Below are 72089 nucleotides of genomic sequence, written 5' to 3'. Positions count from 1 at the left end.
TATTGACCAGCACTGATCAGCTCCCCCCTCAGCCTCCTTTTCTCCAGCTGAGCAGCCCCAGCTCTCCCAGCCTTTCCTCACAGGCAGGTGCTCCAGCCCCTTCAGCATCTCAGTGCCCTGGGCTGGGCTCTCTCCAGTACCTCCTTGTCCTTCTGGAACTGGGGAGCCCAGAACTGCTCATAGAGCTCACAAATTCTCTGGAACTGGGGAGCCCAGAACTGCTCACAGAGCTCACAAATTCTCAAAAGTTGCTGGGATGAAAGGCACAGACACACAAATGTACACAAGGCAAACGAGCTCCTAGCTGTCCTTTCATTGGAAACCATTCCAAGACCTCATCATTCCTGAGATGCCTGCAGTTTTCATTACATATATAAGCACCAGTGTCTATTACTGGTCCTTATCCTTAATAAGTCACATTCAATTTGGAATCCACTGCACTCCATGTTCTTGTACATTAGGACACTACCTACCAAGCAGCCACCATGCCAAGAAAAGCACACCACTCTGCACCAAACAGAAGAAGAGGGATGTGTGCTTCTTTGATGTCTACCATCCCATTCTCATTCACTCTCCCACCATGATATTTCCAGCACTTCACTTTAGGTTGCAGAACTACAAGCACAAAACCAAGATCAACGTTTCCATTTCATTATCACAGGACAAACAATTTCCTGGGAGGTGAACTGGTTCTTTTTCATTTTACATTCCACTGGAAGTGTTCTCCAAAAAACCAGTTGCTATCTCTCCAATTGTTCACAGGCTTCACTGAAGAAAAGCTGGGAATGGGACAGCAGTGAGAGCAAGGAAAATAGGACATTTTTCTCCATTCATTGCCCAGGCTGAGAGAAACAAAAGTGGCAATTAAAGGAGCTGTTAAGGGTGAGACATCTTCCCTTTGCTTCCTTCTCGGTTAATCTGCAGCTCATGAGTTGTTCCTTTCCTCACTGCACAAGGTCCATAATTGTAACACTGCCATATTCTCCTGGAAATCTATTTAAATGGCATATGATAGGAGCCATATGATGGAAGCTTAATTACATAGAGGGCATATGGAAGGCATATGACATAAGGACATATGGAAGGCATATGATAGAAGGGCATCCGAGGACATATGATGGAAGTCTAATTAATTGACAATACATCCCTCTCATCAGGGGGAGAGCTGGAATGCTATTTTGTTCAGAAGAAAAATATGCACTTTGAAAGATGCTTATTGTCAACTTCAATGTAGCACTGACCATTCTCCCTTTTAATTATTATTCCTTGTGCTTTGGAGCAAGATAAATCAGGAGGGAATTCTGGAGTGTGAGGGTGGTGAGACCCAGGCCCAGGTTGCCCAGGGAAGCTGTGGCTGCCCCATCCCTGGCAGTGTTGAAGGGCAGGTTGGATGGGGCTTGGAGCAGCCTGGGCTGGTGGGAGGTGTCCCTGCCCATGCAGGGGGTTGGATCTAGAGGATCTTTCAGGTCCCTTCCAACCCAAACCATTCCATGATTAATTTACATACCATATGATTAAAATACTCAACATAAAGCTCAATTTGACAGTCACAAATGTGTGTGTCAGTATAAATAACTATTTTTGAAACTCATTAAGCTCCCTTATTCGTTCACAGAGCAGATCTAAAATGCTACCACCAAAAAAAGAGAAGAGCCTGTTCTTAATTAGGAGTTATTACCACCCATTTGAAAAGCTATTCCTAGAGAAGTACCAAACAGGTTTACAAAAAAAATTAAAAATCAACCTTTATGGCCCAGCTTTAAGTTGGATTTGAGTCAATGCAGCCTGTGGATTTACAGCTGAAAATTTGCACTTCCTTCTGCAAAAAGACTGGGGGGGAGGGGTGAAATAAGGTCCTGCCTAAAATGTGACAAAAAGATTCCTCCTGTTTATCTACCTGCATGTGTTGAATGGATGTGCCTTCAAGAACCACAGGAGCAGGGTTGGGAGAGCCTGGATATTTGCCTTGTCCTAAGGAACTGCAGTTTTAAACCATGGGTGTGAGATCTGGAAGCTCTTTGAAAACCAGATGAAATAAAATCCCACTAATCCACTCTTTGAATAACTCATAACAGAGCCCTGGGTAACACCAGGGAAACCAACAGCTTCTCTTTGCAGATAGCAAAGTTTTTCAGTGCCACTTGGCCAGAAAAAAACAAACAAACAAACACATTTTCCTGGGTTATTTAGATAGTCTGAAATATGGTTATCACATCCACACCTTTATACCAGCCTCCCAAAATGAACCCTGTGCCTACTCCTCTGCTTTCATTTGCTGACTTAGAAAGTTCACCCTCTATCAGTCTTTCTTCCTTCTGGGAAGTCCAAGGCTCTTGCCAAAATTAGCCCTGAACACACTCAAAAAACACAACCCAGCTCACTGGGGCCACCAGCTTCACCCAGGGGACCTGAACACTCAACGCTGCCAGTATCTTCACTCTGTGTTCAAACATTACTAGATAAAGGCCAGAGCTTCAGAGGGTTTTTAAGGCCTCAGATCACCAGGTAGACAGAACTGGGTGCATTTGGTGTATTCCCTGCATTTTAGACTTCATAAGACACACTAGAAATGTGGATTCTGCCCAGAATTGCTGGCTCCCATTCTCCAAACAGCTCCTCTACAGGATTCGGGGTGGGTCCACAGCTCCTAAACCCAAAAGAGTGTGAGGGAGAAGTAAAACCACCTCTCTTGGATGTGTCCAGAAGCCTTTGAAACACCTGATGCAACTGTACCCACCAAGATAAAAACCCCCTGAAGAACCAGCATTCTAGGGGAGTGGAATCACTGACGGATATTCCCTGAGAACAGCTCTCCTGAGGGCTGTGTAGGTTTAGGTACTTTCACAATAAAAAACACCCTTCAAGGCTTTATCTGGAAGCATCAGCACCAGCCTCCTACACTTCCTGAGAGACAATGAGTGTGCCAGGTCTCACACTGCTACAGGGCACAGCCTTGTTTAACTCCTGGTGTAGGACTAACTGAACCAGTCCAAGCCTAAAGGAGCAGGAAAGCTGCTCTCACATCTCAAAACCAGAGAGAAGACAGGATTCTGGGGGTTTTATGTTGCCTTTGGAGACTTCTCCTTGCTGACCAGGAAGGCAATAACACCGAGATGTTGCCATGGTGCTTTTTAGGAATGTTCCACATTGTGCTGCTCAAGCGCTAATAAAGGAAGACAAGCATTACTAGTCCACTGAATTTGCTAAGAACTCCATCACAGAGCACCAGTAGGTCAAAAAAACACTTGAGAGAATGAACGTTCCTGAAGTTCTAGAGAGGCAAAAAGAAAAGGGAAGGTTTTTCCAGCTCATCTTACCTGGCTCTTTCCTGTTCCAGGTGTCCAGAGCAAAGACTGCTGAGGAATTACGGTCGCTCCTCCCGCCGTTCTGTGCAAGACCCAAGGAAAGCTAGGAGGTTGTACAGTTATCTCCCTTGGTGTAATTCTAAACTATACAACCTACTACCTCAACCTGGATGCATGCAGTCAAAAATGCTGCCAGCTACCCACCACTTCACAGCCGACAAAAGGTCAGGGGGTTTGAGTTCGAAAAGGAAAGAAAACAAAACCAACCAAAACAAAAGGCCTCCAAATTCTCAGGGTGGTAATTGGGAAGTCATAGATGTTTTGCTGGGGGAAAAGACCCCAGCACCAAGTGCAGCTCCCCACACTGCAGATGTTCACAGAGAAGGCACAATAAGCCATGGTTAGCACTCCTGGAGATAGACAAGATCACAATCATTTGTCACACAAGAAGGAATTTTGTCCCTGGCCAAGAAAAAAATAATACTTCTCCCCCTCCACACCAGATGCATCTGCCCTACAGCACAGAACATACACAAACATTTTTTTAAAAGCACTTTTTCAGAGGGTTCAGTTTGCCCTAACATGTGCCTTTTCATTTTTTTGGACATACAGAACGTTGACCTCAGCACAGGCACCTTGGTTCCTGAAGGCTTAAAGGACGATTGCAGGAGTGGGTTTAGGAGAAGAAATGCAAAGAGGGTAGAAGGTTTAAAGAAAATCTTATCCTTGCATCAGTCCCATGTCAAGACTCATGAATTGAGAAATGCTAAATTCACTCAGGCTCTCTCAGCAGTCAGAAGAAAACCATGCTCCCTTAACAAGGAGCACATAACATTTTTAACTTGTATTAGTTCACAGTCCAACAACAAGGATGTTATCATTGTGACTCATTCCCATTCCCCACCGAGGTAGCACTTAGAGCAGTGTGCTGCCTGTTTATCAGGGCTTACAAGCAGGGATTAGCAACTTAAAATACACCAGTGGAACTGAACCAGTCCTGAGATCCTGCCCCTCAGGTGAATGCATCTTCGGGCACAGCAGCTCTGTGCTGTAAGGGGATTACACAGGAATCCAACCCTACAAATGCTGAGCTCTGCTGAATAGGTGGCACCTTAGAATCAGAGAATGCCTCGGGTTGGATGGGACCTCTAAAGATCATCTAGATCCAACCCCATGCACGGGCAGGGACACCTCCCACCAGCCCAGGTTGCTCCAAGCCCCATCCAACCTGCCCTTCAACACTGCCAGGGATGGGGCAGCCACAGCTTCCCTGGGCAACCTGGGCCAGGCTCTCACCACCCTCACACTCCAGAATTCCCTCCTCATGTCTCTTCTCAATCTCCCTCTCCCAGTTTTCATCCATTCCCCCTTGTCCTTTCCCTCCCTGCCCTTGTCCCAAGTCCCTCCCCAGCTTTCCTGGAGCCCCTTCAGGCACTGGAGGGTGCTCTAAGGTCTCCCTGGAGCCTTCTCTTCTCCAGGCTGAACACCCCAACTCTCCCAGCCTGTGTCCAGAGCAGAGCTGCTCCAGCCCTCAGATCATCTCCATGGCCTCCTCTGGACTCTCTCCAGGAGCTCCATGTCCTTCTTATTACAATAGCAAACTCCTTATGAAAAATTTCCTTACCCTCAGCTTGGCACCCGAAGAACCTAAATCTTCTTCAGGTTGGCAAATGCCACTGTGACTGTTCTGTTCCTGACTCTCCACCTCTCCTTGCTGCTTTTCCATCACAACTTCGACTTCCTCTCCACCACCAGAGTGACAAATGCTTGAGCTGTCAGCTCCCTGCTGGCACTCACTCAAGGACCATTCTCCCTCCCTCTCCCCTGGCACTAAATCCATCCAGGGAGCTGGGACCCACTTGGCACACGTGCTTGGTTCCACTGCAAGCACCAAGACCTGCTCCAAGGTGCCATGGCACTGTCCATAGCATGAACTGCCAGGAGAAGGTCCTCACTGAGAAAATATTCCCATCCAAGTTCCCACACGTGTCTCTCTGCCTGGATGTGAGAGCAATAAGCAGGACCCGCTTTACAGAGCAATATCAAGAGGCTTCAAGTCTTTTTTAAACACTAAAGCAGTTTCTGTCCCAGGGCCTGATACCTAACTCAGTTCTTACACACCTCTGCAGATTATCCTGGCAAATGCTCCCCATTGATGAGGGTTTGGCTCCAGGATTACAGGTATTTTGCTCCCACTGCTTTAAGCTCAGACAGATGGAAGTGTATTTGCAACCCAGAGGAACTGCAGCTTCAAGCAACGTGTCATGCATCTAGTCATGCAGTTAGAATATTTGCTGCTGTTACTGACATGAAGTAGTGAGTTCAGGAATTGAGATCAAAAGCTAACAAACTGAAGTCACCTAATTCCCATCACTTCTGCACCTTCTCAACTTCTCTCAGTGCCCAGCTCGTTGTACTAGAAACATCCTTCTGGGAGGACAGCAAGAGATTCCCAGCACCAGTGTCTATCAAGTCACTTCTTGTTGGTTTGTGGGTTTTTTTTGGTGGCACGAATCTCCATGTTTGTTTTCTGGTGCTTTTTCTCAATTATGTCTTTACCCAATTAGCACAATCATACCTAATTATGCAATTAGGGTAAACGTGCCATCTAATGACAATGTTCAATGACGAGACGTGTCGATGTCAGAGAAGTTCCAGTTAAATACTGGGGCAGGGAGACCTGGATTCCAAGTGGAGCTGTGTGCTCCTAAGTTCATGTGCTCCAGCCCCAATTGTTCCTGAACCCTTTCAGGCCTCTTGCTTTTCCAGAATCACAGAAATGATTTCACCCTTGTGTGGACAAAAGGAAATCTCTGTCCCAGCCCAGTGAGTTTGATTTTAAAGCAACAGTGTAACCAAAAAATCATGTCCTTTTACTCAGTGTAATCCTCTGGTTCCTGAAATGCAGTAGATGCAGTCAAGGTGAAGAAGGCTGCTGTCTTATCCCAGGAAAGGCAGAATTCATGTTCAGAGAATACTTATTCTCAATAGGAGAGGAAATGGCATTGTGGCAGCTCTTCTCAGACAGATCAAGGGTTTCTCTCTTTGAATTTAAGGCCACTGAGCTCAGAAGACATCAGATGAAGCTTTAGTCTGGACTAGGGAGCTATGCAGAAGTATCCCTCATTTCACTGCCTGCTCCCTTCATGGACTCCAGGTGAGAGAAGAATTCAGAAACCTGCTTCCCCTACTCTACAGGAACCCAACTTTTATATTTCATTTCCCCAAGAATAAGGAGATCATTCAAATCCCACACTGATTTTGGAGGACTGAGTGGCTGGCATACCCCATTCTTTTAAAACATGCTTCAGTACAAAGCAGCAACTTTGTCATGATCCACAGAAAAGCAGAGTTTCCAAGGGCAAAATATTCCCAAATAACAGAGAAAACAGTGCTTTATGTATCAATCCCCTGCAGCTACACCACATTTTGAGTGCATTTATAGACCACCCTCTGACTTTCCAGATACCAACAAGACAGCAAGGACACCAGCAATGGAAACTTAGCACAGATGTGTTCAACAAAGCTGAATTCTAATTTGTTACTATCAGCAGCAAAATCATCAGCTGAGATTTGGCCCCGAGTCCTTCTGGATGTGAATGGTGAAGAAGAAGGAAGAACCCACCTTCACTTTCAGATCCCAGGCAGGCTCATGCAGAGCTCGCCAAGGAGGGGGTGGAAAGCAGAAAATCCTCATGAAGCAAACCTACTTCCTGAAGCCATTGAGCAAAACAAATAAATACCAAAACCCACAAATGATACTGTTCCAGTCTGAGGTCTGAAATCTTGTTTGCTAAGTTTCAGGCTGGAGGGATCTTTTTTTTACAGCTGACTTCCTTAAACCTCAGACAGAAGAGATTTTACAATGGAAATGTTGACATGATTCCTACAGGTCATCTCATCCATTCAGCTTCACTTGATGGAACTTTGTGATTAGAACGTGGTTGGGATGAGGAACTTGAAGAGGTTCAAGGGTTTACTCCAGCTCAGAGAGCTCTCCTAGAAGTCTGGCAGACACACTAAACAGGGCTGGAACTTCAAGACTCTCCAAAATAAAGAAAGAAGTCTCATCTAGGCTCAGCTGAAATCCAGAGCAAGGAAATATTTTGAAAGCTACCCAAACTTTTTCAACACGTTACAAAAACAGTCTCGGTCTCAACTTTTAGCAAGAGTTACAGCAACGTGAAGATTTACCCAATATTACATTTCAAGAGCTGGGACTTTCTAGGGGAAGGGTAGCTTCTTGTCAGCAGCTGGAGTGCAGCATCAGCCCTGGGTTAGAAAAGACACAGACACTTTGTGCTGGAGCTAAGGATGGATCAGGGATCCTGGTGGGGAAGGTGGCAAAAGCCAGCAAGGGCTGGGGAAGCTGATGACACAAAATGACCCCAAAACTCAGGGGGTTTTTTTGCTTAGTCCACACCTGGTCTGTGATTGAGCTGTGTGCTTTTGTTTGAGATTCTGCACAGCATGAGAAGGACCCAGAGCAAGGCTGGTTTCACATGCACGCTGAAAAGCAAAGGAACTCGGAGCTGACTGCCTGGAAGCTGCACCAAAACCTGGTGCCACCTCCAGCGTGGTTTGAAGCCCCTCTACTGCATCCTGATCCTGCTTATCTACAACCAAGGGCTCTGCAGCCTGCCTGGAGCACACCTCCTGAGATGCTCCTACGCTACGGAGACTTCCTGGCTCAAGGGCAGATGTGTTAGTCTTGGATCCCTCTCCTAAGAACTCCACTGAATCCTAGAATGCCAGGTTGGAAGGGACCAGGAGGATCATCTGGTCCAACCTCTCCTTCTTTTCTCCCTTAGTGATTCAAAGCAAACAAGCACAGAGAGAGAAAAACCAGATTACCCAAATAATTGTTTATCTGCCTTTTAGGAGTTTAACCAGATTTGCTGGTCTGAATAAGAGTATTTGGATGTGGTTCAAACTCCAGGGAACACAATTCCATTCTGCTTGTCATGAATCCCATTTGCCACTGCATATGGTTACCCTAATTACCCCAGTGCTGTTGGGTGCTCCTCTGCTGAGAGGGGGCTATTCTGCTCCACCCCAGATGAGGCTGGAACAATGGGGAGCACACAAATGTCAGAGCTCTCATACCCCAGCAGGTATCACACAGCATCTGGTCTGCAAGGGACCTTACAGGTGCTCTCAGTGAAAGGTGCTAGCAACTGAAGTCAGAAATGGGCTTGTTATTTTGAGGGAGAAAGGCACGATTTGCCAAAGCTGATTAAAAAAATGAAAAAAAAAAGAAACAAGAGGTGTTTGCTTTGGAAAAGCTTTGGTTTGCTTCTTCAGACAAGAAGTTCTACCTCTGGCTCAAACTCTACCTCTGGCCAAACGAAGCACAATCCCAGTGAAGATTCCCCAGATGCAGACACAGCCACAAAGTTTGACAGGAAGCATTTTTTTCCCCTCTTGGGAGCCACTAAAGCAACAACTCGGCCTATTGCTGGAGAAAGGGGCTGCATTAATTAAGGCACCAACTTTTGCAGAGGATACTGGGACTTTTTTCATGTCCCCAAGGCCTTCCTGGTACCTTCTACGTGCAGGTGCCCTGGTTTGTTTCCAGCTCCAGTAACTGCCTGCTATTGCTCCAAGTTCTCCTGCAACATCAAGCTGGGTGAAGCATCCAATATTTCCTGCCCTGAGCAATTCTGCAGCACGTCTGTGCCCTGTCACTCTGTCGTTGTGCCTCAGTGACAGATGAAGAGATCTCTGTGTGCTCTGTGTGCCACTTGGATCAAAGCTGCTGCATAAATGCAAGCTCCTTATCAACAAAAGGAGGGGGAAATAAACTCATAAGGAACGTACAGGTAGAAGCTCCACAGACTCCAATTAGGTGTTGTGGGGATTTTTTCCCATCCTAAAGGGAAGACACATTTCAAGGGTCTTCACATCATTTTGTCAGACTCCAGTTCCACTCTAAAAAGTAATGAAGTGCAGGGAAACAGGACCAGCAGCAAAGCAATACAAATGAAGGCTGAAAACACAATGCAGTTCTTTTCAAAAGGCTGAGCTGCAAAACGAAGGGCTGGGGAGGAATATTGGAGGATAGAGCTAAGAAGAACAGGGGCTGGTTTAACAAGAAAGAAACTAAACTAAAAATGTAGTAACATGTAAGAGGAGAAGGAGGGGAAAGGCACATGAGCCAGTGGCAGGGAGGCAGAAGTTGGAACCAGGCCATCCCCAGTACTAACTTTGGCTCAGAGAGAGCAGCCCTAGCAACATCAAGCAAACAGGTACCAGGAGAGAGCACTTCAGCAGAAAAGACCCAAATGACATGTGGCATCATGGTAGAAACCATGAGTTTGCTCAGAGAGGCCCTGCTGGTGTTGCTGTACCTGCTGCACCCAGGCTGGCCTCACTGCAGCCCCACTCCTGGCACCTCCTGCTGCAAAAGACAACAGTGTTCATGGAATCACAGACTGGTTTGGGTTGGAAGGACCTTAAAGACCATCCAGTTCCAACCCCCCTGCATGGGCAGGGATACCTCCCGCCAGCCCAGGCTGCTCCAAGCCCCATCCAACCTGCCCTTCAACACTGCCAGGGATGGGGCAGCCACAGCTTCCCTGGGCAACCTGGGCCAGGCTCTCACCACCCTCACACTCAAGAATTCCCTCCTCATGTCTCACCTCAATCTCCCTCTTCCAGTTTTCATCCATTCTCCCTCATCCCATCTCTCCCTGCCCTAGTCCCAAGTCCCTCCCCAGCTTTCCTGGAGCCCCTTCAGGCACTGGAAGCTGCTCTAAGGTCTCCTTGGAGCCTTCTCTTCTCCAGGCTGAACACTCCAACTCTCCCAGCTTGTTTCCAGACCAGAGCTGCTCCAGCCTCTGATCATCTCTGTGCCAAGAAGCTTCCTTGGGCACATTCACCCTTAATGCAGAAGCCACAGCATCTCCCAGCTCCCCCCAGGCTGAGCTGACACGTGCCCACCCAGTGCCACAGCTCCCCTTTCTCTCCGCCAAGCACCAGAAAACCAGAAGCAACCAGAAAACAAGTTTGGCCTTAGAACCCACTGGGATGTTTTCCTCACAGCAGCACAGGGCCTGCATTTTAGCACGTTTCTAAAGTTTGCTTTCTAAGCATCCCAGCCACGTCCAGATCAAGTCTCACACCAAAAGGAAAAAAGAAAAGCTACAAGTTGGGTATTGATTAGCAGCTCCCAACACAGTCAGCAAGAAACTACACTAAAATATTTCTCAAAAGAATCTGTTTCCTCATTCCCCTTCTTTGATGCAAACATTGATTTTTCTAATCCAAAAAGATGCTTTCAAACCCAACGGTGGTGTCTCAGTTTGCAACACAGCTGCCCAAATCCCCTGCCATGGGCTTCTGGCACTCTCAAAGCAATGTCACCTGAAGTGCCAGCCTCTAGAAACACCCCTGACTAATTCCAGGCTTTTCTCAGCACATTCTGATGTCTCCTAATGGCTTTAAAGAGAAGAGACCACCAGGCAGAAATATGTATTATACTGGGAACTGGCTTTGACCAGCTCATTTCTCTTTGGAGGTCAGGCTAAGTGAGCCAGTATTTCTTTTCTAGCCAGAAGCACAGGAATCTAATGAAGTGAGCATTTACAGCATTTAAAAAAATAATAATAACAAAAACCAACTCCCAAAATACATGGAATATTAACAGCCCCTCTGGCAAAAACAAGTTTCACTGTCACAACCAGATGCAATCTCATCCTGCTTCTACCACATGGTCCCCTACTCATTCCACCACGGATGAAACCAAGGGAAAGTAGAGGCAGGAACCAGCACCACGTCCCAAAGGTGACCCTGCCTAGGTAGTCTCCCACAACCAGCACCCTCACCTGAAAGGGATTTATCCTTCCCTCTTCATTTCCTACACCTGCAGGGGAGGAACATTGACCCCCAGTTCCCACATCCAAACTCACAGTCACAGAAAATGCCAAACTGCCCGTTTTGTTTTCTTCTCCAGCAGCCAGTTTCAGTTCACTGGGAGAAAGAGGAGCAGATGAACTGAAATCTTACTAGCAGAAGCTTTCTTTGACATCGTTTTATGCTTCTACAGTAAATAGAAAACACAGAGAAAACCCTGGAAATTCAGCAAGGAAGAAAAATAACCTCTTTTTAGACTGCAGCACTTTGCGTCAGAGCAGCCAAGTTCAAAACCAGAGCCATTCAAAATTGGAAATGCAGACCAAATCCTTGGTAGAATTAACACTGAAGGCTGCTGGAAAGAAAGAGTCAGACTTTATTTGGAGTTTACAGCCTAATTATTTTCAGAGAGAATCTGGAGTTTGGAGTTCTCAGAAACGACTTTGAACATCAACTTCCACAACTTCAAAATGTCTGCTTCCCGCAGCAGGTTTATACACTGTTCACATGGTGAGGGTTTCTTTTTTTTTTCCTCCTGCTTCACCATTTTGGGGGGAGTTTACAGTATGATTACATTCCCCCCCCCCCCCTTTTTTTTTTTTTTAAGAGTCATAAATACCATGAAATCAGAAGGAATGGCATTCTACAAGTAACTAGTTCTCGTGAGAGAACTGGAGTTGGAAGGCAAACACCCTCCCGTGTTTCAGAGCTGCAGTGTATCCAGGACTCACAGCTCCTTGATATAAAGTCAAAAAGAAGCACTGATTCCTCTCCCAAATTGCTGCCACTAAGTAAAGAACAGATCCACGTTACTTTATAAATGAAACGATCTGATCTGCCTCCCAATAGCCTCAGAATTAAACACCCTAAGAACACTCCCTAATGAGCCCCATCACCAGACATAACGTATCAAAGATTGAATTTCTTCAGTCTGATGTCAAATAACTCCCCTTTTACTCGGGCACAAACGAGTTGCTGGTTTGCATGAGTGTATTTTAACAGTAACCAAAGCAGAAAACTGATATGATCCTTGCAGAACAAGATTTGCAGCTCTAAATTTATATGTCTGCAGACAAAAAAGCAGAGAGGAGGGAAAGAGGCGTTAAGAGGAAAGACACAAACAAGCAGAGTTGATCAGGGTGAGTTTAAATGCATAAATAAAACACTCTGTGCACTTGCCAGACAGACACATACCTATAGATACAAGCTTGTGTGGAATATGACCACAAGTTCGGATCTACGGGTTTGTGGCAACAGGCAGGAATCTCTTCTGTAATTTGCTAGGTTTGGGCTTTGGTTTTGTGTTGGTTTTGGTTTTTGTGTTTTTTTTTTTTAAAGAGGAAAACCATTTCTGCAAATGAAATTTCAGAGCTGTTAGTACCGAGCAGCCTTCATTCTCCTCAGCACCTTAAACCCCCTCCCTTGGAGGATGGAGGAAGGGGGGGTAGAGTTGCTTATTGACTTTGCTAGAACATGAGCTCTGTTCCTACAATTTCCTGAACTCCCATGTAACCCTTTGCAAAAAAACCCCAACGACAACAGCAAAATAAAACCAGATTTGAACGTACACAAAATCAAGCAGGTCTGGGTTTCTTTCTCACAAGTGCTTGGCTGGGCAGAATTGCTGATGGTTACACAGCACTGAAGAATTAAAGCCAACATGGGAGGTATATTGCTGACAGTGAAGCAAATTATCAACCACCAAGGGTTTTTTGTATGTAGAAGGAGCTGCAACACTCATGCATCCCCCCACCCCAGGAGAAGTTGTCTTGTTTCCATTCTGGCAGCCTGGTTGAAAGAGACAGAAGAAGCCACTGCATAAGTTGTTTTAACTTCCAGAGAAGTCATGACTGGTCTGGGGTTCTATTTTAATTCTATTTTTCAAGGGGGAAAAAATAATAAAAATCCCTTCACTCTGCTAACCCATCTAGCCATTCCCCCTAACTCCAGCTCTCTGTTGTCTCACTGTATTTCTTCCTAAAATGACACAGACAAATCATAGAAAACTTCTTGAGGATTTTTCTAAGTAAGACTTGAAAACCAGTCGTGGAGCGAAGTTTTGCCACTGCAAGGGAGAGGCATTCCCTCCTTCCCCTGAAGTTTTCAAGTTTTCCTTCCTGCCTAACTAACAATTCCCATGAATGACATTTTGTTGGGTGGGCAACTGGTGGGGAAGCAAGCTGCAAAAGCAGCCTGGCTGTTAGCTTCACCAAAAAGTGGTGAACAAAACCCGTGAGCTTCATTGTCGCTTAAAAGTCTCACAAAAGTTCCACTTTTCTATCTCTCCTCTTCCTCCAGAAGATCAACTGTATGAATGCCAGCTAATACTATTCTCTACAAAGTGAAGCAGTCAAGGCTTGGAAAAGAACTTTGCTATTTGGATGCTTTTAGAAAGTTCCCCCGCTTCTTGGGTAGGTTCTTAAAATAAATCACTTCAACCTTTCCAGCCTGCAAGTAAAATACAATTTTCCTCTATTGGAATTACTGCTTGGGCTGGGTTACAACAAACTCCTGTTCCATCCAGCAACAGAGATGGTTAAACTTTCACCATCTGTCCAAAGGTTATCTAAATTGATCCTCTAAATTTAGATTCCTAGGCTTATACTCTGATACCTACCTTAAAAGAGTCCAGCTTTTTTCCCACCCCCCCCCCCAAGTTCTCAGCACCCAACATTCATACCCTGAATAGCTGCGGGGGTTGAGCATCTTTGAAAAAAATAAACCATCAAAAATCAGGATAAACTTTCCTGTTGGATCCTAAATGCACTTTAGGAGCAGGCAGAAGTGAGAAGGTTCCAGCCCCGCAAGGACTGCTCGGCGGTCAAGGCAGCGGGTCAGGGAGCACGTGGGTCCTGCAGACAGAACAGAGTCACATCAGGCACAAACACACGTATTGTGCACTGCTTTGGAACCCAACTGCCAAAGGAATACAGCAAATGTTACCCTACCAAAAATAACCCAAGGCTTCCCACTACAAAGCTCGCTTCTTTCAGGCAACCTAAGATTAAAAGAAGCACGTTTGCTTCTGACCCTTCTCATAGGCACAAGGACGGGGAGTGGGGGACGTTGCTGCTGCGTGGCCCAGGGTTTCCTGCAGGGACAAGGGATTTTTCTGTCACACTCTTCCATGTCACTCCCATGCTACAAAGCAACACTGCCTAAGACAGAGCATTTTCTCTAGATTTCGTTTGACCCTAGCAGTCTTGACATGAACGTATGCATTTGGAGGTAAGCTCACTTGCACCCCTGCTGACAGAGAAACACTTTTCATACGAGACAGGAAAAAGCAACGATCTCACTGAGGTACCACACACACACTATGTGGGGGTTACATTTTTACCACCTTTTCCTAGTTCATAACCCTTTCACCCCCCCTCAAACAGCTCACAATGTCATTTTCGAACCGCTGGGATCATTCAAATCCTTGAAGGAAACCAAGAGGTCCCATTGGGGTGGCCTGTACATACCTCCTTGTGGCACAGGACATGTGTCCTCACTCCTGACTGCTCTGAATGGAGGTTGCAAGCACCCAAAGCACTTCAGCAACTGCTCTTTATTATTGAATGATTGCAGCTCTTTTCAGGAACACAACTGAGCCAGACCTGCTAAGAGCCCATCACATGCCTGGTGAGGGCAGCTGTTGGGTGGTGACCCACACAGAAAAGACTCCCTTTATTTAGTTGCCTAAAGGAGGGCTGATCTCTGCTGCATCTCTGCCCAACCACCTCCAGCTCCCCGGCTACCTGATTGGCTTTTACAAAACAAAAGGAAAGAACAAGTGTTTAGGCTCCATCACCACAGCTTCAGCTGGTCAAAAAAAAAGAAAGAGGGAAAGCAGCAATAGCTGTTTCCAGAAAAGCACCTATATATGCCAAATAAATCACTCCAGCAGGTCCCCACTATAAATCTGATCAACCCTTTCTGCATTCCTGAGAAAGGCAGCTCAGTGGCACAGAGACTGCATTTAGTGGCACCTGTGTGCTGTAAATTACAAGTAGCCAGGAACCAACCTACTCCTTTCCACATATTTTGCTAAACATGGACAATTTTTGAGACATTGAGCTTCGAAAGGCAGCACCAAATGAACATGGTTTTGGTTTTTTGAATATTATTATTATTATTGTTATTGTTATTGTTATTGTTATTGTTATTATTATTATTATTAAATAGGCACTGCTTTTACTGATTAATTTCATCTCTATCAAATATATTGACTGAATGAGAGCCATAGATTATGCACAACCTGGGGTTTGAAGCATTTCCCTACACTGATTAATCATAGAGCTATTGCACCTTTTGAAAACCTGATGAACAAACAAACAGTGGCAGAAAATCCACGACAGGCAAACAAACCAATCACCTTCACACTGTATTTGTCCAGAATGCTAAGATCCCAACGTTTCAATCTGTACATAAAGGATCATATTATTTATAGGAGAGATTTGATAACCTTGTCCTAAGGATCCTTTGCTTCACTATCAGCTTTATATTAAGTCAGTGACCACAGGATCAACAAGGCTTTGGTACGAGAACCTGGGGCAGCCAAAAAACACTAACACACTTGTGTTCGTATTAACCCAATATAAAAGTGGCATTTTCTAGATTTACAGCCAGAGGAATATAAAAGGAAACATGTAGAAATAAGGTCTCTAAAGACAGAACATGGGGTTTGGTGTGTGGGTGGTATTTTCTCACAAACCACAAAGCATAAATGCCCTGTCCAGGAAAATCGATCAGTATGGAATGCATTGTGTGCCTGAGTAAAAAGCTGTTTGCAGCCATTTCATACTTCTGCCACAAAAATAAGACAAATAAGAAACATTCCCATTCTTTCCTCCCCTCTCCTTCCCCCCAGTTTTAACCCAAACCTATTTAGGCCCATAAATGTATATACATACATACTTACATAGACACACACACACTCATGCTCTGTCTTAGGTATAAAGAGCTGTACCCATAGATTTTTTATATTTCAAATCATTTGAACAAATCCTAAGGAAAAGGAAGATACAGACTGGAGAATGGATGAGAAACCAAATTACCTCAGGAGCAGCATTTTACAAGATTTCTTCTCAGACGGGCGCTGCCATATTGTTAGGCCCAAAACTCTTCAAGGAACATATTCTGGAAGACAAAAATATTTCTGGGTATTTTCATGGCATCTCTTCAAGCAATGGATTCTCCCTTTCCATCTCCAGAGGCTACAGCTTTAGAAGCAAAAGGAACAGACAAGGTCCTAAGAGAGAAATTACTCCCCCCGCTCCCCATCGCTCAATTTTTAATTTTTTTAAAATTTATTTCTTTTTTTTCCAAGACCCTTTTTACACCTTGGATCAAGCCACTCCTGCCCACCCCCCTGCCCTCCCCCCCACGACGAGTTAAACCCGGGGAAAGAAAACATTTCTTGCAACACAAACATTTCAGAAGTTCTCCAACCCCGTTAACCACCAAAGCCATAAAGAGAAATAAAGCAACGTGGAGGTTGCTGCTAGTTAGTAACACCAGCCAACTTCTTAAACTGATTAGTTATCATCTCGAGAGCCTCACCCAATTCAAGTTTGATAAAACAGAATCAAAGAGGAGGATCGTTACCTGCTTTTTGAGAAGCTTCACCAACCAAGCATTTTTAAGCTTTTTGACTCTTTTAACACTGATACAAGGAATAATTATTTCTCTCTGCCGATGCGATTGTTAAAAAGAAGAGAAACCCTGGATTCTGGTGGCTTCGTGGATGCTATTCTTTTTGCACCACAGCAGGATTCTTGGCTGCCAGTCCAAGCTGCTTTCACTTGCCAAGTTTTAAGATGCCGGTTTTGCCTTTCATTTTATTGTTCCTTTCGCAACGTTAAAGACCGACTTAAAAACCCATGCACAGCTGCTATCAGGGAGGGGGGTGGGGGGGGGGGGGAGGAATTATTTGAATTTTGCACAAGAATGGAGATGAGGAAGGAGAGCTCTGTGATGTAACCACAACGACACCCACAGAAATATTCCTAATATATTGGGGACACACACGGCCGCGCGCTCCCGATCCTGGCGTTTCCCTCCAACACGGTTGGGATCTGGTGTCAGAGAAGGAAATAATAAAAACCTCCAGACCTACAATCAGCCCTAGTTACATTCAGGTTGATACTTCTCCACCCCCCACTACCTATCTTATTATTTTTTTAAATCTACTCTCTGCAGCTTCAAATCATTCTTCCCCACTGCACGTTTCCTTCCAGGGAAGCAGAGGCTGGGGAGCAGCCTGACAAAAGGATTCCCCCCCCACCCTCTGCTGCTGTTCCTGTCCCTCTGACAGGAGGGCACCCATGCCCCAGCACCACGGCCCTTTTTTTGATGCAATGCCACCCTGAAGGCATCATGATGCCAAAGCTGCCACCAAAATTCAGTGGGGGCTGCAAACTCCCCCACCAAACACATTCATTTATCGTAACGGACTGATGTAATTATTTCTTTTTAAGAGACTGTGTAAAAGGAAGGTGAGAACAGATTTATTTGAAAAAAAAATAAATCTCTGTATAGGAGCTGATTGATTTGATTTGATGTAGCAACAAAACTATTGGGACTGGTACCAAGGCTTAAATGCATTTAAAGGAACAAAAAGTTGTTTGTGATCCTTCCCAGACTTCAACTAGCTATGAAAAGTGGCTTATGCTCAATATATAGAACCAAGTACAGGAGGATACAGCTCCTCCACCAGACACATCATCTGACCAACTCCATCCTGATACAGACCTTGGAGGGGTAGATACTTCATATCTGTGCAAAGAAAATGCCCTCCCAGCCAGGGCTGCCCGACAGAGCCGTGCAGCCAGACCCACCCACCCAGGGAATGCTCCCAGGGTGCTGGGAACGGCTGGAGAAAACTCTTTTTCACAGTCCACAGGTGACTGTTTATACAGCCTGTGAGCCAGAAAATGGAAGCTGTTTCCAACATACAATAACCCAGGGTGAAAACAGCTCTGACACCAGCTGTTCTACGTGCAGAGGTTTACGGCTGACTTTACAGCAGAACTAACTGCAACTCACAGATGAATCCACCCCCAGACTTCGTATTTTAGGAGGAAAAAAAAGAGGCTACAGACAACTCAGAGCTTCTATGAAAACCAACAGTCCCACACAAAAGCAGCGTGGATTAATAAGGGGGGAAGAAAAACAGGAGCTTTGTTCTAAAGTGGAAGCATAAGATGTGAAATTTCAAAATCAGATGGCTTGGTCTGTGATTTCTTTCATTTAAATGAATTGATCTGTTGCTAAACTGCTGCTCTGGTGCCAAGAAACTTTTAACTCTTTCGGCTCAGAACTCCCCGTGTTTGGTTATCTTCTCTCTCCTCCCCAGCACACTGTGGTTAAATCAGAAGGCAGAAATTGAAAAACCAAGTGGGAGATAAAAAACATGAAGTCGGGGAGTAAAAACCAAGAGCAGAAAAAGAAGGGGGGAATTAAACCCCCAAGCACATGCAGAGCACAAAAGAGCCACGACACCGAGGGTAGCGGTGCTTCCTTAGAACTTCTGCTGGATAAACAACGTGATTCTTGTCCTCACAACGTTGCTAAGACTTGGAAAGGAGACAGAAAGGCCTTCAACCTTCACAATTCCACGTAGAGCAAGAACTCCGGGGCAAACCCAACAGAAACAGGGTTAGGAGCAAGAAAAAACAACAGAATCCCTGACCTACTGCATTGCAAACGTTCACTTACCGAGAACGCCTTAAGCATTTTCCAACAGGACCCCCTTCCCTACACGTGTTCACCTACGTGGAAAAGGACAACAGCAAAAAAAAAAAGCAAACTGAAAAGCTCTCAAAAATATACATATATATATATATATAAAAAAACAACCCAAAAGATAGCTGCTTTGGGAAAAACGGGGTGAAAGTTCCTAGTGCTTTTCCAGTTTGGTTTGGTTTGCCCACTTAAAAAAATAATAATTAAAAAAACCCAGACACTTGGTAATTAGAGATAATTCCAGGGGGAAAAAGTATTTATGTGTAGAATAAAAACAAACAAAAAAGATATTGATATGTCTATATATCTCCCACTTTCCAGTTCTGCTGCAGTTCCCCCTAAACTGCTGCTGCTTGCTCCAATCTGCTGCCTGCTTAACAACGGAATGACAGGCAACATCTGTTTGTATAGAAGCCAAGATCAAGCCTTCAACATTTTTTTGGCTCAGTTTCTTTTTTTTTTTTTCTTCTTTTTCTTCCTTCCCTACCCCCTCCCCCTGGAAAGCTTGAAAAAAAAATCAAAAAGAGAAGTAGAAGAAAAAGTAAAAGTGCACAGCAAGGTTTGGAAAGCAACTCAAGTGAGGCAGCAACTATTTCCTCTTGAGTTATTTCAAGGGTGACTCTTTCTTCTTTCTCCACCCGCCATCACCTCCTCCCCTACTCTCCCCACCCTATATCCTCTCTCTTGCCCCATGCTATTAATAAAACATCACACAAAGTGGAAAAAAACCACCAAAACAAACCCAAACCCCAACAAATCCAACATACCTTGATCACTTAAAGGCCACTCCCTCCTAGAGGGAGGGGGGTTCTTCAGTAGGCAACCAAAAAAAAAATGGATGGGGAGGGGAATAATGGGATGGTTCAGGGGACAGTCTTGCCACAATCCTCTCACCCTCTTTTTTTTGCTTTCCTCCATTTTACAGGCTATAAAGTAAAAGAAATTGTTTTGAAATCAATAAATACGTGGGGGAAAAAAAATCATACATAAAATAATAATTAAAAAAAAAAAAATACCAGCCTGGGTCCAAATACAATTCAAGTGACTAACAATGTCAGTCTACTGCCAACTCTGTGGCAAAGTGGGAGAAAGCACAATAATTCCACATGCTGAGATGTGAACAACTGGAAAGAAACCAACTCTCCAGAAGTCACAGTGAAAAGTACCGTGGTACCCCCAGCCCCACTGCCACCCCTTCTGGAGTCTCCCCCTGTACTGTCCTCCCTCGGGGGGGGGGGGGAGGAGAAAAAAAAAAGCCAGTAATTTAACCAAAGGAAAAAAAAAAACCCACAACCAACCACAACCCACCACAACAAAACTATCAAGCTAAGCTGTTTAAAAAACTCGGGGAATGTTGAATTCACTGGTGATTTGGGACAACGCTCCCGCGTGCACACACACACATTTACACACATATACACAGACACCTTCCCCCCCCCCCCACTAATAAAAATAAATAAAATCAGACAAGTTGCTAAGGCGACTCGTGTAAACTCAGAATCCAGGCACATTTCTGGCCTTTCCCCCCATATTCCATCTCGTATTCTGATCACGCAGCACTGCGGCACGATTGCACCAATGCTCTGCATTAATCTTGGCCTTAAACGGGCTGCCTGGCAAAGCAAACTGTGTGTATAGATCATCTTCCCAACTTAACAAGTTTAAAGGGAGAGAGGGTGGTGGTGGTGGGTGGGGAGGGGTTGGGTAGGGGGGGTTTGGGGGGGCGGCAACCTTCGTGCTGAATATAAAATGTAGGAGCCGAGCTTAGGAAGAGAATTTTAAAGAGGAAGTGTTAGCTAGGCAGGAGAGAGAGCTGCAGCCTGGCTGAGCTTTCCTGCAGCTCCCTGGCTGGGTGTCTCTCTCCTGCTCCTCTCCCAGCTCTCCCAGTACTCCCAGCCAATTCCTGGCCCCTGGCAGATGTCTGAATCCCTGCCAGCTCCAACAATGTGGGACCCACTCGCTGCCACCAGACGTTCGGGGCCTCAGCCCAGCTCATTCTCTCAGCACAGTGGGGTCATATATACATATTAAACAACTGTTGGATTTTTTTTTTCCTCAGTCCCCGAGGTGCCTGTTCCCAAACCATGTATTTAGAGGCAATGTTTTCACCTTCTGCTTTTAGGAAGGGGATTAAATCAAAGCCTGACCTGTTTGTGGAAGGTGCACAGTGACTGACAACGCACCTGGGGCAAAATTAAACTCTGGGCTGTTCTTTTTTCTGCTCCTTGTTATCTGGGTGCAGGAAACACACCTCTTTCTGCAATCCCTCCTTCCATCTCTCACAGCCTCAAACCCTCTCCCACTGAGGGACAGCTCAGTGCAACATTCAACCCTTGCCTTGGGCTAGTTTTTGTGCACTGCATTTCACAAGGACTTCAATCCTCACATGAGGAATCCAGTAAGCTATAAATTCACCAGCAGCACAGAGGAAAAGCCAATTTCATGGCAGTGGGGTGATCCTCCAGGACTAGCTCTGACTGAGGGCTTGTGCTGGCAGCAGCAAATTCCAGAAGGGAAATCCAAGCTGCCCTCAAGAGCATCACCTTCAGTTTATACCCAAGCCAGCAAAACCACAGGAGAAGTGAACCCATTTGCTCAGCCCCAGAGGGTCTCCGTGCCAGAGCTGAGAGGGGTTCCTGCCTTTATTTCATCACAGTTCATGTCACACCACAGTGCCACCCCATCTAGGAGAAGCATCATCATGCCTTGGACAGGTGGTACCAAACCCTCATTCCCTGCTCCAGGACTTGCTGTTCATGTGAAGGACTTGAAGGCAACTGGCCCAGGTTGCCCAGGGAAGCTGTGGCTGCCCCATCCCTGGCAGTGTTGAAGGGCAGGTTGGATGGGGCTTGGAGCAACCTGGGCTGGTGGGAGGTGTCCCTGCCCATGCAGGGAGTTGGATCTAGATGATCTTTAAGGTCTCTTCCAACCCAAACCAGTCTGGGATTCTATAACTGAAGCCCATGCCATGGCTGGGGTGAGGGTGCTGAGCAGCCACACGTCCCCTGGGCTTTGTCTCAGCTGCAACGTAAGATGCAAATGGGTAACTGTGACTAATGCTCTTGACAAGGCACAAAGGAGGGACAAAATGGAAATATGAAAGGAAAAGCCTAGTAGGACTCGGAGCATCATGTGGAGAAAGGAGAGCTTGGCCATCAAGAACAACTCCACTGGTATCTTCCACTTAACCTAATGACGGTCTAATTCCTAAGATCATTATCACAGCACCCAGTGGGGCCAGTTGTGGCAAGGTGCTTTCCTTCCAGCTCCAAATGGCAATGTGAGGGCACTGCCAACAGAGAACATCAGAAAGTTCTAATCACTACACTGGGGCTGCAAAGCAAGTCCATCTGTGGCACTACATGGGAGTCAGAGAATTAAATACGTATTTTAAAAATGCCCCTCAGTGGGTTAGTGCTCAGGTGGCTACAAAGCCACCCTCAACCTCTCTCCCTGAAATTCAGAGGTGTTCAGCAGTGCCTCCCCTTGTCTTTTCTCATCCCCTCTCCATAAACCAACTGGAAAGTGAAACATTTGACTCACCTGACTGCTCATCTTTGTTTGGGAAGAACCACCTGAAACAAAAATACCAAATGAACAAGTTAAAACTATTCATTCAAATGAAAGGTTTGGCTTTTGCCTTGGCAGGTAAGGAACAGGTGGGAATCATCATCAAAATATGATTTCTTACACACTAGCATTTTTCCAAGTTAAATGAAAATGCAAAGAAGAAACATTTGCCTTTCCCCAGCTTGCTCAGTCCCTCTGAGGAGATAAGACGCCCCAAGACCAACAAGGCAAAGCCAAAGCACCTGCCTGCAGATGGAAGGAGGTTATTGCACCTAAACTGCTTCTGAAGGAGGTCTACAGCAGAGCCAGGAGAAGGGATGATGCCACAGCTTCTCATAAGTGCCAATGAAAAATCAGTCATTTTAACTTAAAACCAGCAAAGGGGGATGGTGTAGACCTGACCAGACACTGATTAGGGACTGCTCACACACTTCTTTCCCCTTGGTGAGCTCCAGGGGAGGGAGAGCTGCAGACATTTAGACCTCCAGTTGAGCTGGGAAGAGGGTATTTGCATTGGCCTTTAGCGAGCCATCTAGAGTTGGCCTTTGAAAGTCTCCTCTTGAAAAGCAGATAAATCCAGCTCTGCTGATGCTGGTTCAGTCCCTCGTCCCTCAGGTAGATGACCCAGCCCCAAGCAGCCCTGCCTGAAGGAATCAGCTCAATCCTGGGCAAAGATCCCATTCAGATCCCTGCCCTGCTTCTGTCAAAATCCATTCTGCCCCCAGAGCAGTCACAGCCTGGCCACAACTTGAGCATTTTTCCAAGGAAAACAGAATCCATAGGTCTCAGACCACTTGACAGCTATTAGAGAAACCAGCAGGCCCAGTAAGACAGGGTACTGGAATGGCACTGATATGGAGAGAAAATCAAGGAGCAGTAAAGCAAGGTCAAAGAGGCAAAAATAAGCTAAAAGCACTGCAGGTGCAGCACCAAGTACTTTACATCCTTTCCTAGCTCCGGGCCCTAAGGTTTTCAAAGGAATTTCTAGTGTTGAGGTTGACTAAGTGGGGCTACATTTTTGTTTTGGTTGCAAATTGGAAGCCACTATTTTTATCCACAAGTCCCCCAAAGCATCTGTTTCTCTCTAGCTATTTAAGACTTCCTTTTATAAGACCTAGTTAGAGCTATATGATTATTTTTAAATGTTACTCTTTGCAGTCACACTTACATTCTATCATCATTATACGTGTCATGATCTGTCTGTTTGAACTGTGTAATGATAAGGAGATAAAATCCCTGCAGGGGGTCTGAGAGGTACTTCCCCTTGAGCAAATGTTTGGGGATAATACCTACCATTTGGTCCAAGCTTGTGCATCCTCAATGAAAGGAAAAGCAATCCTTTTACAGGTCAGGCTTTAAAGTCACCTAGAGAAAGGAACTGTTTGGAAGCATCCAAAGACTAGGCTAAATCCCCAGCAGAGAAGAAGAATACTCCACGTGTGTCCAGCTTGTAGCCCAGGCACAGCCATCTAGAGAAATCTGTACAAAGACTGCTTGCTTTCAGTGGGAACACCACAGTCACAGAGAGCTGTGTTTCTCCCAAGGAGTAAGAGATGGGGATCTATCAAACTGTTTCATGGTTGGATTTGAAGGCAGAGACAGTATGTCTTATTTAATGAGCTACACGGAGTCACCATTTCAACAGACCTGACAGAGTAGTAGTTTTGGACCACTTAAGGGTTCATATAATGTGATCTTAATGCAAGGCAGGTCATTAAATTTAGGAGGCCACTTCCATTTTGCTGTTTCTGTACCTGATCTTCTACCTTGCTGCTTCTAATGCCTATGGGGAATTTTTATTGCCTCATCACCACTGTCCTCAAGTGACAGGCAAGTCAGTGAGATCTGCTCTAATCTCTTCCTCTAGCAGGAAAAAAAAAACAACCCCCTTCTTGTTTCTCAGTGGGCTGGGGACATCATCAGGTTCTGGGAGGCACCAGGAGTGGGATGCCACCACAACACAGGTCAAGCAGCAAGACACTAAAAGTCTCAACCTCTGAGTCTAACCCACGAGACAGACACACACAGGAGCAGTGGCTAAAACTGCACTTCAGAGGGAACAACCAGATGTATCCTGCAACCAGCAGCCAGACATGCAGAATTGCACCTCCTGGCAAAGGAACAGCCCCAGTTTGACCTCAGACTGTGTTGGACTTGATTTTGTCCTTGGAGTAAAAGCTGCTAAACTGCCCAAGAGTGGGTAAAGTGCACAAAGTAGTGAACAGTCACACGTTATGAATGGTTTGGGTGACATTTTTCACACCTGTTGAGGCTTTCTAGCAAGAAATGGTGTCTTCTCTATATCCCCATCCTCAAAATCCTGAAGAGGGGAAAAAAAAAAAAATCTACCTTCTTTCACCTTGAAGTCAAAGCTGTAACAAAGAGGATTTGCCATTTTGTTTTCAGTACCAAAGTGCCACGTCTTGTCCAGGGAACACCTTCTGAGGAAGCCTGGGAGGGTGGGGAGGTGTGTGAACCCTTTGGACACCCCCCTTCCCTGGGATTCAGGGCAGCCTGGCTAACAGCAGGAGGTGTGCAGGGTGCTGAGCCCAGGGCAGGTGCTCACCCAGCCTTCCCTGGAGCTGCCACTGCCTGCCACGTGTGCCCTGGGGAGAACATGTGCACACACCTACACATTCCTTCTGCTTCATTCCATGGGAGGTTCATTCCTCTGGCCACCGATTCCCAGAGCTCCAAGCAAAGAACGTTGCTGTCATGTTTATATCACTCCAGACCTTCCAAACAAGAAACACTACACCCAAAACAGGATTCTATACTATTCCAGACACACAAACCTCCAAGTAGGTACAAATTAATTCAGTATGAAATAGATGGTGAAGGAAGTCCTAACAAAGTCTCCAGCAACTCTTTCCCTCTTCCCTTTTCTCCTAACATGAAGCTGGCAAGTGTCCATATCAAATGCCAGGAAGACAAACCTTCATCCCAGTCTTCTCCATCAGACTGTGACTGGCATTTGCAAAGTCCTTCTCCAAATAAGTGGATTCCAAGAACTGCTGCACTTTAAACTTATTAAAACACAGCTACATAGACACACAAAATGGATTCTTCCTGGCCAGCCTTCTGGTGCTGCTCATGGACATTCATTCCTTGGGTTTCTATCTGAATCCAGAGAAAAACATATCCCACCTTCATTTCCATGTCTTGCAAACCTCAACCACTCTGAGATGTTTCTCACTGTCACCAGGCTGAGTAAATAGCATTAACCATTGTGTCCTTCAAACTTGTCAGAGCTTTTGTGCCCTTCACTTTCAATTTTTAAACCATTTTCCCCCCTGGAGGTGCATGGGGCTAGAGAACTATTTTAACTTTCAGAAAATCACCTGCATCATCGATCAGGAGCTTTCAGTATTGCAAGTTTGCTACTGAAATGGTGAGAGCAGAGTAAGAGGTTTTTGAGGCAGAGAATGAAAGCAGGGTGGGAAGGAGTGATTTCCAGAAGCTGACAGAGGAAATGCACAACAGAGCCTGGAATTCCTCTCACATCTCTTGGTTCCAGTCCAAGAGCTTAAACCACAAGATCATCCTTCAGGCCTAGGACACCAACAAAATCTTTAACTCTCCTGCTGTAAGATCCTGAAGAATTTTCCATAACTGTTTTGCAGCAGAGGTGGCCTCCAGCCTAGGACAGGATCCTGATCTGACTGCCCAGTGTTCCAAGACAAGAGTTTTGGGACCTGTCTGTTGGAAAACAGTCCCACACAGTTTATAATTCCTGATTTGGACATTTCACACCCCGGATGTGATGTAGCACTCCAGATCTTTCTGTCTCAGCCAGGCTAGAACAGTTTGCTGGGAGCTGAAAACGGTGAAAGAGATTTTTTTCCAGACACAGTCTCTTACTGAGAGATCATCCCTCCCCGTTCTTGCCTTGTACACCCTCAAAGGGGAAAAAAAATTAATCAGAACTTTAGGAAAACTGTAAAGTAGTGAAGAGAATTTTGAATTAACCTGGAGAGAGAATATTTAAGCACAAAACAAGAAGGTTTCTTGGAGAACACCTGTAGGGAGGAAGAAGGGAGGTCTTCTACTGTCCAAACCATTGCTTTTCAGTAGATATAAAAATACTGTAACCCCATTTCCCTACAACAAGCAACCAGCCAGAAAATAAAGTGAAACATGTTGATGATCATAGCAAGAGTGATGGCTGGGGAGGGAAGGAGGAGGGGTAAGAGACATGTGTCTACATGCTCAGCACCAAAGCAAGGAGGGTTGGAGAGAAGCAGATCTGTATCTGAAAGCAGACAGCCTTCTTGGGGGCTTGGTGGGAACCTTCATGGCCACTTGGTCTGAGTCTAGAGAAAGGCCAAGTGAAATAAATGGGGTCACAACTTAGCAATTCGAGAGCCACCTAACAGGGACAAAAAAACCTGCCTCTTTCAGCTTCAAATGACTTCAAGAGAAAAGGTTCCACCCCTTCAGCTTTTTGGCTGCAGGTCCCCTTAGGACAGAGTGTAGTGAGCATTTTATCTCATTTCCATTTTCTCAATCTAGGTCACCTCAATCCGTGGCTGCTCTGCTAGTGTTACCTCAATGATTTGCCACAGCCCTGCCTTGAAGCAAGACAGCAGCAAGTTAGGAAATGCTCAGGAGCAGGCAGTCTCTAATTAGTAAACGGAGAGGGCTCCTTATAACCCAGACTCTGCACCCTCGCCAAAGGAGATGGATCACCTACCTTCAGGAGAAAAGCCTTTTGGGCCCAAAATCTAAAGGCAAGAAAATTCACCTCTTCAGGTGCTGGACACAGCACCAGGAGGATGTAACCCTCATTAGCACCATGCTACGTTTCACTAGGAACACTTCTGGTGAGAGGAACCAGGGATGAGAGTGCAAGGTCCTGCACCCAGGTCAGGGCAATCCCAAGCACAAATACAGGCTGGGTGGAAAACGGATCGAAAACCAACTGGCAGAGAAGGACTTGGAGGTGATGGTGGATGAGAAGCTCAACACGAGCTGGCACCGTGCGCTGGAGCCCAGAGACCACCCGTGTCCTGGGCTGTGTCACCAGCAGAGTGACCAGCAGGGCCAGGGAGGGGATTGTCCTCCTTTACTCTGCTCTTGTCAGACCCCACCTGCACTACTGTGTCCAGTCTTGGAGCCCCCAAGAAGGACATGGAGCTCCTGGAGAAAGTCCAGAGGAGGCACAAAGATGATCCAGGGGCTGGAGCAGCTCTGCTCTGGAGACAGGCTGGGAGAGTTGGGGTGTTCAGCCTGGAGAAGAGAAGGCTCCAGGGAGACCTGAGAGCACCTTCCAGTGCCTGAAGGGGCTCCAGGAAAGCTGGGGAGGGGCTTGGGACAAGGGCAGGGAGGGAGAGGACAAGGGGGAAGGGATGAAAACTGGAAGAGGGAGATTGAGGTGAGACATGAGGAGGGAATTCTGGAGTGTGAGGGTGGTGAGAGCCTGGCCCAGGTTGCCCAGGGAAGCTGTGGCTGCCCCATCCCTGGCAGTGTTGAAGGGCAGGTTGGATGGGGCTTGGAGCAACCTGGGCTGGTGGGAGGTGTCCCTGCCCATGCAGGGGGTTGGATCTAGATGATCTTGAATGTCCCTTCCAACTCAAACCATTCCATGATTCTAAGAAACAGACTGAGGAAGCAGTTCACACACCACTGTCCAACTTTCTGGAGATATCCTGCTGTCAACCTTTGAGATACTTCAGGATCTAAGACCAGCAAAACTGAAGTTAAAAAGTGAAATCTGAAACCAGCCCTGGGAGCTCAAGAAACGTCCCTCTCCTTGCTCATGTGGGATTGTCCTTTAAAAAGGCCTAAAGGATGAACATGTAGACAATGGTCTCATTTGTCACAGCAAAGTCGATGGCTGCAAACTGGAAGGGGGAGAAGCGCTTCAGACCTGCTTTACATTAGGAAGAGACAGGAGAAATAAAAAGAGCATCTGACACCAAAATAAAACTATTTTGGTCACTGCCATCTCCCTTATTCTAAATGAAGCAATTGTGGGCTACGTTTGTTTTGCATTCATAATTAGCAGACAGAACAGATGGCAAAGGCGTCACTTAAAGCCACACGTCCGACAAAATAACCCAGGCTGCCAGTGCAATTTTTCACTAGGAACAAGGAATACTTTCCCCTCGTCTTCCCATTGAAATGTATCCCAAAGAAATGTTTGCATCGAGTAGGGGATTCACCACAAAAAGGAATCCATTGTGTTTTGGAGTGTGTTGATTAGTGCCCGAGCGAGGAAGAAAAGGGCAACAGCAAATGGATTGTGCTGAGAACAAAAAATAGGGATGGAAACTAGCAAGATGTTGCCAGCAACATAACAAGGGGCTCCAATAAACATACACTCTCTCCTCCCTTTAGTCTTGTGGTTCAGGCATAGGCTGGAACTCAGGACATGTGGGTTTCATTTAAAAGACAGCTGAATAGGAGAATCCTTTACCAGGGAAGCTATCTGCTGTCCCACACCCATACCTGAGCCTGCATTAAATCCAATTCACCCTCTCAATGCTTCTCTCAGTTTGAACTGGAAAACTCACTGACAAAGCTGGTCTGATGGGAGGTGTCCCTGCCCATGCAGGGGATTTGGATCTAGAGGATCTTGAAGGTCCCTTCCAACCCAAACCAATCGATGACGCTGTGAAACAAGCCCGGTACTGAGTTTCATGCATCACCCACTGCATTCAGAGAGCTCGTCACCACAGCCAGGAGAGACTATTTCACCAGAAATCTGGAGCATGACACACGTGTGTCACACTCCCAGCCTATTCCTTCTGCCACAAGCACAGGCCTATGAGAGAAAACCAACCCAGAAAATGAGATTAAAACAACTCAAACCACACACTACTTGCTGAAAACATGACAGCACTGTCCCTTGATCTACTGGATAGCACTGTCCTGTGTTTGGCTCGTGACACACAGAACACAGGTTCCTCAGAGGAAGAACTTCTCTGGGGAAACCTCTCCTGAAAGCCCACCCTGTGTGACAAAGTCCCTTTGTTAAGTTCTTAACCTCCTACAAAGCCCCAGCAATTTAACCACGGGGGAATATCCCAGCTTGCTGGAAAGAAAAAGGACAGACACTAATATAGTTTCATTCCTTTTATAGCCTTGCGAGGTCCTCCAGCAGCCTCGCTGATGGACAACAAGAGGATTTTGGCACCCCACTCCCTGAGCTCCATGGATAAGCTGTTCCTAGCACGCATGACTGAGCAGTGTCAGGACACAGACTGATGGGCAATATAACAAACATCACGAGCCTTGCCTCACTCCCATGGCACATGGGCCAGCAATCGGGAGCTTCCACAGCTCTTGCAATCATGAAACCTCCTCTCTGATACTACTAAGGTACTAATAACTGTGAGTGTTGTCTAGTTATTGCAGCCACAGGGCTCCTCTCTCACAGGCTGCAAACATGCTGGTAACTGTGTGCCTCGATTGCTGCTGCAGAGCAGAACTCTGCTCTCCCTGGTGTTGGAAATCCACTAATAATAATGAGGCTCAGAAGCCTGCTCAGCTGATCCTCAGCAAAAGAACAATGCCTAGAGAAAGCACAGAGATCTCCTGGAAACAGCACAGGCTTAGGGGAAAAGGCTACATGTCTAGGAAAGAGCATGGACCTAGAGACCCATTTCATGTGTAGAATTAAGAACATTCCACTTCAAACAGAGGCAGCACAGTCGCAGTATTTCATGGGTGAAAGGACTTAATACAAAGCAGCTATATTAATGCAAGATACAGTTAATTCATATTCCTAAACCAGATGGTTCTAACATTTTTGGACACCTTGTTCCTATTTCCTCTCTGTTGTACAGTGGAGGCTTCACTTGGTTTTCATTTCTTTCCTCAGTTATCTGAACATGCATAAGCAGAGAGCACTGGGTGAGAAACAGGCTCATCCAGACCATCATGGTGACTTCAGCCTTAAATGACATTGGCTTTTTGTTACCCCCACCAGCTCCAAGCCACAAAATCTCCCTGCTTTTTGCCAGCTGCTCAATAATCCACGAGAAGGACCCCTAGATGCTAAGCTATGAGGACACAGAGCCCAGGGGCACAGCTTAATACCCTCCAAATTTAGAGCTGGACATTGGTCCCCTGGCATAACTTTAAAACATCCAGCAACTGCTCTAAATTAAGAAGCTGCTCCACAAATGCCCCTGGAGCTGTTTTCATCTACTGGGAATTCCCTTTAGATCTGTAAGAGAGGGAATGGCTGCCACCAGTAGACTGCTCTTCCAAGGGAAAGTGGCTTTCAAAGAGGCACAGGGAAACTTCACAGGGGCTACAACTCCTGCAGGTAAAATTCACACTGTGAGAAACCTGCCCCAAGGGTCTCAGGCTCGTTCCACAAAATGACTCAGATTCTTCACACAGAAATCTGGGAATCTGAGGTGCTCAAGAAAGTGACTCTCAAAATATCAGACTCGAGTTGTTCAGCCCGGAGAAGAGAAGGCTCCAGAGAGACCTTAGAGCACCTTCCAGTGCCTGAAGGGGCTCCAGGAAAGCTGGGGAGGGGCTTGGGACAAGGGCAGGGAGGGAGAGGACAAGGGGGAAGGGATGAAAACTGGAAGAGGGAGATTGAGGAGAGACATGAGGAGGGAATTCTGGAGTGTGAGGGTGGTGAGAGCCTGGCCCAGGCTGCCCAGGGAAGCTGTGGCTGCCCCATCCCTGGCAGTGTTGAAGGGCAGGTTGGATGAGGCTTGGAGCAGCCTGGGCTGGTGGGAGGTGTCCCTGCCCATGCAGGGGTTGGAATTAGATGATCTTGAAGGTCCTTTCCAACCCAAACCAGTCTGGGATTACACAATTTACTGTCCTGCATGTCCCTCTCAGGCCTCTGTATAAAATAGTGACCATGGAGATCACAGCATCCTCCACTTCTGCAGACCACCAGTGGTGAAAAGACCAAGGAATCAGAGGAGAACACTGTGGAACCCACCTAGGCAATCCCAACCTGGGAGGTCACTGGCTGGCAGCTGCTTTCTAGTGCTAGGACTCACTGGGCTTCCCTCTAAAGTTATGGAAAAAAAGATGGCAAGACTCAGGGCATGGGAAGATGGAGCAGAGCCCTGGCCAAGGGGGCCAGGCTTCAATCCCTGCTTCAAGGAGTAGGTGTGTGTTTTGCCTTAAATACTCAGCAATGAAAATGCACCGACAGCCCTGCAAGCCACAACCTAAATATAAATACTCACTGAAACAAAACAATTCACAAGTCCAATCATGAGTTCGATCACTGGAGGAGGTAGGAAGGTGAAGACCCACCTTGAGACCTCTGTGAATGCTTATTTAGTCACACAAAGTGGAGCAGTGTTAATGTAGGCTGGAGTTGAGCACACATTCCTGCAAGCTGGATGTGGTTCAGATTCCCCAAAGGAAGGGGAGGCAACTGAGCTGGAGTGTCCCACATCTGAGGTGACCACACTGACTCCTGAGATGGTTGATAAGAAGAAGATGTCCCCGTGACTGCTGCTGCTGCTGCCCTCTCTTCCTTCATCCTGTCAATTCCAGCCTTGAAAGCTCTGCACGTTGCTTTGGGAAAGCTCAAGGCAAACATCTCTTGTTAAGCATGGGGAAAAAATGGGGTGGGGGTAAAAACTCCCTGTGCAGGAGGGAGAAAATGTAGACTTCCCTCCCTTCACTTCCTGATTCTGTCACTAATCTCCCTGACTCCCTCCCCCTCTAAAAATAGCCCATTATTCACACAATCCAGGACCAGACTATTCCCCCTGAAGTCAAGGGTAAGTTACAAGACTTCTGAAAACTTGGTGCACTTCTAATTTAGGCACCAGTGAACCCAGCAGATTAACAGGTGTCAACATCTTCATGCACAGGGCTTAGTAAAAGCAAAAAGGCCTTTGGAACCAGAATTCAGCAGCAGGAGAACAAAGCTGCTGGGCTTATTATTCATGCACACAGGTTGTCCACCAGATCAGGAGTTCCATTACCACGCTATCTGCACCCAGATGTGTTATTCCCCATGTTACACAGTAAGTGCATTCAATATTTAATCTAAAACAGCACTTGGGGACATCAATGAGACGTGTCTTTTAGAACACAGACCAGTAGAGACACAGAGAGAGATGAATCTCAAGGCAAAGAGAAGTATTTCAGATCTCCAAAGGTGAAACCCTTTACAAATGGATTGGCTGGGTCAATTCACCTTTATGTACACTCACCTTTACTCCTGTGAGTCTTAAGCATCTTAGGTGGTGTCCTACCACTTCTTCCTGGTGGGAATTTCACCTGGTATGTGTAACACCTCTCACTTACACAGCATTAATTTCTGCCCGTGGGCAAGATTCTCAGAAGTGCCATAAAATATGCACTTACCTCATTCCTTAATGTCTAATCATCATTTCAAGGGAATGAGGTAACCAGCCTCACCACCAATACATTTATTATCATTGTTCAACCCAATTTTCCTCCTTTCTTTTCCTTTATTCAATTAAACCTATTCACAGCTATGGCCTTGCATTAATGCTGTGCAGTTATGGCACTTTGAATAACCATTCCCACGGTCAGGGGCAGCTCTGACCTCCATCCTGAATTCCCAAACTCCTGCTGGAAAGACACCAACTTGAGGTGAGATGTCTGGAGCCTGTTACCAGCTCATGTGAGCAGGGACATGTCCCACTGCTGGCAGTGCAGAAGCTCCTGGTAACTTCTGCAGAGCTACACCAGGCACCCTTGAGGCCGAGGTCTGGGAGGCTGGAAATCTCCCAGCTTTGCTTTTTCCACAACTTCTAAGCTTGGGAAATCAGGCTGAGATAGCCTAGGAAAGCTTTCTAGTGATTTTTGCATTTCTGAGCACGTCAAAAAGCTTCAGAACTGTGCATTCCCAGTCACTTTTGACAACGAGACCGTGACACTGCTTGGGGCTTGCAAAATAGAGACCAGTATTATCCCAGCATGAAGACACACCTTCTGCTAACAAGTTTAAGGTCCCTCTGGCTTTCTTTCATCCTGCTACTATCAATTCTTGCCCAAGTTTCTCAGGCAGGCAGAACTCAAATCACAGAATCATGGAATGGGTTGGGTTGGAAGAGACCTTCAAGATCATCCAGATCCAACCCCCTGCATGGGCAGGGACACCTCCCACCAGCCCAGGCTGCTCCAAGCCCCATCCAACCTGCCCTTCAACACTGCCAGGGATGGGGCAGCCACAGCTTCCCGGGGCAACCTGGGCCAGGGTCTCCCCACCCTCACGCTCCAGAATTCCCTCCTCATGTCTCACCTCAATCTCCCCTCCTCCATTTTTAATCCATTCCCCCTTGTCCTCTCACTCCAAACCATTTAGATGTGCCCAGGCAGTAATAAATAAAATAATAATTAATAGGCTACTTAGATAAAAGCTTCCCATCCTAGGGCAGAGGCAAATATTAGTTAATTAATCATCAAGTTGGCTTTAACTTATCTTTTTGGCACCAACAATAAATTGTAAATCTAAAATGAGGAGCAAGGGGGGAACAAAGAAATAAGAAGCCAACAATAGTTTTGGAAATGGATGACAAAATCCAAATGTTCTGCCTCACTGCTGCTAAATTAAGTGCAGTGTTATCAGGGCAAAGATTAAAAAAAAAGGGAGATTTTTCCTCTGAACCTTAAGTCACACTTCTTGGCTGCACAGGACATGACAGCAGTAGTGAAGACAAGAGAATTCACTCACCCTGAAAATGAGTGGAAGGAAAAAGGATCTGTCCAGTTCTTGACTTCCCCAAACACAGCTCTCTAGAGGAGAAAAAAGAAAGAAGGATATTAGTTTATTGCACACAGCAGATGAAGAAGTGATCCCCCACATTCCTTCCCTTTCCAGGCATCATCCCACCCACCTCTGCCTTGCTCTGCCTTCAGCTGCTTTCCCCTGCAGGGCACAGGAGTTTCTAGCCAACCTACCCTTTTTTTATATATATATTTCTAAGTGAAAAGGGCTCTGGTGAGATCCTGGTTTTAGCTGAATATGGTCCCGGGAATTCTTCTGGTGTAAAAAAGGTGAGAAAAGTTGTTTTCCCACCTTCCATCAGAGGCTCTCAGCTGCTGAGCAAAGGTGAAAGATCCTGATGTGGAATTGGCTTTTCTCCCATTGATTTTGTTTAGCTTCCTTTTGAGTAAAGCTCCCTCTTCCAGAGAGAGGGCAGCTCCAGAAACACCTGGATCATGTTCAATCTCAGCATCAATTGAGTCTGAAGGATGCAGGGTTCTTCCACGACTCCTCTGCCTACACCTTCTCTGCCCCCTGCTCTGCAAGCAGCATGAAAAGCCCCTTCAGTTCTTGTTTGGTCTGTCAGGAGGTCCCTGCCCATGCAAGGGGGTTGGATCTAGGTGACCTACAAGGTCCTTTCCAACCCAACCCAGTCTATGATTCTATGATTTCCTGGGATTTTGCAGAAGCAGAAGAGGCCTCTCAACATCTCTGTTCACATGATACAGCAATGACAGCACAGGAGACACCAAAAGGGACACAACACTCTCCTAAACTTCTTGAAAAGTCATTTATTCTCCTAATTAACACTAAGTGGGGGAAACCTAGGCCTTAATTTTTTAGCTGCTCCAGGCCTTTCCTATTGTTTTCTACTGCCGTGGATTTTTTATATTATTACTGATACATCTGCCTTTAACTCAAGATCTCCTACCCTACATTTGCCTACAATGACCTCCCAGGAGTCCTACTATCATCCAAGACTCTCTAGAGTCTACAAACCCAGTGTTGCCAAGAAGGCATGAAGGCACCTGACAGAGGGCAGCTCCAGCAGCTGCACAACACCTGGGGAAACAGTGATATTCCCCCAAACCAGGTTCAATGAGCAAAAATCCATGTATTTCTAATCAGCAGGGCTACTCAGGCACAGCTCAGAGCCCACAGCTTCTCAGAGGGCCCCTACAACCCCATCCAAATGAAAACATATTACTTCCACAGATCCACAGACAACATCCTCTTTCCTTCTGCTTCCCTTTTGTCACCAAAAGGAGGTGACATCCAGCGATGCAGCACGTTCTGATCCAAAGCCCAAAACCCACCAAGACCTGGGTTTGGCTGCATCCAAAGTCTGCTCACAAGCTGCCTCTTCCCCCCTCCTTGTCCACCCAAAGTGACTCACAAACCAAGAAGAGGGAAAACGTTACTGCACCTCTAAAGACAGAGAAGATGCAGCTTTAGGTGTCGGGCTGTTTGTCGTTGGGGTCGGGGTTTTTTTTTTCCAGCATTCATTAATTTCATTTCAAGAATGAAGTCAGATTCATTCCTTTTTTTTTTTCCCCTTCCCTTTTTAACGTGGCTGGTTATTTGACGAGTGAAGCATGAGATTTGTGAGTTGTTCTGCAAGCCAAAACATGCTGCCTTTCATTCATAACACTGAGCTGCTCTGCGTTCAACAGCCGATTATCATGAATGAAGTGGGTGTAACTTCCTTGAAATCCTCCAAAGACCTGTCAAAGCAGAGCTACTGCAGCTCAGTTTTCTCCTCCAAGCGCACAGATCATTGGTTTAATTGTTCCACACTGAGCTTGAAAGGTGCCTCCTTGGGTTCAAAGCATGAGGTGGGATCATTTTTGTGCGGAGGGAAAGGGGAAGGGTGGAGAATGGTGCCTGAGGATAAGAGAGGAAAGTGGGTATATGCCTGAACCATCAAATTTAGATTTTCTTTTGGAATCTAAATTGAGCTTCGCCCATTTAAAAGTGTGTCAGACAAAACCTTACAAATCAAAGCCCCGGCCTGTTTTGCATGGATAATCAAGAGCCTCTGGCTCTTTTTGTAAGAGGAAATGTTTAACCCTAAAGAGAGGAGGGCTGATCTTCTGGTTAAAACGCTGGGCAGTGAATTAGAACATTTACATTTGACTCCAGGTCTGCCATTCTCCATCCCATTTCCAACCCTTTGGTGTTAGCACTTTCACAAAGGCACATGCTGGTATTTGCAAACCAAATGGTCTTTCAGCTTAGAGACTGAAAGACTGCACACCCACTAAGAAAAAAATGCAGTAAATCTGTGTCTCTGAACTTGTTGAATATTAAGATCATCCAAGAATGGTCACTATCCTTCAGAAAAAAGCCCTTCAGCATCTCAGCTATTCATCTTATCACACTTTAAGACACCAATGGATGGATCTTGGCCAGTAAGAAATGATGGCAGTGCCACTGACTTTGGTGGACCCACTAAATATCTGATCCATGTCTCTTGCCTGACGTTTTTAAAGCCTGGCAAGCTAGAGGTGACTACAGGAACCTCAGGAAAGAAAAACAAAACCATGAGCACTAACACACGTACAAGGCTTAGTCTCAGGAAACACTGGGGAAAGTGGCCCCAGTGAAAAATGATTCATTACAATTCTTGTATTTCAGCTCAGACTTTCTGCTGAATTTCACCCACAACCAAAACAACAACAACAAATCTTGACGGTAGCTTCATGTCAACAGTTTTTACACATCTCTTAGCAGCTATAACACTAACAAAGGCTGGTGCTTTTGGGAAAAAGAAAAAGAAAATAGAATAATAGAATCACAGAATGGTTAAAGTTGGCAGGGACCTTAAAGATCATCAGGATCCAAGCTCCCACGAGCAGGGACACCTCCCACTAGACATTCTGGAAAACTCAAGCCCAGGAACACAATGCAGCCAGCCCCAGAGACAGTGCTGCTCCCCATCTGCTCCTGATTCCTTCCTCACCTCCCCACCATGAGGTGACACCCACCTGGGAACATCCCCTTTGCAACTGGGGACTGCACTGAAACACTGTCCCCTCCCTGTAAGACTCCAGTGCAATCATCTCAAGGTGCCCACAGCAGGGCAGGCAACTCTACCAGCTCCATCTTGTAAAAATCCACATCTCTTCCTTGCTTATCAGCACATGGAAACCACAAAACCATGTCCCAAGGGATTATTCTGCTCCCAGTAAAGCGAGAGAGAGAATTCTGACACTGGTTAAAAAAGCAGCAAGAGCTGGCTGACATACCAGCAGGTCTGACAGGTTGCATTTTCATTCTCATTACTATTACAGGCACGGAGATCCATTTCTATTTATCTTTAGCTGGCATTCAGTCCTGGATTTAAACTGCATCTGTGGTTGCATTGCTGTGAAATGTATCACTACTTATGACTCAGGCTGCAAAGGACACGTTTGTAAACTGACCCACCATTGACAAAATCCTCTCTTTCTTCATTTGTAGGAGGAGAGATGAGGCATAAGTTCCCCGTCTGCTTCATTTCCTGAGGAAATTTTTACTCCCTGCATCTTTTTTCAGTCCTTATTCAGTCAGAGAGTAGTGAAGTGATTAATACAAAATCCATGCTTGACACAGAGTGGAAGGAGGATTCAAATTCTTTTAAAATCAGCACGTAATTAATTGCTTAGAAAAACAACCCGTTGCCAAAAATGTGGGGGGTTGTTTTTTGGCTTTTTTTATTATTTTAGTTGGTTGTTGTTTTTTTTTTTTGCTTCCCAGTTGAGAAAGCTTTGTCAGTTGAGCAACTAATTACAAGCAACAGCACAAAGCGAAACGCACCAAGGACAAATCTGGCTCCTCTGGAAATCAAGAAGGAAGAATTAGCAACCTGGACAGAGCTCCAGGCTGCTCCAGCTTCTCCTGCATCTGGTGCTCCAGCTCATTCCCTTCCAGCTCTGGTCCTTCCTCACAACCCGGCAGAAAAATCCTAGGAGAGCTGGAAATCTCCCACCTCTGACAAACACAATGAGCAGCAAATTCCCATTGCCCGAAATAAAAGATAACACAGAGAGAAAAGAGAACCCTGAGGAAACTGCAGTAAGTTTCTTGATCGTTTTTATCTACCTGATTATTCATATCAAGACAGTACTAACCAAGTCCAGATCGGGACAGGGTTGGGACCAATCCCCGGGGCTTGGAAGGCTGCTCAGAACTTGGCACTCGGGATCAGGCTCATTTCTCCGTCCCATTAGGGTGGACAATGTTAGCCTGCAGAATTAGGGAGGAAAAATGAGCGTGGGCTTTCCCTTCCTTTCTTCTCCCTCTCCTTCTCTCTCTCTCTCTCTCTCCACATTCTTCTCCTCTTGTCTTTTTCCCTGCGAGCACTGAATGATGGGATTTTTGACATCAGAGGAAAGTCATCCCTTCTCCACTCCCCCAGCTCCTGTCCGCTTCCTCCTCGTCTCGTTTGCATACTCTATCCCCCCTCACAAAACAGAATCAGCTGATCTGACCACAGCTTCAGCTAACTAAGCATCCTAAATCCTGCCCAAAGCAGACCAGACTGACTGGTTCATTCCCCCTGGCAGCCTGCGACCCACAAGCCTTCAAAGTACATTTTGTAACTGCGACAGAGCTGGCACCGACTATAGCAAAGTCATTGTTTAGTCAAGGTAAAGTGACCTCTATTTACTTAGACAACCCAGCTGCCTCCAGGGAATAACTGGACTGGAGAGAAGTGAAAATTCACTGGGAAAGTTTCACTTTGCTCCCTACAATCCGCTAAATGTTTGGTCAGTTCGTGCCCTTTTTTCCGGCAGTTTCTTCAGCCCTTTGATTTATGATCTGCCAGCAGACAGCAAATGACCCCATCTGATTTCAGCAAGTCTGTGGTGAGCCAAAACCAGGAGAGAGACTTGTTCAACTAAGTGTATTTTCTGATCTCCAGTAAATACCCCCTTGATTATCTTAAGCTGCAGGCACCTGCCATAAGTTGTTTATGTATGTATTTAAGGGTAGCATTAACTGAATAAGGGCTTTTTCTACATGTAGCTTCTCGTTTTCCCCCTCAAATAACTCCAGGCATGAGTGCAAGTTAACCCCAGCTGCACTTGAGGGGATGGTGACTGAGAGCAGGGTCAGGAGAGGGGTTGGTGGGACCCAGCACCACCCCAGGAATGTTTGCAGTGACTCAGGCAGGACTCTGAGTCACAGCTCTTCTCCTGCTTCCTCCTTGCTCCGGGGGGGTGGAGGTAGGAATTTCCTGCTGGCCCAACCTTGTAAATCACAACGTCCTGTTGCAGCAAAGCTGCTGGGAGGGTCGGTGAGTGGGAGGCACTGGAGCTGCTGCCCAGCCCACCTGCTTTGGAGAAGGAGAGATGGAACACATGGCTCCACTCAGGCTTGACCACAGGGAAGATGGCAGAGAGATACCCCAGCAGGACCTTGGGTCTCCTTGCTCCACCCTGGAGTCCAATTGGCAGAATAGCTCTGACACCTTCAGATACCTAAGAGCCTGACTGAAACTGTACACCATCCAGCCAGCAAGCCAAGAATCCAACTGTCCTCTTGCAAACACATGAACTTGGGGCTTGCAGTGAGAGGACAAGGGGGAATGGATGAAAACTGGAAGAGGGAGATTGAGGTGAGACATGAGGAGGGAATTCTGGAGTGTGAGGGTGGGGAGACCCTGGCCCAGGTTGCCCAGGGAAGCTGTAGCTGCCCCATCCCTGGCAGTGTTGAAGGGCAGGTTGGATGGGGCTTGGAGCAGCCTGGGCTGGTGGGAGGTGTCCCTGCCCATGCAGGGGGTTGGGACTGGATGGTCTTTAAGGTCCTTCCAACCCAAGCCATTCCATGATTCTGTGCTCCTTTGAACTACCCTGACTTAATCCAGGTAATTTCTCTGCCTTTCATCAAGACAACACCATAAATGAGAAGAGAATCAAGTGTCTGCATGGCATCCCCTATACCTAAGTCTTCCCAGGTGTCCTTCAAAAAAGTTGAACTTGATTACAGTTACAGCTGGAGGGAATTCACTATCACCAAAGAACTGAAAAACATGGATGAGCTGTGCCATGACAACCCTGAGAAAAGCCAACATACAACTGTGAGAAAAGGAGCCATCCATAATTAGGAAGAGAAGGAAACATCTTAGCCTTGCAAGGACCAACTTTCAGCACAGACCTAACCTACTCACGGGTGAAAATCAGTGTTTGGAGTAAGAAACTGAATGGTGGAAAGGAAAAGAGGGATGCTGGCAGAGATGGTACTAAGCAGAACTCCTGGTCATACTCCAGGGATGGTGAGATATCACCAAATACACGTGCAAATGAAAGTGGAAAAGGAAAAACAAGCCCAGGACACCACGACAGTCATTCCTTCAGTCTCCACATGAAGAACTGGATGGACAGACAGCACTGATTTACTCCACAGGCTCACCTGATACACAGCCAGGATGTACAGTGCTTAATGACTTTACAGCATTGTCAGAGTTGAAAGGGACCTCTAGAGATCACCTAATCCAATTGTCCAACAGTTACTTAGAGTAACAGTTAAGTACCATACAGTGACATGTAATATTACAACATAATTTTACTAGCACCTACAACAATAGGATTCACCTCTCCTGGTATAGCCATATGACTTGCCACCAAGTGTGGACACAGTTGGTGGGACTTTTCAGTCTCTCTCTGTAGAGAATGGTTTGGGTTGGAAGGGAACTTAAAGATAATCAGGTTCCAACCCCCCTGCATGGGCAGGGACACCTCCCACCAGCCCAGGTTGCTCCAAGCCCCATCCAACCTGCCCTTCAACACTGCCAGGGATGGGGCTTCCACAGCTTCCCTGGGCAACTTGTTCCAGTGTCTTGCTACCCTCATAGTGAAGAATTTCTTCCTGATGTCTAACCTAAATTAATCATGCACCTTTATATTGGTTTAATTAAATCCTTTCTAGGGCTAATTTTGCTTTAGCTATTGCAGAGCAAAATATCCCAGTGTTCATCCAGTGCAGACACAAAGGCACATGCACAGACATCACTACTTCAGACGACGACTGTCAAAAGCATTTTATGACACTGACACTGGAGGTGAAGTTTGTGGGTAGTAAAACCTGAATGGGTTTTGGCACATTTTTTAAAAAAATACAGTTTTTGAGACAGATCAAATGGTTCCCATCTGACTTTCACATCTTATCTGGAAAATGATGGCTCTTGGAGCATTTTTTTTTGGAGCACATCATATCTGGGTATCAAAGACTTCTACAAAAAACTTCCACCAGTGCTCTTCTGTCAGGAGACAGAGGTACACCCAAACATATTGGCAAGGAAGTAACAACCAAGGAGACCAAAAATAAGACCCTCATTTTTAACAGCCAAAGGCAATTAACCCCTAGCAGCGCTTCCGAAGGGCAGCGGGTGGTTTTCCACCACTCACCATTTTAAAATCAAGACTAGGTGAGATATTCTTTATCTAGACAGCTGCAGTTCAGGCAGGGAAGTCTTCTGGCCAGCGTTATACAGAAGGTCAGAGCAGACTCTGGTGAGGATCCTGGCTGCCTCCCCAGCCGTTCACCTACTGACTCCCCAGCGCTGCTCTTGCAGTGCGTGGCCTTGTTGTTCACAGTCTGTTTCCCCACGGATGACCAGACCTGACCCTGCTTAGATTACAAAAGCTGAAGGGTTCAGAAGTGAGCAAAACAGGAAATCCAAACAGTGAAAATCTCAGCAATAACGTTTCCTAACAAAGACCTTCAGATCTCACTCTCAGCCAACAGCTGTCTTCGTGACGTCCAAAACGGACCACGTTCAGCACGGGGAAGACTTTCTGCCATTTCTTTTTACCCTGTTTATTTTTCTATACTGTGACATTTTCCTCCTTGTTAAAATCTTGGGTCATAAAATGAGGGCTCTAATCCAAACCTCAGAAAACACCCAGGGATGCACGTACTCCATATGTTTCATTTCCATGGGCTCCTAGGATGCAGTTCTTCCTACAGAAAACCAAACCAACACTGTGCACCACTTCAATTCCCCCTTGGGCCACAAAATGGGACTGAATGCTGCAGAGCTCTTTTTTTATTATTATTTTTTTATTTCAAGAGAACTGAAATGAGATGACCTGTAGCTTAATTTATTGCACCACAAAGTCTGGGGCTGCAAACATTCTCTTGTGGGGAAGCATGAGCAAAAGCTGGAGTGAGGAAAGGTTGATTTGGAAGGAAAAAATGAAAACAAACCACCACGTTTGTTTGCTGGAGTGTTTCTGCATTTGAAACCCTCCTCCTCACATTTCCTGACCTAATAACATATACATGCAAAGTATGGCTGGGACATTCATGGGAGCTCTGGGGGCCAAATGCTGTGGGTGGCATCAATTGGTGTAGCTCCACTGGGTCATAGAAGTAAGCACCTTGTCCTGGATCTTCACAGAGAGTGCTACGGGAATTCAAGGGGTTTTGAAGAGGCATTTTAAGGTTGGGTTGTTCTGCATGCAAATTTTAAATTTCATCCTCCCCCTTTTATATATTTTTTTTTAGGTGCAATTGGCCTTTCTTCCCCGGCAGCGCCGGCGGGCGGGTTTTTGCCATTGCAGTGCCATCTAGTGATGCGAGCTCGCAAGGCAAAGGGGCTGGCAACAGATGGGTGACCACCAGCAAGGGCCTGAGGCGAGGTCTGAAAGGAGGGTCCAAGGCGAAATTCAACTCCATGCCACAAAAAGAGTTGCCAAGGCACAGCCAGTGGTGGCCCTCAACCATCCACAGGGAATAGAAACGTTACCATAGGATCATGGAATGGTTTGGGTTGGAAGGGATCTGAAAGATCATCCAGATCCAGCCCCCTGCATGGGCAGGGACACCTCCCACCAGCCCAGGCTGCTCCAAGCCCCATCCAACCTGCCCTTCAACACTGCCAGGGATGGGGCAGCCACAGCTTCCCTGGGCAACCTGGGCCAGGCTCTCACCACCCTCACACTCCAGAATTCCCTCATCATGTCTCACCTCAATCTCCCTCTTCCAGTTTTCATCCATCCCCCCTTGTCCTCTCCCTCCCTGCCCTTGTCCCAAGCCCCTCCCCAGCTTTCCTGGAGCCCCTTCAGGCCCTGGAAGGTGCTCTAAGGTCTCCCTGGAGCCTTCTCTTCTCCAGGCTGAACCCCCCAGCTCTCCCAGCCTGGCTCCAGAGCAGAGCTGCTCCAACCTCTGAGCATCTTCATGGCCTCCTCTTATGATACACAACAAACTGCCTACAATAGGAAGAGTCACAAAAGCCCACTCATTCTCCAGCTGTTATCCATGGTAAGGGACATTCAGGACATGCAAGTTTGCAACTACAAGTCTCAAAGTCCAGCTGCTCAGCTGATACAAGCTGCTGTTGCTCTCCCAATTTATAACTGCCAAGCTTACGTTCAAGCAAAGCCTGCACAGAAGTTTTCCACAAGAACAAGACTCTTGGAAGCACTTGAATGCCTTTGGCCATGTTTCTTCCAGCTTTACTGGATGTGTTCCTCAGTACAAATCCCTCCTGCATTCCCCTCAGTTGTATCAGACCATCTGGGCCAAATTTATTCTCTTTGTAATTGATTTCAGTGGTTTCCACCATGGACCATTTTGACAGGCTCTATCCACAGCCTTTACTATGGTCAATCAGCATCCAAAAAAGGATTCACTGAGCCAGCACATCATATTGCTCAGAGAAAATCCTCCTTAGAATCCCCATGCTCAAGCAAAGTTAAAGCTTAACACACGAAGCTGAAATCAACTGCCCTGGAGGAGTTAAAAAACCCCAGTCCTCATGTTTTACTCATCTTGAGGATATTTGTCCTCAGTGGTATGTGTGTCAGAGGGCGTGAAAGTGAGAGTGTCTTGAGGTTAACAATTGTTCATACTCATAGTGGATGAATCATATGATAACACCACAGCAACATCCTGTATAATTGTTGGGAGCCTCTATTTCTGGCAGTGTGTCCCTGGTCTGTCTCATGAGTAAATGTTATTTGGGCTTTACTATATAAAAACCAAAACCAAACCAAATTACACAAGGGGACACTATTCTGCAGGCACCAGCCAAACTCACAAGTGCCTCCTGGAGCCTTCAGTTACCCACTTCAAAGATGGATTGTGTGATGAAGTTAATGGGGCTGAGATGGAGAGCTCTGATCTTCATCTGGGCAGGACACGAGCAGCTCTCCAGGTGTGAGGAACAATATTTGTGTTTCCTTAGCCACGACTGAAACTCTGTGGGACTATCACATACGGGAAGAGCTGGGACTCTGCTCGGGAGGCAGTGGGTGCTGAGGGAATGAACCTCATCTTGCAGCTCAGAAGACTGTTGTTTTCCTTTTGGATGACGACAAGCAAGTCACTGCCTCCCTTTTCTCCCTTCCTTTTGTCTCTTCAGGCCTCCAGCCTCTTCTGCTCTTTAAGCAGCAGAGCTGCACCAAGAGGACACCCACCTCCCTTGGCCAACCTAAGCAGAGACCAACCTGTGGCAACCAAAACCCAACGTGGCAATGCCAGAGCATCACAACAAGTCACAGACTGAGAGCAAACTCCCCGGGACAGAGAAAAACTCCAAGTATCTCCAATTATCTGTACCCCCCTGGCACAAAAAGGCACCAATTCATTCATAAATTTCAGAAGAAATGTTTTACTTCCCATTAGAATTAACTTTTTGCTTTGACTTTTACTAGCTCTGCTTTCATGCATTTTTGTATCTTATAGAAAAACTCAGTTTTGACCCAGAATCTTTTAAATCCATCTATAGTGAATACATATTTTTTTAAAAAAAAACACTAAATATTTTGATTAAATGGTAAACTGTGTTCAAATGTTTCCTGCCCTGAAGGAGGAGAGGCACAGGTAGAGGAAAAGCCTCCTCCAAAGAATGTCAGAGTGTGGGTCTGTTTCTAAAAATAGTGAAATTTTAAATCCTTTGCAAGAATTATCTCCTGTTTAGCTCTCAAAAAACACATCCTTCTCAACTGAGCTCACTAAATGATTTCCATCATTATTTTTTCATCTCCATTGGAAATGCTCACTTCCAGTGTTTGAACCAGTAGAAATTTCCATCATTCATACTAGTAAGAATGAGATTTTTTTAAAACAATCTAGGGGATTAACCACAAATCTTCCATTAAAACTCAAGTACCCTCGACTGCTTTAAATTCTCCTGAGGTTCATTTTAAGGAAGTCTCTTTCAAACGAATGCAGAAGTGGGCCAATATTGGAGTGTGGGTTCTGAACCTCTTTTCACTGTGGTGGAAGCAGATGGAAATCTCTCCATCTGCAGCACCCAAAAAGCACTTCTCTGGATTCTGAGGAGACTTGAAATTCTTTAACTCCGTAAACGAAATGAACAAAAAGCCCCCCCAAAAAAGCCAAGCAAACGAAAATGAGGCAAAGCAGGAGATGAGAAGACCAGCAGCAAAAAGCAGAAAGGCTTCGTGAAGTCACATTTACTATTTTGCCTTGAAATCTTTGGTTATTCACCCACGTTTCGCTGCTTCCAAATCCCAAACCTTAACCTTGAACCTGCCCCAAACCCAAATTCAGATGCTGCCTCCCCAGGCTGAAAGGTTTCAATCAACCTCCTTCCCTGCAGGACCCAAACATTCCTTGCTATAAAGTAAGGGAAGAAAAGAAAAAAAAAACCAAACCAACACAACACAAAACAAACCCTCAAATTCAGAAAATATCTTCGGTGCTGCCTCCTCGTTTCCTGGCTGCAGGCAGAGCGGAAATAGCTCCATTTCCTGAGCAAGGCTGTTCCCCAGGGAACGGCAGCTCGGCTGCTGCAGGAACTGCTGGATGCTGGGGATGGAGTGAGGAGACTGGGTGGGACTGGGATGGGAGTGGGAACAGCAGCACTGCGGCTCTGCCAGGGCAGAGAGGGTGGAGACGGAAGCAGGGGGGAAAAGAGAGGGGAATATAAAGATGTGGTTAAGGGAAAGAGAGGGCAAGAGGGAGGGAGAAAGAGGGAGAGGGAAGAGGGGAAAAGGAAGAGGGAATAAAGAAGAAGGAAGTAGGAAGAGGGAAGAAGAGCAAAGAAGGAAGGGGGAAGAAGAGAGAGAAGAGGGAGGAAGAGGGAAGGGGAAGCAGGAAAAAGAGGGAAGGGGGAAGCAGGAAAAAGGGAAGGGGGAAAAAGAGGGAAGAGGGAAGCAGGAAAAAGAGGGAAGGGGGAAGCAGGAAAAAGAGGGAAGGGGGAAGCAGGAAAAAGAGGGAAGGGGAAGCGGGAAAAAGAGGGAAGGGGGAAGCGGGAAAAAGAGGGAAGGGGGAAGCGGGAAAAAGAGGGAAGGGGGAAGCGGGAAAAAGAGGGAAGGGGGAAGCGGGAAAAAGAGGGAAGGGGGAAGCGGGAAAAAGAGGGAAGGGGGAAGCGGGAAAAAGAGGGAAGGGGGAAGCGGGAAAAAGAGGGAGGGGGAAGCGGGAAAAAGAGGGAGGGGGAAGCGGGAAAAAGAGGGAGGGGGAAGCGGGAAAAAGAGGGAGGGGGAAGCGGGAAAAAGAGGGAGGGGGAAGCGGGAAAAAGAGGGAAGGAGAGGGAAGGAGAGGGAAGGAGAGGGAAGGAGAGGGAAGGAGAGGGAAGGAGAGGGAAGGAGAGGGAAGGAGAGGGAAGGAGAGGGAAGGAGAGGGAAGGAGAGGGAAGGAGAGGGAAGGAGAGGGAAGGAGAGGGAAGGAGAGGGAAGGAGAGGGAAGAAAGGAGAGCGAGGAAGAGGGAAGCGGGATGAAAGAAGCAGGAAAAAGAGGGAAGAGGGAAGGGAAAAGAGAAAGGGGAAGAGCAAAGAGAAAAGGGAAAGTCAGAGGAGAGTGTTCTCAACAGCCAGACCCTGTGTTCAGGGAAATTCAACATCACAACACCCCACATTTTCAAGCAGAGCCCCCTCAGCCTGTGTTCTGTACACGGGGTATCTGCATTACTTTGGAGGGCATCTTTTCCTGCAAAGGACAGTCCCATTCAACAAGTAAAGCAATTTATTAAGACAACATGATGGCTTGGTTTGAGCAGAGTGGGAAGAGATTTCATAGCCCAGAGGGAGAGAGGAAAGATGGATGAAGAGAGACTGCTTCAGAGCAACTCTGCAAATAGGTGGAGCCATTCACAATCCAATAAACCCCACAGGGAAAGCCTTCTCTTTCCTTCCCACATTGGAAATCCATTCTGCCTTGGCTCTTTGTGGCCAGGCAAGTCTCTAATTATCCAAAGAGGTGTAAAGTCCAAGAGAGTCCTTATACCTTTCAGGCAGTCTGAGATTGCTCTGGTCAACAGAGAAGTTAACCAGTAATTCAGTGTTTTTACCTTTGCAATTGGAAGAGAGTGCTCCTGGTTTCAGAGGCTGAGAGCTTGAGACACAGTCATTTTCTAGCATTGTAACCATCCAAAAGTTGGGTTTCAATTCTCCTCTAATTGTTTAGGTGCTTTATATCACAAGTGAAGAGATCCAGGCACCTGTGGGGGTAAATCAGCCCACCCTAAAGCAGAGGGAAATGAAAGATCCTACCAGTTAACCCCCAGAGCAGCAGCTTGGGTCTGGACAGCTGGATTTGAGATGACTGAACTTAGTCAAGAACAATCTCACTCACAGAGGCAGCTTGAGGGAAAAAAAAATAAAAGCTTGAAAAAAAATAAATAAATATCCATAAGGACCTAAGTCCCACTGTAATTAAATAATAATCTCCAAAAATGGCCATCAGTGACCTCAGGTCACACAATGAGTTTGAAGCTGTGAACCACAAATTCCTGAGAGCCAGTCTACTTAGAAGCTGGTTTGGACTTGACCTCTGCAGCATCCTACAAAAGTGGGTGTCAGCTGAAAATACCTGTTGAAAATACAGCCTCAACCTGACCAATATCAAACCCAATCGATCTGCTGAGCCTTCAGAATCTTTTTCACCCACAAAACATCTTTTGCTTTGGTAATTATCAATCACCCTTATGCAGAAAGGTTCCTCCAATTTTTTTGACTGCTCAAACCTTTGAGAGACAGATGAATTTTAATGATTTAGATTATTAACCTAAAGGTTGATCCAGGCAGGGAGGAACGGGATAATTTGTTTAATCATTATTATTATTTATAATTATTTAACATAGGGGAGAAAAATATCACCTTAAATGTCATCATGATGCTTTTTAATTGCCTCAGATGAAATTCAGAATAATCATGGCTCTGTAAATCTATACAGATCTAATTTTAAACACCCTAAGATGCTGGATATTTATCTGGAAAATGCAAAGAATGCATATTCATTACTGTATAGGGAGTTATAAAAATAGAAAAGGATTGATCAACCATTTATTGACAATTAATTATTTTCCCAATTCACCACTGGGCTGCAATTTGACACGAGGCAGAAAAATAAGCTGAGCCAGGTAATTTTTCTTCTTCACTCATTTCAGGATGTGAGTGTGTGTCCTTTATGAAGAGGAAGGCTTGATGGGTGAGTAAGAAGATACTTTTGTGTGCCTATAATTTGTACTCCATGCATGGTGGAGTCAGAATGGTCACAGTGAGGGAGGAGGGATTCCCCAGAGTAAGGGGAATTTCAGGAGATGAGGGGGATTGGTAACAGGCTCATCTGGGGAGCATTAATACATCAAGCAGGGTCTATCAACTCCTGCTTCAGCAACAGCCTGGCTACCAGGCTCCAGGTGCAGAAGTATCCCTGGTATCTCCCAGCCCATCCTACTGGTTCCAGCAGGTAGCCAGAGGCTGGGACCAGTTTGTAACCTCGGTTGTGCTACAGGCTCTGATGTCAGGCTGTGGGACCTGACACCAACCTAGCCAGGGCCCCTCCGCAGCAGCACCTCTGACATGAAGGAACAGCCCTGGTTCTGACAGGAAACCTTCTCCAGTGAGTAACAAATGGAGGAATAAACAAAAAGAGAAAGAGAGAGAGAGAGACAGAGAAGAAAGAAGAGAGAGGAAGAGAGGAAGAGAGGAAGAGAGGAAGAGAGGAAGAGAGGAAGAGAGGAAGAGAGGAAGAGAGGAAGAGAGGAAGAGAGGAAGAGAGGAAGAGAGGAAGAGAGAAAAGAAAGAAAGAAAGAAAGAAAGAAAGAAAGAAAGAAAGAAAGAAAGAAAGAAAGAAAGAAAGAAAGAAAGAAAGAAAGAAAGAAAGAAAGAAAGAAAGAAAGAAAGAAAGAAAGAAAGAAAGAAAGAAAGAAAGAAAGAAAGAAAGAAAGAAAGAAAGAAAGGAAGAAAGAAAGGAAGAAAGAAAGGAAGAAAGAAAGGAAGAAAGAAAGGAAGAAAGAAAGGAAGAAAGAAAGGAAGAAAGAAGAGAAAGAGAAAATCATGTTCCCCTGTAAATTAGCAAAGAGCCCAATAGCCCAGTGCCTGGTGGATAACGGACCTCACTCCAGAACATCTCCTGGTTTTGCAGGAGTTCCAGGAGGTACCCTACACTTTGCCCTTCATTTTCCAAAGCCCTTTGTTTTCTGAGCTGAGTTAGATCAAGGCCTCCCCACTTCCCACCACACACGTCTCCCTGCCCCTGCTGCTGCTATCAGAGCTGGGGCACAGCCACTCCGAGTGCCTCATCTGGGGGAAACATTTGCATTTTCATTGGCACAGGTACAGCATTCAGAATTCTTTCAGGCCAGGCCAATTAAAACAAGCTGAAAACTGCTGAGTGAAGCAGTTTCAGCAAGGATCTGCTTACATTCCCCCTCTGAAAAAAGCAGGGGGCCCACTTTCTGTAACTCTTTCCCTCTCTGCACAGTGTGGGTTTTGCTTCCCCCCCCCCTTTTCCTTTTTTTTTTTTTTTTTCCCCTTTCTCTTCTCTTTTCTTTTTAAGGTGGAATAACTTGTGCCCTCTCCACAGTGGCTCTAAGAGATGGATGGCAGGACCTGGGAATGTGGCTTCATTTTCAAACCAGAGCCTGGGCTCTAATACCAAATTGAGGCACAGGAAAAGAAAGAAAAAAAAAAAAGTAGGAGGGGAAAATAAAAAGGAAAAACCACCACCCCCAAAACTGGTAACTCTCCACAGATTAACACACTTCACCTCCTTCACAAATCTTGCATGGTATGTTCTGAAAAAGGCATAGAACCACATAATTAGCAATCAGTTGGAGCCTAAGGCTCTTCTACTACCACAGAGACTATTCAGTGCCTACTGGCTCTGCTAACACACTCTTATTACTCGTGGGTTTCTTTTTGGACAACCTCTTTCAAACCTCAGATGTGCTGTAAATGCACACTGACAGGTTAAAAGATACCATTTTTATACCCCTGAGCCAAAAAAAACCCACCCAAATAAAATGAAATCCCACGATACTAGTGCTGCTTTATTTTATATTGAGAAATACCAGCCCCTCTGCTCTGCCCTGGTGAGACCACAGCTGGAATATTGTATCCAGTGCTGGGCTCCCCAGTTCCAGAGGGACAGGGATCTACTGGAGAGAGTCCAATGGAGGCCACGAGGATTATTAAAGGACTTGAACATCTCTCCTCTGAAGAAAGGTTGAGAGACCTGGGGCTGTTTAGCCTGGAGAAGAGAAGGCTGAGAGGGGACCTTATTAATTTCTATACATATCTGAGGGGTGGGTGTCAAGAGGAAGGGGCCATTCTCTGTTCAGTGGTGCCTGTGATAGGACAAGGAACAATGGGTATATAAGCTGGAGCACAGGGAGTTCCACCTCAACATGAGGAGAAACTTCTTCACTGTGAGGGTGACAGAGCCCTGGGACAGGCTGCCCAGGGAGGTTGTAGAGTCTCCTTCTCTGGAGACATTCAAGACCCTTCTGGATGTGTTTCTGTGTGATGTGCTCTAGGTGATCCTGCTGCAGAAGAGGGGTTGGACTGGAAGATCTCTAGAGGTCCCTTCCAACCCCTAGCATGCTATGATTCTATGATAATCCTCAAGTGTAGAGAAGGGCGTGAGGTTCTAGGAATGATGAGCCACCTCAGAGTGTCCTAGGGATGGAAGGACATGGCAAGGGTCAGGTTTCTGCCAGGAACACACCCTGGAAGAGTGGCAACTCTTCCAAACATCTGCACGCCAGGACCCCCAGTGAAACAACATCTACTATAGAGAGAACACCTGCAAATGGCCTTGCATCAGTCTGGGAAAAACCCCACACTAATCCAGCAGAACAAACCACAGCACATGGATTTGCATTTGCTTTCACCTCTGAGAATGAGGCTGTGTCAGCCTTAGATTCAGGCTGAATTGATCTGGAACATGCACTGCATGTAAAATTCGGATCCATTTGGAGCTGACCTGGACTTCAAACAACGACAGGAGCCAGAGGAATCTGAATCAAGATTGATTTCTACCCACTTCCACTTCAAATGAGCTCACCTTCATAAAGAAGCACTGGGTTTATACAGCAACCTACACAACCCAGTTCCCATTAATGCCTGAACAACCAGGAGCTGCTAAAACTACAACCAGAAACTAAATCAGAATGCAACATTGACACATAATCTGCTCCCCTAATCATCACAGCATTACTAATATGTTAATAAGAGAGGCACAGAAGAAGCAAAAAAGGTGACAGCTGGAGTAAACAGTGAAAGATTTGAGACAACAGAAACAGGAGATTTCTTAGATCATCCCTGAGAGAAGACAATTCTTTTCTGTTTGCTTTCAGAGCCCTGGTCTAGGAACAAGCTGGCCCAAGGGACAAGGAAACTAGGACATCATGACTATTCTGGATCAAAATCCTTTTCTTCTTCAAAGGCTGCCAGGGTGCCCTCCACAGTGACCTCAAGCAGCTCAACTTGTCACCTGCTACACAGGTGACTATAAAGGCCATTTATTGATTTAATTAGGGCAGACAAAGACAAGACATAATCAATGCCTGAAGTACAGGGAACATGCAATGGGCATCCTGTGATCCCAGCTCTGCCTCTTTAGAGAAGGTGGGATTATTGATCTTTACCATGTGAGCAGATCCCCAGCTTCACCAAGAATAAATTACACTCTCTGGCAGCTTTTATGCTGGAGTGTCCTGAAGCACTTGCAAAGCCACACAGCTCTACACCTCTCTCCTTCCTTCCTGGCTCCACCTCCACAGTGGCCTCTCTTCCCACAAAACCTGCAGGTTGAAACAACCCCCATCCCTCTTGTCCATAAACAGCAACATATTTTTTTTTAAATCTTGTAGAAATCTTTCTCATTTTCTTTCCCTCACCGAGGAACTCCATTTAGTCTCCACTTTGATTCACCTCCCCACAGAAAAAGCAAACAGTAACAAGTAAATAGACATTAAAATAGCCTCCATGCAGAGAAGTCTCAAGGCAGAAGCAAGGACTGGACTGGCTGATCTTGAGTGGAAATCCAGGTACCACAGACAAGGACATCAAGAAAATCTTTGTGACTGAGCTATCTTGGTGGGTCAAGTTTACCACCCACCTGGGCTACCTGCCTTTCTTGTGACATTTCCTAAGGGCATTGCCCATGCTGGGATTCCCCCAGTCGTGCCCTACCAGGCTTCCTTTCTTCCTGGCCCTCAGGGGAAATAAAAAAATCCAAAAGAGGGGATGAGGAAACACTCACTTGGTGATCTCCTGAGCAACTCCCAAGATGCGAATGAGCCCAGGCTTCCTGCTGTCCCCTCAAAGATGTTATTTTCCACTCCCACCTTTCTTCCTCCTACTTATCTCCCTCCCCCTTGCCTTCTGAGGCTGACTGAGTCAACTAGTGCAGATTAGATGCCAAGCAATGCAGGCTCTGTGTAGAGATTCAACTCCCACAAACAGACTAGAGAGATAAAAGCAGTCTAGTCAAACTCTGTCCGGAGACAGCACAGGGAGAGCTGGGCTCCCAGTGCCTCTGACTGGGTGATGTGTTCAACTGGTGACACTCCCAGCAACTGAACTGCAACTGCTAGAGGCATAAGTGTTTCTTTCTGGTGTTTGTGCCTAAGTACAAACAAAATGGGTTCAATTTTCCAAACTAACAACTCTTTGGGGATAAGACGCACTGGTGGAAACCCTGGTTCAGGCATCTAAGATGTGCTGCTCAGAGGTGTGAGGAACCAAGCCCTCCTCTTTACACCACTTGGTGTGACCTCATGCTCACAGGCAGATAATGACAAACACAGGCACAAGAACACTCCTATTCCCCTGCTACTGATCCAGGGACACACAAACACACATGGGCTCCAGGAAAGATGGGGAGGGACTTGGGACAAGGGCAGGGAGGGAGAGGACAAGGGGGAAGGGATGAAAACTGGAAGAGGGAGATTGAGGTGAGACATGAGGAGGGAATTCTGGAGTGTGAGGGTGGTGAGAGCCTGGCCCAGGTTGCCCAGGGAAGCTGTGGCTGCCCCATCCCTGGCAGTGTTGAAGGGCAGGTTGGATGGGGCTTGGAGCAGCCTGGGCTGGTGGGAGGTGTCCCTGCCCGTGCAGGGCTTTGGATCTGGATGATCTTTAAGGTCCCTTCCAACTCAGAGCACTCTATGATTCTGTGATTAATTTGGCCCATCTCTGGTGACACAGTAAGAGCTGAAGTTCACACAAGAATATAAACATGATGCTGACAATGTTCAGTTAGACAGTGGGTGCAGGTCAGGCCGCAGTATCCAGGGGATACTCTATAACTGTAGTTGTCATGTTTATCTCTGGCTTCTTCAGAGCCAGCTTTAGTAGTTGGAGACAGGGCACACAAAAGGTCTATTCAGTGCAATCCACGATCTGAAAGAAACCAGATGCACTGTGGAAGTTTGCAAACTCCCCAGCACAGAAGGTTGGCAGATCTCTGCTCCATAACCAGGGCCCATCCTCCTGGCAGCATCAGGAGCCCTCCCACAGCCCTGGTGCCAGTGGTGCTGCTCAGAGGGAGGACAGTCTGGAGGACAAAGCACTTAGCTTGGCAGTTAAGAGGGATGCAGAACTGAACCAAGGCTCAGAGGCCATCTGAGCTTTTAAACACTTCCACCACTCTGGGCTGGAAAGGTGGGATTTCTTTTCCTTTTTCCTCTGTTCTGGCAAATTCCTGAGCAGAAATGGGAAAGCACATGAGAGAAAAACCTATCATATGACTTGCTGGGAGTTTTACTCCATGCAACAAACCCGAGAGGTCAAGGTGCAAAGAATGTAGATAGAGATCAGATTGCAGAGACTGCAGCGTGGCATGAGACAATTTTGAAGATCTAGTGAAAGAGGATGCAGCAAATCAGGTATAAGACCAAGGACTGGTTTGAACAAGGTCAGTTTTCTGTCTGGAAAGAATAAGGGCAGAGTCAAATGCTTTAATTGGGGAGGAAAAAAAAAGCCCCAGCATCCTAGTTGGAAATGCATTTTGTACCCATTTTAAGACCAACCCAAAATGCTTTTGTTCCTAGCTGGCATTTCAGGAACGAGTAGAACCGAGGGCACCTGGTCTGGTTGGATGGCCTGAGACACTTTTGGAAATGCATCAGATCCCATTTGGCCGAAAAACAAAGGAGGCCCAGCCACAGAGGCCGCCCTGGGAGAGTTTCCCAGCTGCCTGCTCAGTTTCCATCCTCTCAGCATCCTCCTGGAGAGGAGGCAGGGGGGACCTGCCGGGGGCTGCTGAGCTCGGCGCTCGGGGCCAGGTCCAGGCGGTGGAGCCAGCGAGCACCCGAGCAGAGGCAAAACCACCGCCTCCCACCGCCAAGCCCGGCAGCAGGACAGCGGGAAAGGAGCCCGAGCCTCTCCACAGCCCCCCAGGGCTGGGAACCAGGCAGAGGGGCTGGAACCGGCAGCGCGAGCGGAGATGAAGGGCTGGGGAGCTCGGGAGAGCAGCGGGAGGCAGCTCGGGCAGAGCACCTGCTGGCACGGGGGGGACTGCCTTTTGCAGGGACTAGTCCTGCTGCCAGCCGGCATAAATCAGCCCTGGCTGATAAACCCTCCTGGCTGTGCTCAGCAGCTTCACAGCCCTGCTCCAGCACTCGTGGGGTGGGCTGGAGCCCGCAGGGGCAGCGCTCTGCCAGGGCGTGCCCCGGGCAGGATGGGGAGCCCAGGAAGCCAGGCTAGTGCTACCAAGAGCACTGCCTCAAAGCAAAAGAAACCCTTGGAAGGAAGCCTACAAAACTACTACCGTGCCCTCCTTCAAGCTGTTTTAAGTCTTCAGCCCTGCCTGCAAAGCAGGCAGCAGCAGGCAGCAGACTGCAAAGGCCTCTTCTCTGCAGATCATGTCATGAGAACCTGCTGTTCTCCTTTCCTGTTCACTCCGGCCACGTGTTGTCTCACTGTGATAACTGGACACCACAGCTTGGCTTGGATCCATCCCAACAAGGTGCAGGCAACTGATTGTCAAGAGCAGAGTCTGCTTGGGCTCCACAGCAGATCAGCAGTCTCTCTCCAAAGGGGATTCAGCCCCATCTAATCTGAGGGCTCTGTGCAACTCACTCGGGCACTGGTACACACCAAAAAGTGGGGGTAGTGAATCGACCCAGGCTTGTGCAGATGTGGGTCTGATAGTAGAGTCATAGAATCATGGAATGGTTGAGGTTGGAAGGGACCTTAAAGATCATCAGGTTCCAACCTCCCTGCCATGAGCAGGGACACCTCCCACCAGACCCGGCTGCACCAGCCTCATCCAACCTGGCCTTGAACACCTCCAGGGATGGGACAGCCACAGCTTCCCTGTTCCAGTGCCTTCCTACCCTCACGGTGAAGAATTTCTTCCTAAAATCTCTACACAGGGCTTCTTGTTGCCACCACGAAGCAGTAAAACACCAAACATGGCTCATCCCAATTCCACCTCTCACTAAGATGTTTTGTCAGCTCATCAGAATCTTAAAAGAAACCTCCAAGTGCTGGGAGGCATCCTGGGCTCCAAGTAGGCTCAGTCAGATTTTGTGGCCTCATATGCTTATTGTGTCAATTTAGATCACCTGGCTCACACTGCTGCTAGTTTCAAACATATGCACTTGAAATCAGTTTTGAGCACTCAGAAAAAGACAACGTACCCAGTTTCCTCCCCTCAGGTAACTCCAGAAGAAAAGAAAATGAAGCCCAGTCCCTGCCACCCAATCTACATGTGGTTCAGGATCCCATTTCCACAACAGCTCCCAAACCAGGCCACCCCATAACAGAGACCTGGCATCTTTCTCTGCAGCACATTTTAAACCCTGCCCTGAATCCATCTCCCTTTCTGCAGTGCCCTGGGCTCTCCCCGTGGATCAGCAGGAGACCTGGACACTTCCAGAGGAATAGTCAATCTGCCTGAAGTCCAAGTTGCCTTTTGCACCCATTGAATTTCTCTCCACCCTCCCAGAACTAACCTGGGAAGCAGAGGAATGTGCCCAGGCAGCAGAGCCACATCCTCAATGTTAAGACAGAACCAGTCTTCAGCTCCAGGAGGTTGCACATCCAGAACAAGTGAATCAGAACTGCTCTGCTGCACTGACACCATAAAACACTGTGCACCTAAAAAGTTTTCAGCCTCAAAGTAAGCATGAATGATTTACACTGGGCACCTGGTCTTCTCAGCAGCTGAATATGCATAAACCATGTTGAAGTGAACTAAAGGAATGATCAAAGCACCAAGAAGCCATCTCAAAACTGAGTTCTGCTCATGGCAATTGTAAGGAACTAAAACTTTGAAGCCAAAGAATCAAATCCTGACTGTCAGATTCAGGAATAACTTCTCCTGAAGCCACCCAAGACACAGGTTTGCATCAGCTGCAGATCTGGCCCATCTGAAACTCTTACAAAAAAGCAAATGCAGCTTCTTAGGAACTGCCCCAGAACTCAGCTGCACGTTTAATGGCATCCAAAGACAGAAATCAGAGCACAGGGTGAACCAGAGAGCAGAAGAATCCATGGATTCCTAAGCCATCACAAAATATTTTTTGCTAAGCTGCTGTTCATTACCACTAGTATGGTTTGTATTACCAGGGATGTCTAAGTGTTCTCAGCACTTTGCAAGTAACAAGTCAGAATTCACAGACTTTTCCACCTAAACTACTTGGGTTGATGCAAAACCCAAAGACCATCCAAAGAAGGAGAAAACTGAAAGCTTACTCAGTCTGCCTCATTACAAAGCACCTTCTGAAACTTCATCAACCTTATGAAACTATGAAACATTTGATCTAGAGCCATGTTTTAAATCCTTGAGGCCTGACAACTGTGTAACTCCTTTCTGAGACAAGGGAATTTTTATTTGTGGCATTTTTATCTCCTTTAAATCCATGTGCAGGATCTTGCTGAGTTATCAGCTACTCCCAGAACAGCAACACCAGGGAAAAGGCACTGACCTGTGGTGGTGGTGGGATGTGTAAAGCACAGCACTTGCTTTTCCTCTGGATGCAACTTGAACCTCTTCTCAGTCATCCTTCCTTTGCAGTGGAATTCCCTTCCCATCCAGCTGCCAAAAGGAGATCTGAAATAAACATCAACATCCATCAGTTATGGGTTTTGTTGGCTTTGGTTTTTCCCCCTGCTAAGCATCCAAACCTATATCTTAGATAAATAAACAAAAACAAAACACTTGGCCTGAACCAAATCCTGGCTCCAAACAAACCTGGGTAAGACATTTGTGGTTGGGATCTGTCATGTTCAATCCAGTGAAGTACATTTACCTCAGATGTGTTCATTGCTGTGACAGCTGAACCCTGAACCCTCTGGTGGGCTGGGCTGTGCCTTCTGGCATCTTTCAGGATGTGGCCCAGGGCTATGTCTGCCCTCTGAGGTCAGGGACACTTCTGTTGTGTCCCAGAGAGCTAACCCAGACCCAGAGACATGGATCAGCAGAGAGGCAGAGCACTCAGGATGGGTTTCCACGAGCAGTCAAGCCATCGGGATCAGAGCATCTCGGTGACCCTGTGCCATGGCCACCTGAAGTCAGGACTAGCTTTGGGATCTGTTCTCCCCATGGACATGCCCTTTGGCCTGGACACACCTCACTTACCTTTAGGGACCTGCCTGAGACACCTCAGGTGAGGGACCTGCCCAAGGCACTCACAGGGACCTCTGGAGATGTTGATGTCTCCTTAGCTACAATGCTTGAGGGCAACTCCAGCCAAATGGTCTGAGCCCCCCAGCACCTCAGATCCAGCTCTTCCTTTGTGCTCACTTATCCTGGCTGCTCTCTGGCTCACACCCCAAAATGCAGCACCCTGGGAAGCCTGCTTTCCCAACAGCATCACCTGCAGAGCTGGAAGGACACATGCCTATCTTCAGCACATCTTTCCTTCCCGTTGACTTCCCATCCTTTCCCTAACTTCCAGGAGACACCAGGGATTTGCTGTGGCAGGTGGGACTTGAGGGCAAGACATAGTGCTAAAACTGAAGAGGGTGAGAACAGAGCAGAGCTCTGAATGGGCTGCCTTGTCTCTGCACTTTCCACCGAGCTCCAATTTTGCCTAATAGGGATTAATTAACGTTGGACAACCCCACAGTGGTTCCTCACCAGCTGTGGAGCAGAGGAGCCCGTCACTATGGTGATCCAACATTAAAGGGCTGGGTCCAAAACCTTGTTCTGGCAGGGAGACACAAGCACCAGGCCAGGATCTGAGCTGGTTGTAACCCTGGTGGAGACACTCCAGGCTTACCCTGGTGTTCCTGTGAGCAGCCTCTGAGGAGAGCTCCATCCTGTCATGCAGATGGTTGCCTTCTCATTTGGAGGGGCTGAATGACTTTTCAAACCTTTGATTCCTGACTGATGTATTCACTTCAGGAGGCACAAAAGTACAAAATCTCAGCATGGAGTGACTCCCATGCTTTCTTCTCCTTTCCTTCCCATCCCTCCCCCCTCCTCCTCCATCCCCCACCTCCACCCCTTGTCTTTTCTTCTCTCCCTGGACAGTTTTATAATTTTGGCATGTGGCCAGAAGGTCTGTCCTGATTAGCTTGGGCTGGCTGTGAAACACCTGCAGCCCATTACAGCAGGAGGATGAAAAAAAACCAAATCACTTGTCATAGGTAAAGTAATGACCCCTTTTTCCTTTGTTTTAACACACTAAAAGGACAGTCGAGAGGGGAAGCAAAAACTGACACAGCTTTACCACCTCTGCTGCTATTGACTGGACTCAGCTCTGGACACTGGATCATATTTTCATCTGGTGACTCCAATAAACTGTTGTCACTTCACAGCAGTGAGGGTCCCAGTTTATTCCACCTGACACACACTCAGATGTTTGAAATGTTTGTCTTTATGAGGAACTAAACAGGCACTAGGAAAAAAAAAATCCCCTCTGGGCAGGTTATAACTAGACTGCCTACTGGCATAGCCCTCCAATATCCCAGCTGGTCCTGGCTGCAAACTCTGCCAGATCCAGCAAAACCTCCACGATGGCAAAGCAAAAAGGGCTGCAGGATGGGACAGACACTCCTGAGTCCCCCAGGCCTGAGCCAGAGAAGGGCTGAACATCCAAAAGACTGAGCAGGCTACAGGCAGGGATGCAGAACTGGTACTTAGGGTAGCACTGGAGCTCTTGGCTCTGGAGCTGTGTTAAAAACTTTGATGATAAGCACAGAAATGTCTGTGATGGAGGCACAAGGTGACACTGGTGAGCCAGCGAGGGGCAACATCTGCTCACCCACCTCCCAGCCTCCACAGCCTGGATTAGATCATCTCCAGAGGACCTTTCCAACCCCTGCCATTCTGGGAACTCCATCATACCTTAAAAAGCAGCTTGTTGTGCTTCTGCAGGACTATCCATCTGCAGATCAGCCCTGCTTATGATTACAAAACCCTACTTCAAAAGCTGTATTTGTAGCCAAGGGTGACTGTTACTCAGAAGAGGTGCTTGGTGCCTGCTAGGATGTTGCCAGTAAAGGGATGAAGACATCCTTTAGGATCCCCTGCTGTCCTGGACATCCCTGGACTGAAGGAAAGGCCACAACCAGACCTCCTGCTATGTCCATCTCACTGAAGGTGTGTGCATGGTCGTGGGGGATGCCAGAGGGAGAGGATCTGGGAGGACAGCTAGAGCTCTAAATAATTGATCATGGCCTTGAACTACAACAAAGTAGGTAGCTTAAATGCAGCTCCAAGAGTTCTGCTACTGAAAGCAGCCTCACTCTCTAAGGACCAGATGGTATTTCAGTCCCAACAGTCCATTCAGTGGAAATGCCACAGTTGGGATGTCAAGAGACCCAGAGTTCCTTCCAAAACTTTGCTGTGTTTTAATCAAACTTCCTTGTCTAGCTGCAAGGCAGTGGAGACATTTAGCCCAGCAGCTGATGTTTCCAGTTCTGCATCAAGTGGAGAGCAGCCATTTAAAAAGAAGAAAAAAAAAAGAAAAAGAAAAAGGAAAAGAATAACTTGTCACCACCAGGGACTCTGCCAAATATTCCTACTGCTGTCCTGGAGCATGGAAACACAAGTCTGCTGTTGCACACAGGTCTGACTATTTGCATTTTTAATAATTCAAGAGTTTAATTAGTATCATGGCCTTAATCAGAGGCTGAAAATACAGCTGAAGTCATCAGAGCTTAATTAGTTTTTTAAAAAAATATGTATCTGCAGTCTGAAAATGTCTCTACTAATATGAAGGTCTGTCTTGATGCTTGGGGTTCAGCTGAGCTTTTACCTGTTGCTTCTGATTTCCTGTACCAGCACACCTCAGGGTAACTCCAAATCCCCCCAAAATACCAAACCAAACCAGTGGGCTTCCCTGCTTATTCCTCTAAACTGTTCTACAGCTTTCTTCAACTGCACTCAGAAAAAAACTGCCCAGGTTGAAGAGAACCTCTTCAATTAATCCAGGTATATCCCACAGGCTGCCTGTGAGTTCCCCCTCTCCAGGAAATACAACACCCTTAGAACATCAACAAGTATCCCTGGATCCTCAATCAAGCCCAGAGGAACAAAGTCCTGATGGAAGTAACTTAGTCTGGCCAGAAGAATCATCATTTTAGACTGGAGAATCTGCCCTGCATGGCAGCAACCACTGGTCCTTGCAGCCCAAGTTGGGTGGAGAAGCAGAGGAGCTCTGGTGCTGCTTCCCTTCTTGAAGGCAAGGGATGGATGTGGTCTCAGGGGGAATCACCACCAGGCTGGGCTGAGGGAATGTGAAGCCCTGGCAACAGCCATCCATTTATTCCCTGGACAGATTGATAGCATTGTACAGGACATCCTGGATGAACTCTTCTCAAACAATATGGGATTTAACAGGGGGGGGGGGGGATGGGACTCATCACCACCCAATGCTGTGGAGGCCAAATATATAAACAGGTTCAAAAATGGATTAGCAAAACTCATGGCAGATAGGTCAATCACAGGCAATTAAATATGGTAATCCGGATGCAACTTCCAGTTCAGGAAGTTAGTCAGTCTAGTGCCCTTCCACCTCTGATTTACTTGTAAAAAGGAAGGCAGAATAATTCTCCCCATGCCAAAAACTGTCCCTTGGCTCCAGGCATTAGCTAGAATCACAGAAAATTCCTTTTTTTTTTTTTTTGGCAGGGGGAGGGGGATACATTTTCTTTCAGTAATGATATTACAGCATGCTATTTAGTTCCCTCTGCAGCTCCTGAACCTCTGTGTAACCTCTCATCTCCCTGTCCCCTCAGGAGTATCACAAAGGAATTAGTAAAACCTACTGGAAGGTGACAGAAATCACAGAGAGCACAAAATGCCATTTAGCAAGGAATCAGGAACCCAATCCCTTACGTACATAGGAAAGGTCTGACTGGATCATGCTGAAAAAACATTCTGTCTTGGAGAGGACTGGACCAGAGGAAGATGCTGGAAACTCAAGATGGAAAACCAGAAGTTGGTTTGTCCACAAGGAAGTTTCTTGTAACCCCAGGACAGTTACTGTTTGATTTATTCCCTGACACACGCCATGCAGAGAGGCTTGGTTTAGATACCTAAAATACACAGGGGACACTTCATCCTGCAGTGTCATGTATCCCCATCCCCTCTGAACCCTGCTCAACTCTTGCCAACTCCTGCCCCAGAGAGCAGCTCATGCCACTGGATTATCCACCCTCTGCTCCCTCACCTCCTTACCTGCTGCAAACATTTCTCTCTGAAGGTGCTGAGGGGGTTTGCTGGAGAGCAGGGGACAAGATGACAAATGAGCTAACACACAGCAACGGAATGTAAGTGAGGCTCAGCTATTTTTAATTAAGAAGTGATGACAGCTGACTAAATTCCCTGACACTGCAGTTAAAGGCTCCCTGACCCAGACATTATTGGACACACTCCTCAGACCAATATATATTGGTCCCGACGGTGCTTCTATTATTGTCCCTCCCGTCTCGACAGATGCAGGGCTAACAAAATCTATGTCTGTTATCAGCATGCAAACAGTGAGATAAACGTGTGAATGCTTATGAGCAGGAGGAGGCAGCAGGTGAGAGGAGGACAAGGAAGGTCATTTCCAAGGGAGCCCTGAAAGATGCCAGTGTTTGGTTCCAATAAATGTTCAAAAGGTTTGGACAAATTTAACTGCCGTTTTCATTTTCGGTTGGTTAAACCAATGATAGATTGAGCATGAGAGAGGCAGAAAGAACATTCCCTGCTGTAAGGCAGAGAAAAGATAAGAGGCAAAGCAGTATGGTGCCTTGGACTGGCTGTTCTCAGCCCCACAGATCACAGGGAGGCCTCAACTGAGAAAGCTTTTCTTCTAATTCCCAGACCAGAGAGGCCAGCAACCTGACAAAGTGCTCTGGATTTTGAAGGACAGGGATTCACTGGGCTTCTTATAAAGACTCTTTAGCAGAGAGGAGAATCAAGTCAAGGTGTCTACTTCCTACTGTCACAACAGACTGGCAAAACACTGGCTGTTTCAGCCAAGGAAGATGTCAAGAGGAAGATACGAACCCCAAAAAGACAATACAAACCCCGCTTTTGTCCTCAGGGCTTGCACAGAAATGAATCCAGCAGCAGAACCCTTTACCTTGAGCTCACTAGTTGGTTTTAGCAGGACAGACAAAGAAAGAATTCTCTCCTACCCTTTCCAGAGGACCACGGAGAAAAGGGGCAAACTGACACCTGCAGCAAAGTCACCCAAATCACGTTCAGACTTGGCGTGAGCGAGACAAACACATTAAGGAACATCATCAGGAACTTTCCAGCATGCTTGAGTGGTGGGAGGGGAAAGGAGTTGCTTTCTGCTGTTGCTAAGACAGTTCCCCCACCCTTGCTCCCTCCCAGCCCAATCCAGAGGCTTTCTCCTCTCATTTGCTCCCCAGCTGCATCGAATGATCATGACAGGTTCTCCTCCTCCTCGCTCTATTGGCTTCTGCCTATGGCCCATTATCAGGGGAGAGCAAATCAGACATATAATCAATATTTTGTGAGAAGGAGCAGGGCTGGGCGATGCCACATTTGCATTGAATCTCTTGCTGCCCATGTCTGTGCATTCAGATAAACTGGGATTAGCTGTCCTGGCCATGCTGGTGAGGGGAGGTGCCAGCAGAGCAGCAAAGGCAGCTGCTGCAGCTCTAGTCCTGAGCTTCAGGCCAGCCTCTACCTGAGGAGGAGCTCAGATCCTGACCTTGCAGGCAATCCAGCACAATCCAAGGACCATCAGCAGCAGATCTTAAAGGTCTTTTCCAACCAGAACAATTCTGTGATCCTGCCTGTGCACTCCTCTAGAGGCAGAGAGCAAGCATCCTTACTCCTACCCTGAGCCCGTGTTCCCACCTTGGGTACCTGTCAGGGCACCTGGCTCTGAAAATAAGGAAAAGGTCTATAGCAGGGGAGAAATCTTCCCTGCAGTAGCCTCTCCAGCAAGCTTTTAGAAAGTTGCTTGGTCTGAAGGTGTCTGGAGGGCTTCTAGGACAGACAGAGTGCATGGAAACACTGCACAGAAGGCCAGAGGAGGTTTCCCTGGCTTGAACCAGGATGGCTGATGACAGGGAGAGCTACCACAGCAGTGCTGCTGTGCCACTGCCAGCCTGCAGGGACTGGGGAACAGGGCTTCCTTGGGCTGAGCATCCCTCTCAGTTTGGCTCCCTTACCCCACCAAAACCCCCAAACTTGCAGTGAAACCCAGCGGGACAACTGGCCGGTCCTACCCCAGCCCAGGTGAAGGCCTGGAACCAGGTGCAGAGAAGAGGCAGATGAGTTGGAACAGGTTTCCAGCTCCCAGCAAACTGGACGGGCATTGACACCAGGAAACACCAGTGCCAAACAACTGGATGTTGTCACTGGCTTTAAAACCAACTGGGGAATAAAACTTGTGGGCGATGGGGACCTCGGACATCGAGTGCTCGACCAGGTCAAGTGTGAGGAGCCCCTGAGCTGGCCCCAGGCCTTGAATCTTTGCAGTTTAACTGGCCCAAGTGAGGCAGATGATGAAACACCCCCAGGCACGTTGGTGAAACACCAACCCCTCAGCTATTTTCTGCCACCACACAGGTGAGTCAGCATCCGGACTTTGGGAGACAAACTGGTGTTTCCTTTTCTGTTCAGGACTGCAAGTGCCTGGCAGCAGCAGGAGCTCAGGCCACTTTCTAGCCTACAAGAGGTCAGTGAACCCACCAAGCCATGTGGTTGGATGTATGTTGTCCCCAAAATACTAGATCTTTCTAGCCTGGACAGTCCACTTGCTCTCTAGACATTATACAGAGGTTTGGGTAGGAAGGGTCACAATTTAAACTGTTGTAAAATAGTACAATTATGAGGCAAGACATGGGAAAATTTTGTATGGAAATTTCCACAGCCACCTATTTATTTGTTTCAGAGGTGGGGGTGGCTGGACACAACACACTTGCTTAGTTAAAAAAAAACAACACCCAAGTGTTTGACCTGAATAAATCCATTTTTTATGAAGTGGGATGGTTGCTCCAATATAAGATGAACCTTCAAGCTAAAAGGAGGAAAGAGAAGACAAGAGCATGCATAAAAATCAGGTTCAAATCCCTGCTTGGCCTCTCTCAGTGAGGACTCTGAATTACATCTACAGTTACTGAAATGGCTTCAAGTATTTTGGGATCTCTCTCAGGTTCATGTGATCTAAGGTTCATCCTGAGGCAGAACAGGAAGAGTGTTCTGAGCTCTCAAAAATGTTCATGACTTTGGACAAATACATTATACCCAACTTCAAAAGAAATCTCTTCTCTTTTTGATCTTATGTAATAGTCTAGATGTCTGTGTTTTGATTCCTCCCAATTGTGCATTCAAACTGGTACAGAGCTCCATGAAAGAAAATTAATGGACTGGAAGGAAACCTACACTTTTTTTTCTTTTTAATATCTCTAAACCACGTGCCTCTGTTCCTGATACCTTCACAGAGAAGAAAAGCCTGAAATTTAGCAACAGCCAAGTTGATAAAAATGAACTCAAATAAGAACTCCTATTATGAGTCAAGCTTGCTTCAGCCATTCAAGAAGACAGAGCCTATGACTGAAATCTTTCTGATCAATAAAAGCCTCTCAAATAAAATGAAAGCTCTTCCAGACTAATTCAGAAGCAACCTACAATGGAAAAGATTTGGTCCCAGATGGCCTGGAATCAAACTTGTTTTCTCTTTTCTGTTAGTGTCTACACAACAATATTCAGCTGGACCTCTCTGATTTGCTGTGGAGAGTAAAACAGCTTCTTACCATGAACAGGCAGGAAATACCCACCACAAAGACAGAGCTGGGGTGTTAGAACCTCTGCTGCTGTGGCTATCACAGTGGTCAGGTCCCTGCTGCCTGCTCCCCCCAGGAGGAAGGGGTGCTCCCTTACCTGGGAGAGTGTTCCATCCTGAGTGGCCACCTTGTTCCTGTCCTCAGCAAGAAAGGTGTGATGCTCTTCACCTCCAGCACCCAGCAGGCACAACCTGGGGGAATAAGAAATAGATGAACATGAGGAATAGCATGATGGATGACCTGGCCAGGAAACCCCAAGCTGAGGAAAAAACGGTGTCCTTAGCAATATTCCCCTGCCTCAGTGATGATACAGAATCATGGAATGGTTTGGGTTGGAAGGGACGTTCAAGATCATCAGGATCCAACACCCCTGCATGGGCAGGGACACCTCCCAGCAGAGCAGGCTGCACCACCTGCCCTTGAACACCTCCACAACCTCCCTAGGCAACCAGTGCCTTCCTACCCTCACGGTGAAGAATTTTTTTCCTAATATCTAACCTAAATCTCCCCTCTTCCAGCTTAAAACCATCACCCCTTGTCTGCATTTCTTTCTGGTCCAAGGCTTGGACCTCAGGGCTTCCAGGCTGCTGTTCCCCACCTGCTGATGGAGAACAAAGAGCCAAGAAACCTGAGAGCCATTTCTGAGCCAACAACTTGTTCCAAGATTCAATTCTGTTTTCACATCTCCACTTGGAAAGATGTTCTTAACTTCCCATGTATTTCTTTTCAGATTTATCTTGCCTGAAAAAAATTCCTGGAATATCAGTTGTCATTTTTGTCATAGAGCAGAAACTCTTCTCTATATGCATCCCAGAATTTTTCACCAGATTAAAAAAAAAAATCAAGCCATCCTCACTCAGTGCATTGTGTAACTGTCCACGAAGGGATTTGGTTTCTGTCTGTCTGCTTCTAGTTTGTTTCCCAGCTTCATTTCATGAGCACAGCTTCTCAAGAAGTTTGTATCATGAATAAAGCCAAACCACAGGAAGACTTCTTGTAAAAGGCAACTAAAAGGTCTCCAAACCTCAATTTCATCTTTAAATAGTTCTGTGCAAGGTAACTCAATGTTTCTAGTCCCAGTTTGCCATTCAACAGGGGCACAGAAGAGTGCTAAGAATTGTCCCAGGCCAAAAAAGAAGTAGAAAAAGACAACCAGACCCTGAGTCCTGATCCACAGCCTCCTGCTGTGTCCCAGTGGACAACCTTCTTTCCCATGATGACTAAAATGATTGGGGGCTTCTGTGAAACAGGCTGGGATGCTAAATTCTGGGGTGAAACGACCAGCCCAGCATGAGAAATCCTCCAAGTGAGTAAAATACTCTCAACTTCCTCAACTCTTGGGACAATAAACAGCTGAACAACTTGTTTCCCACAGAGACACCTGGGTTTTAGTAGCAGAGAAGAAATGCTACATGTACATCTGGAGCTGAATTGCCTTTTTTTTCCAGCTGTCTCCATATATGAACAAGCAGAAAATGCCTGCATAAATGTATGTAGATATCAAAGATATTAAAATTAGAAGGAACTTTGATGTTGGGCTCTGAAAAACATGCTAATCACCCCCCAGCAGAGCTGTGGGAATGAAGTGCCTGCTCTGTGCACAGCCCATGAAATGCAAAGACCTCTTTGGAGGAGAGCACAGGGCCAAGACACTTCCCTCACGATGCTCCTTCCCACCCATCTCCTGCCCAGGAACATGGACTTCCCACATCTCCACTGGTTAAACCCTGACTCCTGAGCTTGTGCCATCCCACACAAGTCCCTCACTGTCACCACAACACCTGCCTACCTCACAGGTACAGTTTTTGTCACTGAAGGGCAAACATACCTAAATAAACCAGGATGAGGTGGCTGGAAGCCTCTGGTGCTGACACCAGTGCTCTCCTGAGTGCTGACTCTTACACCAAAACAAGCCAAAAAGAAGAAGTAAACTAACAAGTTTCTAGACTCATTTGTTTAAAGTGACAGATTGACAAACACAGCCTTTTTTTTATTTTTATTTTTTTTCACAAACAAGCTTTTTATATCTCCTCACCCAAAAATAAGCCCTGACCCAGCTGTGCTGCCATGTCAAACAGTAATTACTCTATATAAGGCTGACCAAATGGGAATATTTGTGGGCCAGTGGAATGAAATTATTTTAGGACTTACACAAACTTGCTCTGGGAGGGGTGAGACAAGCTGTGGGTAATGTGGTGTACCTAAGAAACAAGTGGACACAGGAGAGGTTTGTTTGCTTCTTCTTCCAAGGCCTCCATTAAAACTCACTGGGTGACATTAAATGGCTTTCCCCAATTGCTGCTCAAGGGCAAAGGAAAAAAGTGAAGGAGAAGTGAGATTTGTTCACCCCTCTAGAAAAGAGGCTTCACTATGTAGATATTTTGAGATTCTCCTTCAACCTGCCTACCTGTCCCACCTGCTGATCCTCACCCAAACATCTGGCAGAGCTCAAGGTGCAGAGCAAGACCCTTGTAATATTTCATTGTACTTGGGGGGGTTGGAAGGAAAAAAATAATCAAACCTCATCTCCAGCTCTTGCCTACCACTCAGGCTGCTTCACCATGAGCTTCTGTGCAACACCAGCCACTGAATCATAGAAACACAGAATCATAGAATCACAGAATGGTTTGGGTTGGAAGGGACCTCAAAGATCATCTAGATCCAACCCCCTGCACGGGCAGGGACACCTCCCACCAGCCCAGGTTGCTCCAAGCCCCATCCAACCTGCCCTTCAACACTGCCAGGGATGGGGCAGCCACAGCTTCCCTGGGCAACCCGGGCCAGGGTCTCACCACCCTCATGGTGAAGAATTTCCTCCTGATGTCTGACCTAAAGCTACTCTCTTCTAGTTTAAAACCATCACCCACCAGCTACACAGATGGATCCACAAAGCCAAACCCTTCATGCAGATTTGGACCTTTTTCCTTGACCTGTGCTTGAAATGATGCTAAACTCCATCAACACACACTGAAGAGCCATTGTCCATCCTGTCTACACTAAGGATGAGCTGCCACTCCTGACCTTTTGGCAATATTTGGGCCCACTGTATCTGTTCTGCTGCCCTAAGAGAGGAAGAACCCATCAATCCAAACTCTCTCATCTTCTCCAATACTCAGCTCATCTTCTCCAATACTCTGCTCTTCATTTCAAAGTTGCTGATTACATTTCCAAGTGCCTGACCCTGAAGCAGGTGAGGCAGCAGAGCCTGCAGAGAAAGGAACATAAATCCTGGAACCTGGGGCATGTCCTGCCTTGTGGGAGGGTGGGGATCTCTGTGGGGAATCCTAGAAGAAGAGGCTGACAGAGCCCTCAGGGTGGCAATGCTCAGTTCAGAAAAACTGCAAAAAATTAGTGGCATGCCATTCTGGTGCAAGTGGCAGTTTTCCAGTTTCCAAAATATCCCTCCTCCTTATGTCACGGTGAAGCAGAGCAAAAATGGAAAGTGGTTTAGCAAAGCAGGAACATTGCAATTCAAAATAGAATCCAAGAGGATTAAAGCAAATACCCAGACTGTTCTAACCTGCGTTTACAGCCCAAATACTGTACCAGTTCCTGTTATTTTCAGGGGGTTCTTCCTGTGTTGTAACATTCTCTCTGGGATTAAACTCGGCCCATGCAACAGATGAATCATCTGACTTCAAGTCCCTGGGCATGTGCTGCAGGTTTTGCAGATGTTTGTCCCTGCCCTCCCATCCTCCAGCCCAGTGCAGCACATTCCAAGTGGCTTTTTGCTGGAGGGGTAGGAAGAAAAAGCCAACATCTGCCTGACACTACATTTTAATCCTCAGTTCAGGACTTGAAAAATCACTCCGTTTTCTGAGCAGGATGGTGGGTGGGAAATGAAATCAAGCTAGTTTTTAATGATCCTGGTGAAACTCAAGGTCATATTCTAGTTTGTCTACGTTTTCTATCTATCCTTTCTATCTTTCCCTACCCAGGAACTTCCAGTTGAAGACTGGTTGCTATGGAAGTCATGCTGTCTGGAGCACCAAACACTGACAATGGTCAAATTAATCCCAGGGAGGATCCTCTGCCTTCACTGGTGTCAAACAGAGTCTCTGCTTCCAGGTTTCCTCTTCATTCTACCTGACTTTTCTGCATTCCAGAAGAGGACTTCTTTTTTTATGTCTGCCTCTGCTTAGTTCTTTGAGTCACTTCCACATGACAAGATTATTCACCATGGAGTTCTTCACTCTCCTTCAAGGACCAAGCAAGTGGCAGCACCACACTGATACTCCCCAGAGACACAGCAATACCTTTAGAGTCCCAGTGTTAAATTCACAGGTGAGATCAGTTTTAGCTGCAACAAATCACAAGAAGTAGCAGGGGATCATGCAAAGAATAAAAATCCACAGAACAGAGGAAGAAAAAGAAGAAAGACAAGGGTGCAGGAGCAATGGACTTGTGTAAGACATCACAGCCTTGTGGGACCTTTGTAGAAATATTCTACAGATATAGGCATGGGTTATAAAGCTTCTGAGCTCTCAAATATCAGTTCAATTCAACATTCATAGAATCACAGAAAGGTTTGGATTGGAAGGGATCTTCAAGATCACCTAGATCCAACCCCACTGCACGGGCAGGGACACCTCCCAGCAGCCCAGGTTGCTCCAAGCCCCATCCAACCTGCCCTTCAACACTGCCAGGGATGGGGCAGCCACAGCTTCCCTGGGCAACCTGGGCCAGGCTCTCACCACCCTCACACTCCAGAATTCCCTCCTCATGTCTCCCCTCAATCTCCCTCTTCCAGTTTTCATCCATCCCCCCTTGTCCTCTCCCTCCCTGCCCTTGTCCCAAGTCCCTCCCCAGCTTTCCTGGAGCCCCTACATCTCACCTACAAACAGGTCCTCCAAGGGCTGTTTGCTAGCAGGGAGGAGCAGCCAGGAGCTGGGACAACAGCTTCTGTTGTGTGGTTGTCAGAAGGGACCTCACCAGTATTGATCCTGAAAGAGAAGCACATCCACACTCAGTAATTTTACTGATTACTTGGCTGAGACAGAAGGTGGAGAGTATTGTCTAACCTGAATAAGTGACAATAAGAACTTCAAAGCATCCTCCCATCTCTGAGTCCATAGGGGGCTTTTTCTCACTTTAAAAAAGAAATCTCTGGCACAGTTTGACCTGATGCCAACCAAAGCTTAAAGATTTTAAAAAACCAACAACCCAACCCAACAACAACATCAAAGCCAAACCCAAACCCAAACCAACCCCCCCCAAAAAATAAAAACCAACCCAAAACAATGGGCTTCTTCTTGCACCCAGGTTCATAGCTAATGAACCATTTACTTCACACTAAAAATGTGGCTTAAGTATCCATTTTTATGGCTATCAACTGAAGTGAAAACATTAACTCACACAAATCAATATTCCCTAAACAATCCTTTTCCCTGAGATCATCTCTTCTCTTTTAACATCAACCCTTATCTAACATGACCCATTTCAAGTATTCTAGCAGCACAGTTCAGCAATTAGCTCTCTAATTTGTTTTCCTTGAGTGTAGGGAAGGTTACATTACACAGGGAAACATAAAGTGTATCCTATAGTGAATGAAAACCTCTCCTGGAACGATGATTGTCTTGCAGAAAGGCTGGGATAAGGGCCAGATCACCAAAATGAATTCAAGCCAGTTATTAGAGTCCTACTTGTACATCCCAAGTCCCCTGGTGATTCATGTGAGTAACCACTTTCAGTGCATCTTCAGGGGTTTTCAAATGTAATGGTTTCTCTGGAATACCACCTGACTGAGCTTGCCTGAAAACATGGCCAGAAAAATTCCAGCTGAGGAACAAACAAGCAAGGAAATGGATGCAAAGAAAGTATTTTTTTCTTCCTTGTCCACCTCTGTCAAAGAGCCACATCCATCCCTCACTATGTTGCAGTCACGTGAACTGTCCCCTCATGCCTGCCATTCCAGCAGACCTTGATCAAAGCTTTTAATGGAATCACAGAATCATGAAAGAGTTAAGGTTGGAAGGGACCTTCAAGATCACCTAGATCCAACCCCCTGCATGGGCAGGGACACCTCCCACAAGCCCAGGTTGCTCCAAGCCCCATCCAACCTGCCTTTCAACACTGCCAGGGATGGGGCAGCCACAGCTTCCCTGGGCAACCTGGGCCAGGCTCTCACCACCCTCACACTCCAGAATTTCCTCCTCATGTCTCACCTCAATCTCCCTCTTCCAGTTTTCATCCATCCCCCCTTGTCCTCTCCCTCCCTGCCCTTGTCCCAAGTCCCTCCCCAGCTTTCCTGGAGCCCCTTCAGGCACTGGAAGGTGCTCTAAGGTCTCCATGGAGCCTTCTCTTCTCCAGGCTGAACCCCCCAACTCTCCCAGCCTGTCTCCAGAGCACAGCTGCTCCAGCCTCTGATCTTCTCCATGGTTAAGCTACCAGTGAAATGACAGCACAGTCACACACACCAGGACAAGCAAGGCACACAGACACCACGAGGACAAACTGCCCGGTGCCAAGTGCTAGTGACAGAGCTGTGAAGACATCACAGGCACCCAAACACCTCATCTCACATGTTCCCTTTTAGCCTCTGAGGATGCCCCAGAGGGTGAA

At 46.6% G+C, this 72089-nt stretch overlaps 1 long non-coding RNA gene across 1 annotated transcript; it reads right to left on the bottom strand.

The window, feature by feature from the left end:
• Positions 1-34098: 34098 nt before the first annotated feature.
• Positions 34099-65711, bottom strand: LOC127393527 (uncharacterized). Its single transcript, XR_007891483.1, has 3 exons — positions 65626-65711; positions 57251-57375; positions 34099-34163 (listed from the first exon to the last, which is right to left on the bottom strand). It is a non-coding gene; the product is annotated as an uncharacterized LOC127393527 (long non-coding RNA).
• Positions 65712-72089: the final 6378 nt, after the last annotated feature.

The sequence above is a fragment of the Apus apus genome, chromosome 22, assembly GCF_020740795.1.
Source record: "Apus apus isolate bApuApu2 chromosome 22, bApuApu2.pri.cur, whole genome shotgun sequence".
NCBI lineage: Eukaryota > Metazoa > Chordata > Aves > Apodiformes > Apodidae > Apus > Apus apus.
Note: the sequence above shows the minus strand (reverse complement) of the source record. Positions and strands in the feature narration are given on the sequence as shown.